This window comes from Perognathus longimembris, chromosome 17 (assembly GCF_023159225.1).
Source record: "Perognathus longimembris pacificus isolate PPM17 chromosome 17, ASM2315922v1, whole genome shotgun sequence".
Classification (NCBI taxonomy): Eukaryota; Metazoa; Chordata; class Mammalia; order Rodentia; family Heteromyidae; genus Perognathus; species Perognathus longimembris.
Window position 1 is genome coordinate 21551820 of NC_063177.1, and position 70162 is coordinate 21621981.

A 70162-nucleotide genomic window follows, 5' to 3' on the forward strand; every position below is an offset into this window, starting at 1 on the left:
TCCCCCGGGCAGCGCGGCTCCGGCCCGGGCGGAGGCGTCCGGGTGGGGTTGGGCGGGGACCCCGCGCCCCGCGCGCCGCCCCGCCCCCGCCCGCGCGCCGCCCCCGAGGAGTCCGCGGGGAGGAGGAGACTCGGGCGCAGAGCGGGGGCCGCGCGGAGCGGAGAGGGAGCCGCGGGGAGCGGCGGGGCCGGGCCGGCCCAAGGGCGCCCTCGCCTCGGAGCCGAGCGCGGGGCAGCGGCGGAGGCGGGAGGCCGGCGGCGCCGTACGGCGCGGCGAGCGCGGAGAAGTTTGGCCGCGTGGGGCCCGGCGTCCCGCGGTTGCCGTCTCCAGGGCCATGGGGGCGGGCGCGGGCGGCGGGGCGGGCGCGGGGGCGGCGAGGCGCGCACGGAGCTGCCGGAGCGGCGCGGTCGCCGCGGCGCAAAGTTAGCCCCGCGCCCCGGGACGCGCACCGCCGCCGCCGCCGCCGCCGCCGGAACCCTCGGTGGCCATGGGCGAGCACCCCAGCCCCGGCCCCGCCGTGGCCGCCGGCGCCGAGGCGGAGCGCATCGAGGAGCTGGAACCCGAGGCTGAGGAGCGGTTGCCCGCGGCGCCCGACGACGTGAGTGCCCCCTGCCGCGCCGCGCAAACTTTCTGGGGGGCGCCAGGTGGGAAGCCGCCCGGTCTCACCCCCGCGGGGGAACTTGGAGGTTTCAAGGTGATGCGGGAGCGCCGGGGATTGACCGGGTCCTCGCGGCGAGTCCGGGGAGGCCGGGCTGGGGAGAACCGGGCTCCCCCAAATGCACGCGCGCGCCTCCCCTCCCCCGCTCGGGCTTTCCTTGCGGGACGCGGCCCCGGCCGTGGAGCCCGGGACCTGTGGGCCCGCACTGCCGCCCCCTCCCCGCCGCGGCTGCCCCCCCCCCATGGCTCTGAACCCCTCTCCGCGCCGCTGCCGCCCCCCTTCCCCGCCGCAGCTACCCTCCTCCCTGCTGCCCCCTACGCTGCTGCCCCCTCCCCACGCTCCTACTCCGTCCTTACGCTGCTGCCCCCTCCCCACCCAGCTGCCCCTTCCCCACGCAGCTGCCCCCTCCCCACGCAGCTGCCCCCTCCCTACGCTGCTGCCCCTTCCCCGCGCTCCTACCCTCTCCCCACGCTGCTGCCCCCCTCCCTGCCTCTGCTGTCCCTTCTCCGCGCTCCTACCCCTTCCCCACGCTGCTGCCCCCTCCCCGCTCTGCTGCCCCCCCCCGCCGCTGCTGCCCCTCCTCGCTCTTATCCCCTCTCCACGGCGCTGCTACCCCTTCCCTGCGCCGCTACCCCATCCCCGCGCTCCTGCCCCCTTCCCCGTGTTCCTGTCCCCTTCCCCGCGCTCCTACCCCATCCCTGCGCTCCTGCCCCCTCCCCGCGCTGGTGCAGTGCCCGGGACGCGGCGCCTGCCTGCAGAGGCGGCCGCGTCACGGCAGTGGCTCCCCTTGCCCTCCCCCTCGCGACCTGCGGACTCTGCCAACCCAGCTGTGCCGCCGCAGAGCCCCCACCCCCTGTTACGCAGACCTATCTGGGGACCCTCTTCCCTGCTCCCAGATTAGCTCCCGCCCAGGCACCTGCCCTGACGCGACACTGGTTGGAATTCAAACGGGCTCCCTTAGCCCGGCCGGGGCTGGGAGAGGAGTGTGGGGAGTCGGTTTGCTCCCTGGAGAGGGCTCAGGAGATCGATCGAGTCCTCGGCGCTGCTGCCTTTGACTGGGCCCTGGGGGAGGAGAGGGAAGGGGAGGAGGGCGGAGGGGTTACCCCAGAGGGCTTCCCTGCCATCTGCCGCTGGGGTCTCCAGCACGCTCGTCCTGGAGTCCAAGGATCCAGCCCTGGGAAATGGTGGGAACTGTAGTTGCTTAAGCTCCCCCTCTCCCCCTGGTTAACCAGCAGATAGGGGTGGCAAAACTAGGCAGACCCCTTGCCCTGCCCCCTCCCGCAGTGTAGAGAGCTGGAAGTGGAACCGGGCTCCCCGACCTGCGACACCAAAGCCAGCAAATCTGCATGGGCCAGGGAGTTTCACATCTTTCTGGCTTCTGTGGTTAAACCTATCGCTTCCTTCCGGCCCTATAGACTCTCCCGTACTCACCACTTAGACCCAGCGTCGGAAGAGAATTGGGAAACTTCCTTCTCCCCTCCTACCAAACCTTCCAGCAAAAATGTTAGCGATTATGTAGGGGTGCGTTCCTGGCCCCACAGAGAGTCTGAGGGAGTTGCACCCCGGGATGCATTTCCTGCGCGAGAGTAGATGGGGTTTAAGCTTTAGATTGCAGAAGTTACCAGTTACAGGCCTTTTCTTGGCCTTAGTTGAGAAGCATCCCTGTCCCTCCACGAACTGCCTCCATCCTAGTCCCCCACTGTAAGTTCCCTGTCTTTGTTGATTTGGGGGGAGGGCTTTCCTCAGGTTTTCCCTCAGCTCTTGCTCCCCATCCATGAAGCTAGTTCTGATTCCTAGGCAGCAGCTGGGAGGCTGTCAGAAACCTCTGGGGGCTGCAGAGACCTTGGTGATAAGTGTGTCTTTCTCTTCTCTTTCTCTTCTGCATGGCCTTCTTCTCTACCAGCACTGGAAAGTCCTGTTTGATCAGGTATGTGAGCAGTTAACACCCCCCCCCCCTCCCTGAAATCAGTCTCAGTCTCCCAGCTTGCGTGGGCTTCCCTAGCTCTGTGCTTCTGGAAAGATGACGTCAGGTGGGGGCGTGGCTTGGTGCATCTCTGTGCAACACTGTGCTCCAGGTATCAGGGAGAGGCCTTGGGCTCCTCCGAGAGAATCCCTCCCTCCCTCCTCCTCAAAACTCCTGCTGTACAATAGCTGGGCTTACACAATGTAGAAATTGGACTGAATGCCTAGGAAGTTTTCTGTTGCAGCTGGGGGGAAGCTGGGGAGGTGGGGGATGGGTTTGGGTTAACCCTCCAGCTGCCTGTCTTTTACTTTCTACCTCCACCATGGAAGGTCCCTGCTCATCACTGAAGTGAAAAGTCTCTGCCATCTTTGGATGGGGAACTGGGGGGGGTGGGGAGTGCTGATACTGTGGGCTGCTTTGAAGACAGACTGATTCTATTTCTTTAATTCTGCACTACGGGAATGGGGAGGGCTGAGAGGTTACAAGTGAGAAATAGCATGTGATTATTTGCAGTGCCTGGAGTCTTCCTGTGGGGAATGGAACTGGAGTGCTTGTGAGTTGGCATTGAGCCAGAGGTGGACATTTGACCTTCACCAAGGAAATGGTTCTCTTTTGGTCTTTTCGTTCTCAGGTGCCACTCTGTATTTCCTTTTCACTCTTTTTTTTTTTGGCCAGTCCTGGGCCTTGGACTCAGGGCCTGAGCACTGTCCCTGGCTTTTTTTTTTTTTTTTCTCAAGGATAGCACTCTGCCACTTGAGCTACAGCGCCACTTCTGGCCGTTTTCTGTATATGTGGTGCTGGGGAATTGAACCCAGAGCCTCATGTATACGAGGCAGGCACTCTTGCCACTAGGCCATATCCCCAGCCCTCCTTTTCACTCTTTAACCCATGGTTCAGGAAGAAGGGAGGTAGGAAGTATCCCAATGTGAAGGAATAGTGAACACTGCAGTCCTGCCATGGGAATGATTGTGCCACGAACTTTGTGCTACTTTATCAGTATATTTGGACCGGCAAAAGGTGTTGGGTTACAGAGAGAGATAAATATGAAAACAAAGATGAAAACATGATCCAGACCTTTGCTATCGTCAAGGGAAGCCTTTGAAAGGTTTTTAGTGGAGTTGTTTGGGGATTGTAGGGATGTGAGAAGCTAGTCAGGGCTTGCTGCAGTGAATGGATACAAGTATCTTGTATTAGTCAGCTTTCTATGACTATAGTAAACACTTGTGACAGTCAGCTTATGAAGAGAAAAAGTTTGCTTTAGCTCACACTTTTGGGGTTGAAATCCATGAGTGGTTGGCCCTGTGACAAGGGAACACATCATGGCAGAGGCGTGTGGTAGAGCAAAATGCATTCACCGTAGGACCACAGCACAAAGAGAGGAAGAGACTAGGGTTCCACAGTCTCCTTTAGGCTAACCCACCCCGACCTCCACCCCCTGGGGCTTCCTTCTTAGCCCCACTTCTTAAAGGTTTGCCTGATTCCCAATAGCTCCCAGCTGAGGACCGACCCTTTAACATGCTGACCTTTGGGAGACACTTGTGGAAGCCATAATATACCTCTTATAGGGTGATAATGAAAAGGGAAAGATAGAACAGTGTGGGGAAAAAGGAGAATGGGAAGATAGTCAATGACCTGGCTTGCTGAGAGGAACCACATATCTAACAGATTCTGAAGTTAGCAGGAAAGGGAAAAGTAGAAGTGGGGGAAGGGTTGACCAACAGCTTATGGTTCCAGACAAGTTGAATTTGAGGAGGCAGCTAGATGTAAAGGCTCAAATGAGACTGAACACGTGGGACTGCAGGAGGAAAGACATGCCAGTTTTGAGGTGAGGGTTTGGGGCTATTCTGCATGAGAGCTGGCTATGGAACACTGACTAGCTACTGTCTAGAGCATGTCTCTTAGTTTCTAGTGCCACCCCCTCTCCCTCTGGCCCCCAAGAGTATAGCAGCTGCTGGCCTGATGCCTTGAGGCAGGAGGGAACCACACTGGCACCACTGCTGCCACTACCACCAAACAGCCAGCCCTTCACACCTTCTGCCAGATTTAGAATCAAAACTTAGAACAAAGTGTATCATGCTTTTTCTCTGTGTCTTTCACATTTGACTAATTTCCTTTGCCAGTTCGTGTGTGTGTTTACATTTTAAAAGAAACCATTTGGATGAATGGAGAACTTTTAGTGGGAAGAATTTGGAACTGGAGAGCAATTCCAAGCAGAGAGAATGTGAGGCACTCAATGTTTAGCTGTTGATCCATAAAATCTAGCTACAGGGAGGGACTAGGGTATAGCAGAGGCAGAGGAGCCCACTCAGAATTCATGCTGGTAGCCTTGAGCAAAAAGAAGCCAAGGACAGTGCTCAGGCCCTGAGTTCAAGCCCCAGGACTGGCAACAAAAACAAAAACCAAACAGAATTCATGCTGGTGCTTTGTGTTTGAGGCCAGCTGCTCCTAAGCATGGCTCCGGCCTCTGGCAGATGTGGCTCTTTAGATGGCTCACAGCACTCAAGGAAAGAGTAGGTGTGAAACCTCAAGTAGCATCTGCCCCAGGACATCATGTTCTGAAAACTGAAATGCTTTATCCTTCCTGCCTCTTCTTCTGGGCCTGACTAAATTGGCAAGGGGTAAGTTAAGTGCACAAAGGAAAGGAAGTGCAGGCAGCCCCCCCTCAGCATTTCTTGGTTAAGTACACCACCACTTGGTTAAGTACAGGTGGAAGAGTGGTAGAGAGACATGGTATTTGTCAGTCCTTGCAAAGAAGCCTGGTACCTGAGTTCACCTTCCAGTGGTCAGTGGCCTGGGATATTATACCATTTGGCATGCCCTCCCTCCCCATCCCCATCCTGGGTTCTGTTTCCTCAGTGTTAGGGAAGGGATTAGACCTGCTTTTTCCAGGCTGTATAGTTCTTCAGCATGTCGAGTAGCTAACTGGATCCCAAGGGCTAGAAGCCTGGGAGTCATTCTGGTTAGACAAAATTTACTCTTAAAGAAACTGGGGCTGGGAATGTGGCTTAGCAATAGAGTGCTCACCTTGCATGCATGAAGCCCTGGGTTCGATTCCTTAGCACCACATACACAGAAGAAGCTGGAAGTGGCGCTGTGGCTCAAGTGGTAGAGTGCTAGCTTTGAGCAAAAAGGAAGCCAGGGACAGTGCTCAGGCCTTGAGTCCAAGCCCCAGGACTGGCAAAAAAAAAAAAAAAAAAGAAAGAAAGAAACTATATCTATATTGGTCACCCTTCCAGTAAATTACTAGAGTGTCTTTTGTGGGGATTGGAAGTGAGAAAAGCAGGGTGGATCCAGCCCCTCAGAAGTGCCCCTGTCCCCACAGTCATTCTGGCATTTGGTCTACTCACACAGGATGTAACAGGGCCAATCCATGCTACCCCCTCTCTCTTACTTCCCTGTAGGCTGCAGAGTCAGCACAGGCAGGAAACCTGAAGGCCACCAGCATGTCTCCCAGTGTCTGATGTGTTCATTGCTCAGCTTCTCCCTAAAGGGTCTTATCTTTGGGACTTTCATGGTTTCCCTAAATATTTAGGTTTTAAAGTTGTCATAGGGTAGGCATGTAGAAGAACACTTGCTTAGTGTGCAGGAGACCTTATCATAACAGTAATGATAAACTTGCCATAGATATTAAATCTGTTGTTGTAGTACAATGGCTTAACAAAACAAGCAAGCAAGCTGATACCCTGAGTTCAAACCCTGATACTGAGGGAAAGGGAGTGGGGATGCTAAGATCTTTGAATGTTTAATGAAGAAAACAGGTTTAGAGCAGAGTTCTGTCTGTTACATCAATAAAGCACAATTGCTTTTGAACTCAAAAGAGTAAGAGAGAAAAGAAAAACCTTAGAAGTCACTTGGTAGTGTCCCCTTCCCACTAGGGAACTTGAGTTTCCCAGACTCGAGAAGGAGACTCTAACTTTGCTAATCCCCCCAGACAGGAAGTCTGCATTGACACTCCAATGAAAGTATTAAGTTGTGCTGCAGACAGAGCATGGAGAAGCTTTGATGGGCTATTGGGGGCAGCACTTTGGGGGTAGTGACAGATCTGGGTTCCAGATGATTGTGTAACCTCTCTGAGCCTGTTTGCTCCTCTGTAAAATAGGGTAATGATCTTTAACTCCAGGGTGACTGGAAATTAAGTGGATGTGGAAACGACCCCCCCCCTTTTTTTGTTCAGTCCTGGGCCTTGGACTCAGGCTGAGCACTGTCCCTGGCTTCTTTTTGCTCAAGGCTAGCATGCTGCCACTTGAGCCACAGCACCACTTCTGGCCATTTTCTATATATGTCGAACCCAGGGCTTCATGTATACAAGGCAAGCACTCTTGCCACTAGGCCATATTGCCCGCCCTCTTATTTTTTGTCAGGGCCTTTTGCTACATAGCCCACACTGCCTTCAAAGTTGTGACCCTCCTGTTTTAGCCTCTGTGAGGGCTGGGATTACAGCCACTGCACCATGCCTGGTCTCCCAGAGATTATTCTTTTAATTGTCAAGGTGATATAAAGAGGGGTTACAGTTACATACAATTTTTTTTTTGGTGGGGGGCAGTCCTGGGCTTAGACTCAGGGCCTGAGCACTGTCCCTGGCTTCTTTTTGTTCAAGACTAGCACTCTGCCACTTGAGCCACAGCGCCACTTCTGGCCATTTTCTATATATGTGGTGCTGGGGAATTGAACTCAGGGCTTCATGTATGTGAGGCAAGCACTCTTGCCACTAGGCCATATTCCCAGCCCACAACTTTTTTTTTTTTAAGCAAAGCAGAGGTCTGGATAGGTAAACATTTGTTTGAGGGGCCAGGAGCCAGTGGCTTACGCCTGCAATCCTAGCTACTTAGTAGGCTGAGATCTGAGGATCATGGTTCACAGCAAGCCTGGGCAGAAAAATTTGTGAGATTCTTACCTCCAATAAACTAACTATTCACAAAAAAAGCTGGAAGTGGAGCTCTGGCTCAAGTGATAGAGCACTAGCCTTGAGCAAAGGAAGGCCTTGAGCTCAAGCCTCAGGACCAACACACACAAATTTTTTTTTTTGTTACTCTTTTTTTTGTTGGCTACTCAGCCTCCTGAGTATCTAGGATTACAGGTGTGAGCCACCAGCACCAGACACAAAAAAATTCTCTGAGGGAGCAAACACTGAGTATGTACTGTGGGCACATCCATCCAACATCATATGCGGATTTCTCAGTGGCCCAGCAGGGTGAGGTGCTGTGCCTTCTTTTTGTAGAGGAGGGCCTGAGGAGATGCCTAATGACACAGAACAATAAGGAGCCTCTGCAGCAGGTGCACTTGTCCCCAGGACTTCTAGCAGGAGGCAGCAGGTCCACAGGAGACAGTCTAAGACCCCTGGGCTGGGGATATGGCCTAGTGGCAAGAGTGCTTGCCTCATATACATGAAGCCCTGGGTTCAATTCCCCAGCACCACATATACAGAAAATGGCCAGAAGTGGCACTGTGGCTCAAGTGGCAGAGTACTAGCCTTGAGCAAAAAAAAAAAAGGCCAGGGACAGTGCTCAGGCCCTGAGTTCAAGCCCAAGGACTGGCAAAACAAACAGTCTAAGACCCCTTATTCTGCCTGTCTACTCTTGGGCTCTCTCCCACTTCCTTTTCCCTTCCCTCCTCTTGGATCACTGAGCTCTCTCTGTGTTGAGGGACCAGAGGAACCTTTAGGGGGCTTCCAGAGAAGACAGCAAGGGGCAAGTGTTGAGGCTGATGGGGAGAGACCTGGCAGATATCAGATTTCCCTCCCTGCTCCAACCTACTCCGACTACTTCCCTTTCTGCTGCCTCCTCAAAACCTTTATGTCTTCAGTCTCTGGGGTCCCTGACAAGCTGGGCCTGATGAGTCAGATTGGGCACTACATCTGTTCCTGGTACCCATAGGGACTGCCTCTGAGTCACAACCCCCACCTCTTCTCAGGGTCTGCTGCTGTTCATGCCTGGGAGCACTTGGGGATGGCACTAGGATTACTAAAGAGAAATGGGGTCTTCTGGGGAGGTCATGGTAGGGAAGGAGGCTGATCCCCAGACTCAGTATCCACCTGTCTCCACTTCACACATTCCAGAAAGGTCTGAGTCTCCTCCTCCTCTTTTTCAAGTGTTGGGGGAGAGTAGGTGGTTTTCTGGAAGTGCTTTGTATAGCCACTCAGCCAGCCTGGGATGCACCCCTTCTTTGGTTCCCTAACTGGTTTGCTAGCCCTAACACTCCCCCACCCCGGGGTTCAGCTCTATGATCAGTGGGAGGAGGGATGCTTGAGAGCCTGGCTTGAGGCCTTGAGACATGTCTCCTGTGGGGCCGAATCTCTGTTACTGGCATCTGGGGGAGCAGAAGTAGTACAGCTGAGAATCATTGAATAAGCCTAGCCAAACCTCAGGGGAACCAGGAGTACCAGGAGCACCCTTGTGCCTCCATCTGGAGAAGCTGGATCAAAATGCAGTTTTAGGGGCTGGGAATACGGTCTAGTGGCAAGAGAGCTTGCCTCGTATACATGCAGCCCTGGGTTTGATTTCCCCAGTACCACATATATAGAAAACGGCCAGAAGTGGCGCTGTGGCTCAAGTGGTAGAGTGCTAGCCTTGAGCAAAAAGAAGCCAGGGACAGTGCTCAGGCCATGAGCCCAAGGCCCAGGACTGGCGAAAAAAAAAACCAACCCAAAATGTAGTTTTAGGACCACTGCTCATCCCCTCCCAGGGAGGCTTAAGGCCTTTGGGAATCCACTCCTTGCTCATGTTAGAGCAGGAGCAGGTTCCTCAGTGCCTCAGTTTCCTTATCTGTTACGTGGCCCTAGTCACACAAACTAGGGTTGGCGTGGGAATGAAAATAAGGTTTGTGAACGCTTTTGCAAAGTCAGGGAGGGGGAGAAGGTCAAGGGAAGGGCATGAACGGTATTCTGTCTGAGGAGGATTAGCATCCTCATTTGCAAGGGAAGAGAAGTGGAAGAGAAAGCTCTGCTCCCTTCCAAGCGCCTCCTGACCTCAGCAGCTGCAGCCTGGACCTAATTTATGGGGCTGTAAATATCCATGAATGGGCTGGGGCTCCCTGGTGGGCTCTGGCTGCTGGGTGGGGACAGCTCTACTGAGTCATAAACCCCTGGGCAGCCTCTTTAGTTCTGCTCTGCTCAGTAGCTGGGTAATGATGCAAGCAGCCCCCAGATGAGTCATGGCAACAAGGATCTACACCTTACCCTGCCCCAACACACAACCGGCTCCTTTCCCAGGGCTCATTCTGCCTTGGTGGACAAACAAGAGACAGTGAGGGTGGGAATGGGAGCCTGTCCCCGATTCCAGGTCTCCCTCCGCCCAGAACCCAGAGGTCTTCGCTGGATGACAGCTCCAGGTGCTGCCTCTGGCTCATTTTGAGTGTTTACAACCCTCTCTGAGGTCCTGGGCGTCTCTGATGAAGGAGAGGGAAAGGAGAATTTTTCTCAGGAGAGAGAATTCGAGCACTAGAAGCAGGAAGCAGACACATTGTTTTGTCCTGGAAATTCAGCTTGTGCAAGTCACAAATACATAATAGATATGAAATAAACGGGGTTTCCCCCTCTCTTAGGCTTTATTGCTGCTGGCCAGGTTTGCTGGCCTGCAGCTGGGAGGGGAGAAGCAGGGCTGCTGTCCTGGGTGCTGAGCAGGCAAATCCCAGCTCTAGTAGGGTTCCTTCCCCCAGAGCTCAGCTCAGTGGCCCCATTAGGCTGCTCACTGATTACTCAGCCTCTCCTGGGACCAAGTGTCCCCAGTCAACCTTGTGGATCCCACAGACTTCTAGCTCTGTTGGAAGACTGCAGCATACAGCCTTTGTCAGCTACCTTGAGAGCCTGTGCTATTGATGAGCTGGAAGCAAAAGGCTGGGTCTCAGCCTTTTGACAAAGGGGCTAGGTTTCACAAAAAGGGAAACAAGTCTCTACTTTGGGTTCATACATTTCTCCTGAAGAGTGTTCCTTGCAATGTGGCTATGAAAAGACACTTTGGTCAGATGTCAGAGTGAACCAAAGCAGACAAGTTTCTCCACTGTAATACCTTGTAGAGCCCTCATCGTGGTTTCTTGCACTGTACCCCTCCCAGAGGGGCCCACAGAACCCTTACCTCATGTACTTTCTTGGGTCTAAGGTTCCACAAAACACACTTACACAATGGAACGAGAGGGAGAAAGAGAAGAAAGGCTGGAGCCAGTGAGCCCAGTGGAGGGACCACTAACACACTTCCTGACCTTGAGCTATATTCTTTGACTCCTTTTATTCTCTGCATCTGTTTTCCCTTCCACAGAATAAGTGTGGTGGTGTTAGATGGATGGATGATAGGACTAGACTCGGTTCTCTTAAACTCCTTTTAAGTACAGGATCCTGGTCACGCAAAGAGGGGACTGGGCTCCAGGTTCTTCTGCCTGGGTATGAATTTTATCTGGAAACAGTTACCATCTGATCAACTTTGAGTAGTTCCACTTTTGTCTGTGGCTTCATCCTCAATTCACTGTCCCCCCCAAGGATTGTAGTCAATATCTCAGAGTCATTGTGAGGTTTAAAGTATGGGGGTACCCTATTACTTGCTAGCCAAGTTAGGACACAGAATCAAGGGAGGCTATTAATAATCATGTTTGGAGAATAGTTATAAACCAGGTGGGTCCCAAGAAAACCAGTATAGATGGTGACTTAAGAGAGCACCTGAACATAGCATATATCTCACAGATACTACATCGTTATTCACCTGGGCTCTAGGTGAGGGCTAGTACATGTTCAGAGTGGAGTTGCTGAACAGTCTTCTCATTGCTGCTGCTGGCCCCTGAGGCCCCACAGCCTCTAGAGCTCTGTAGCATAGTTTGAAAGTCACTGAGGTTTGCTAAATATTTGTCCTCTGATTTATGAGTCCTTAACCTGCTGTCCCTGTCTCTGGTACCACTGGGTCCCTCTGGCAGCACAAGTCTCATTCCCCATGTGGAGACATCTCATCCCGATCCCGAATTTCCCCTTTGCCCTTTTCCTGTACCAGGATGCGGGAGAGGTCAGCTGCCTTCCTGGGAAGAATGGGCTGGGGCTTTCTTTTCTTCACCCCCGTTTTAACATATAGTTTGTATCTATTCACATGGATAGATATGCCCACTTTTCATTTCCCCAAGGGAGCACTCCTACTGCTTCATTGATGAGAGAGGTGCTGTGGTTGAATGAATTGCCTCAAATGGCACACAGCAGCTGAGGATAGTGGATTTCTTCCCCACCTTGTCCCAAGGAGTGGGAAGAAGTTCCAGAAGGCAGCCACACTGAGAAAATGTGGTGAATAATTTCCCCAGGCTAGGTGGGCAGAGCAGAGGAGAAGGGAGACACTCTGTGTGTGTTGGGGGGAGGGCAGCCTTAGACTGGGGAGAGCTAGTGACCTAGAGGATTAGGAGTTGGGCACTGGTGGGATTAGAAGTCCCCTTGGAGCCTCTTGAAGCTCTTTTCAAGCCTGAGGCAGGTGGATGGGAGATGTTTGTGTTTTGTTTTTGTTTTTGCCAGTCCTGGGCCTTGGACTCAGGGCCTGAGCACTCCCTGGCTTCTTTTTGCTCAAGGCTAGCACTCTGCCACTTGAGCCACAGCACCACTTCTGGCCTTTTCTATATATGTGGTGCTGAGGAATTGAATCCAGGGCTTCATGTATACAAGGCAAGCACTCTTGCCACTAGGCCATATTCACAATCCCCAGGTGGGTGGGAGATGTGGGAGGGGGGGCCCACCCCACCCCTCACTCAGTGTCTGGGGGGCCTACCCCACTCCTCACTCAGTGTCTTTCTGCTCTGTCTACTGACATTATTAACAGGGAAATTGCATTTATAGGCCTCTTTCCTCTCACAACTCCAAACCACAGTGCAGGCCACAAGGAAGCTTTGAATAGGGTGGCCACAACTCCCAAGGAAAAGGTACCCCTCCATTCATTCAAATGATGCCAGTGAAAGCTTGGTGCTGGTGACTCATGCCTGGAATCCTAGCTACTCGGGAGGCTGAGATCTGAGGTTCAAAGCCAGCCCAGGCAAAAAAGCCCATGAGACTCTTATCTCCAATTAACCACCAGAAAACTGGAAGTGGCATTGTAGCTCAGTGGTAGAGCTCTAGCCTTCAGCAAATGAGTTCAGGGACAGTGCCCAGGTCCTGAGTTCAAGCCCCATGACACACCCCCTGCCCCCTACCTCCCCCCCCCCCCCCCCCCCCCGCAAATAGAGGCCAGTGAGACCAGGCCCTGGTGCTCTGCCCTGGGAGTGCTTCTGTCCACTTCACAGATGGAGCATTTGTGGCTAGAGCTGTTTGCCCTAAATGATACAAACCCTGGTTGGTGGGGGCTGGTTTTGCCTGGTTCCTTGCTACCCTGCTGGAGGGGTGTGGCCTTACTTAGAAGCCTCCAGCTTCATTCCGAAGCTGGGACCTTCTGCCTCTGTGCACATCTTCTCCCTCCCTCTGGCTCTCTGTCCCTTTCTTCTTCTCTCTGTCCCCACTCCCGCCCTCCTGTGCTGTACTCCCACACCAGCCTCTGCCCTGGTCTTCATCTTCCCAGGTGTTGGGTGGTGACTGCATGCATTCTGGAGCCCAGTCAGCCTGCTCCATCTCCAGTTATCCTCTAGTCCCTGAGGCCTCATTATTAGGGTAGCAGTGACCCCCCCCTCCCCCGCATTGTCTAGCCTGTCTGGCCCTGGCATGAAAGGTAGAATTTTGGCAGAGAATGGAGGCTCGGCCTGGTTCCAACTTGTTCTTTGCAGTGTGGAGTCTGTAATATGCTTGGGGCAGGGCAGGCAGGCCAGGGTGGGGGCTGGGGGCCAGGGAGCCATGGGGCAGCCCCTGTCACTAGGACAACAGCAGGGAGCCTGAAACAAGGGAGGGCCAGGAGGAGAGCAGGTGGCTCTTTGTCTGTCGCCTGATTCCAGCCCCCTAACCCATCGCCCTCCCCAATCTTCCAGAGGCCCCTGGGAAGGGATTGGCGTCCCTGCTCCCAGCATATGCAAAACCATTGGGCTTCTTCCTAATGCTGGGGCAAGAGAGACTCCATGCTGTGCTACAGACCATGGCCCCCCTGCAGGGCCCACTGGGGATCTTCCCAGGCCTGTGCCCCCAACTCCTGTCTCCCATCTGCCCACACAGCACCAAGGCCCACATGAGAGCAGGTGGAGGCAGGCTAGTGATTCCCCATGATGGAAATGTGGTTCACTCAAGTGGCCCTCAAGGATGAAAGAGGCTGCACCCTGCCAGCCACTGCCACGGTCTGTTCTTCTTTAGGCTCTGTGTTTCTACATCTGAGCAATAAGAAGGCCAAAACAGCAGCTCTTTCTGCTGGAAAAGAAAGAAAGAAATCTGTTTAGAATAGAACCTTGGAAGAAGAAACTCTGCCTCTTCTAGGTCTGGGGCTGTGCTCAACTTTGTAGTCTTTTGGTTTTGAATCTAAGCAGTAAAGCAGCCCTTGGGGCTGAAAGGCAGTGACTTCAAAGCCAGACTAAACTTCCCGGGTATGGAATCCTGGTCTGTGGACTGTTGGGCAAGTCACTTGTATGCTGATCCCGCCTTTCTCTTCATCGGTAATACAAGGACCATCGTATGATCTACTCTATCTGTGGCAGGAGGACAAAGATCATTCTGGGGCAGGGGATATCTGGATTTTAAAATAGGTTTCCTTAGAAATGTTCTCTTGGGAACAGGAATAGATGAAACATTCCTCAAAACAATAAAAGCCATATACAATAGACCAACTGCTAATATCATATTAAATGGAGAGAAACTTAAATCATTCCCCCTAAACTCAGGAACAAGACAAGGATGCCCACTCTCCCCACTTCTTTTCAACATAGTGCTGGAATCCCTAGCCATAGCAATAAGTCAAGAGGAGGACATCAAAGGGATCCACGTCGGCAAGGAAGAAATCAAGTTATCCCTATTCGCAGACGACATGATCTTATATCTGAAGGACCCAAAAAACTCAGTACCCAAATTCCTACACCTAATAAACCAATTTGGCAAAGTAGCAGGATACAAAATCAATCCACAAAAGTCAGCAGCTTTTCTGTACACCAGCAATAGACAAACAGAAAAGGAAATATGGAAACAATTCCATTTACAGTAGCCAAAAAAAGAATAAAGTATCTAGGGATCAACTTAACCAAGGACGTGACGGACCTATTTAATGAAAACTATAAAAATCTAATAAGGGAAATCAAAGAAGACACAAGGAGATGGAAAGACCTCCCATGCTCATGGGTAGGCAGAATCAATATAGTGAAAATGGCCATATTGCCCAAATTGTTATACAAATTCAATGCAATCCCTATCAAAATCCCAGCCACATTCTTCACTGAAATAGAGAAACCAACCCATAAATTCATATGGAACAGCAAAAAACCTAGAATAGCCAAAGCAATTCTAGGCAAAAAAAGCAGTGCAGGAGGTGTCACAATACCAGACTTCAAGCTCTACTACAGGGCCATCATAACAAAAACAGCCTGGTATTGGTATAAAAACAGATCGGAAGACCAATGGATATCACAAGAAATGTACACACTGCCCTACTATGTAACTGTACCCTTTTTGCACAACACCTTGTCAAAAAATTTGTGTTCAATTAATAAATAAATTTAATTTAAAAAAATAAAGTAAAATGAAAAAAAAAAAAAAAGAAATGTCCTCTTGGGGAGTTCTGGGGGAGAAGTGAAGTCAGTCATTTGTGACTGTGACTTCTGGCTATTATTCTTTTTTTTTTTTTTTTTTTTTTTTTTGGGCCAGTCCTGGGCCTTGGACTCAGGGCCTGAGCACTGTCCCTGGCTTCTTTTTGCTCAAGGCTAGTACTCTGCCACTTGAGCCACAGCGCCACTTCTGGCCATTTTTTGTATATGTGGTGCTGAGGAATCGAACCCAGGGCCTCATGTACACGAGGCAAGCACTCTTGCCACTAGGCCATATCCCCAGCCCCCTGGCTATTATTCTTATATTGTCTTAGAAACGCTGCACACAGAACCTGTGTTCCCAAAATAGTCTTCATTAACCTTACCCAGGAAAAGGGGAAACTTGCTGGCTGTGGTGGTGCACACCCACAGTCTCAGCCTTCTAAACTCCCTTGTCTCTACCCAATATATCCCCAGTATCTGTTGCCTTTTATTGTTTATTTTTGCTATGTGGGAGATTGAACCCCAGACCTCTTACATGATAGGCAAGTGCTTTCTCGCTGAGCCCCATCTGTTGCCTTCTTAAACCTAAGCAGCCCAAGTCTCTCCTGGGAAGAGAGCCCTTTGCTCTTATCACACATCTGGCAGGGTACATATGAGGGTTCTTGTGGGCTGTGGGTGAAAAAGGGACAGAAAAGTTAAGATCTTCTTTGGGAGAGATGAATAAGCTCCTACTTTTTCTAACTGAACCCATGAGGCCTTCAAGGAAAATGAGTGCCTGTCTACCCAAATATCCCATCTACTCATTCAACAAATCTTGACTGAGAGGCCATAATGCAGACGACATTGAACACTGGGGTTGAGGTGCAATGTCAGCCTTTGCTGAACCAAAGTTCAGTGAGGAGTCAAAAAGCAGCTGGAGACAGTGTGGGTGAGAGGCCCCAAGTCTATCCAGGGCACAGGTGAGCAGTCATACTGAGCTGTTTGTGAGAAGGGAGAAAAGAGGATGGCAGAGGACTGGGGAATAGTGAATCCCAGGGTGAAGAGAGAGGAAAAGCAATCTTAGTTGGAGGGACCTACATGTGCAAAGCTTCAGAAGGTAAGGAAATGGTTAAACCTGTAAACCTAGCTACTCAGTTGGCCAAGACCTGAAGGATCTTGGTTTAAGGCCATCCCAGGCAGAAAGGCTACAAGAGTCCATCTCCAATTAACCAGCAAGATGCCAGACTTGAGATGCAGCTCAAATGATAGATTATGAGCTATGAGCAAGAAAGCAAAGTGAGAGATTGAAGCCCTGAGTTCAAGCCCCAATACTGGCATTGTGTGCATGTGTGCACATGTGTACTCATGTGTGCTCACACACACATATAGAAAATAATGTGAAACATACACCACTCCCAACATAAACAGGCCTGTATGGGTCTTAGTTGGTCCCTGGAGGGCAAGCAGGTGAACTATGTCCAGGTGTACAAGCCATGCCAGGCCTTCTGCTCAGGGAGACCTCTGTGTCCCTACTTCAGTCCTTTAGCTCAGCCCCTCCCTCACCTGTCATCAGATCTCCTGAAAGGAACTCCTTCCTGCTGCCTTGACCCTTATCCTGTCTTACTGTCCACTGTCAGAAGTAAAGGCAGAGGAAAGATGCTTTCACACCTCTGGGCCTGCCTCCTTCTCTGTACTAGACAGTCAGTCCCAGATACCACCTATAGGTAGACGGTGGGGCCCAGACTCAGTGAGTGATGGTGGAAATCCAGGTCCTGCGTCAGTGCTGGGGGTTGGTGGGGGTGTGCCCTGCTGACTCCATTGCTCTCTGTGCTTCTTCCTCAGTTTGATCCTGGGAACACAGGCTTCATCAGCACAGGCAAGTTTCGAAGCCTCCTGGAGAGCCACAGCTCCAAGCTGGACCCACACAAAAAAGAGGTGCTCCTGGCTCTCGCTGACAGCCATGCAGATGGGCAGATCTGTTACCAGGATTTTGTCAACCTGGTGAGTACTCGGGGGCCCTTGCCCCAGACAGGCTTGGAGTGGGGGTTGTGGCTTAGATGTGTATGGAAGAGATTTAGATAAAGGGGTCTTTTGGTTCACAGCATTAAGAGGTCCAGGCTTCAGCCAGTGAAAGGATACCACTGAGACCCTGATTTGTCTAGATCTCTCAGCTCTGCCTTCTGCAGAGAAGCTCCAGACCCTCCCATTGTGGTAGCAAGATGGCTGCACTGTTACAACCCTCACATCCCCAGGCCATACCATGCTGAGATTCAGTTTTTGTGGCAGTTCCTGCACAAAGCCTGGTATTTCCTCCCTTCCACTTGCCTAGGTTGAGTCCTCTCGATGTATTGATGAACTCAAATGTCAACCAGTGCCCATCCCTAAAACTTGGAATGGGGTCAGTTACACAACAATGACTAAGAGTAAGTTGTTGCTGGTAGGAAAAGTTGCTAAGACAGGTCAGACATTCCTGGGAGCTGTGCAGCCCATGAGCGGAGGCCAGCGCTTGACAAATGTTGTTAGAAGGGCTGCTGAGTCTGGTGTCTTAGAGTGGAGACTTCTTCCTTCTGAGGCTTAATGCTGTGCCATTGCAGGGGCTACTGTGGCAACATTTACTGTGAGTGGACAGGACCTCCTCAGATAGATGCTGCAAGAGTTAGCAAGATAAATGCAAGACTGGCAGTCTCCCCTTGCTTTCTCTGTTGGTGTGACAGAGGTGATCCACTTCTCTTCATGTCACACATGGATGGAGGGAGTGTGAAATTACCTGTATGAATTACCCAGTCTTCTACAGGCATCCATTGAGGAGCCCTTGCCACTCATAGCCATCATCACAGCAAACTAGCTGTCGTGATAGGGGTGCCCAGGCAGTAGGTGGCTATAAGAGTCCCTCAGCTGAGGGCTTCATGGTTGGGCTTTTAAGGATGGAGTAATCTTCTGCTGTTTAGAGCAGACCCAGGGAGCACAGCTCCTGGAAACCTGAGGGAGCAGAGCTGAGAGGGGGACTTGAGAGTTGTTGAGATTCACAGTACAGATGGTGGAAATGAGTTTAGTGACTTGGAGCCCAGCAGGCCATGTGTCTGAGCCTGCATAGTTCTAGCATGTATACACAGCAAGATTCCTTCCCAGTCTCAAGGCACAGTGAAAGTGTACCAGGCTAGAGAGTACCAGTGAAGGTCTTCAAAAACAAGTGATATGCTACTGTTGGTACTCCTCTGGCTGGAACTGGGCTGCTCTGGAAACCTAACAAATAAAAGACTTACCAGGGAGGAAGCTCTGGATAGGCAGGGCCTAAAGTTAGGCAGACCTGGGCCTTGAGCCTCAATATGCCTTTGCCACCTACTGGGAAAGATCCTTTGGGCCTCTGTTGTCCTTTCTCTACAGTGGACCCAAAGACTGATTCAGGGATGCATCAAGGATTGAATCTGATAAAGGAGTGTATTTGAAAGTTTTGTTGTGGGCTGGGGATATGGCCTAGTGGCTAGAGTGCCTGCCTCGTATTCATGAGGCCCTGGGTTCAATTCCCCAGCACCACATATACAGAAAATGGCCAGAAGTGGCGCTGTGGCTCAAGTGACAGAGTGCTAGCCTTGAGCAAAAAGAAGCCAGGGACAGTGCTCAGGCCCTGAGTCCAAGCCCCAGGACTGGCCAAAAAAAAAAAAAAAAAGAAAGTTTTGTTGTCTCTTAATGTTCCTGCAGGTAAGCCCCTGCATCTTTTGTGAGATCTTTCTTGCCCCAACCCAAGTGGAACAAGTCACCCTTGCCTAGAGTCCCTCCTGTGCTTTTCCCAGGCCTCAGTAGCACACTCCATATTGCATACAGTTGAGCAGTGTTGTCATGCACAGGGGTACAGATTGTATACTGTAGAGGGATCCTGACTGAGGGATGAATAAGAACTCAAACCTGGTCTGGACTTTGCTCACCAAAGCCTTAGAAAAAGAAGCTCCTGTATCTCATTCATTGTAAAAATTCCATATGGGCTAGTGTAGACTTTAGTCAAGTAGATCTGGATTTGAGTTCTGCCCATTTAATTTACTTATGGTCCATGGGGAAGTGATTCATCCTCCCAAAGCCTAGGTTTCTATCTTCCTGAGGTAGGCCTAGTTACCATGAACTCGCCATGAAGAGATGGGCTACAAAATAACAATGGAGTCCCATTTGGGGCTAACAGTGCCCATGTGAGTCCCAGTTCCTGCATGCATTTACGCAACTCTGGAGCTGCTGGAATGAGGATAGAATGGTGGAAGGGTTCCTTTGAGATGGTCTGTTGGAGGGTGTAGGCTTGATGCCAGATTTTGGAGGTGAGGGGCAGCAGGGCTCAGGACTGAGGAGGGGTTCTGAGGAGAGGTTCCCACTACCTGGTCCTGTCTGAACCCAGATCCTCCCAGCTGTCTTCCTCTAATGGGGCTCAAACCCCAGCCTTGCCAGCCCTGCCTGGCATCTGCTATCAGATCTTGTCTGACATCCCACTGCCAGCTCATGGGTCCCAAGTCCACCGACCAATCCTACTTCAGTAGCCATGGGACAGCTGGGCTCCAGGGCAGGGAGAATTATGTTTCTAGGGCTTCTCCTCACCACCACCCCCATACCCCTGTCGCAGATCTTCTGGGGTGTAGCCCTGGTAGGCAAGTGGGATCTACAGGCTCCTGGAAGCTGGGAGTCAGTAAAGCTGCCTCTGGTCTGGGAGTTCGGCTGACTGCTGGTTGAGGCAGCCAGGGCTCCAGTGAGGACATGCCACGGCTGCCCAAGAGGAACACCACCACTTAGCCTTGTCAAGTGTCACAAGTCCCAAAGGCACCCAGGAGTGGCTTCTGCAGCACAGTCCTGGCTAGGTTCTGGTTGCCAGGGCCTCCATACAGAGCTGTCCAGCTCTGTCTGAGAATGTATATCTGAGGATGCTGCCCTACTCAGCCTTCAGCACCCACCCAACCTGCACCTCTTCCAGCAAGGCCTGGCTGCTGCTGTCCCCACTTGGGGACAGATGGGCCTACCTCTTGTGTCCTTTTTTTTTGCTTGTGGTCATGGGGCTTGAACTCAGGGTCTGGGAGCTGTGCCTGAGATCTTTTGTTCAAGGCTAGCACTCTACCACTTCGAGCCACAGGTCCACTTCTGATTTCCTGGTGGTTAATTGGAGATAAGAGTCTCACAGACTTTCCTGCCTGGGCTGGCTTTGTGATCCTCAGATCTGGGCCTCCTAGGATTATAGGCGTGAGCCATCTGCACCCAGCGCCTCCTGTGTGTCCTTGTAGCAGCTGTCAGTCACTTTGAACTGCAACTGCTGGTCACTTCTCTATCCTGACACTTAGTTGCTGAGTAAACCGTGATGGGTAGGTAGTAGATGAGTAGATGGAAGAAGGTTAGAGTGAATACAAATGAAGATCTGGATTTGAATGTGGTAGCTTCCTGACGCTGTGCCTCAGTGTCCTGTTTGTGGCCCTTATTTAACAGATGACTTGTGAGCATCAAGTGTGCTAACATATGTGAGGTACTCAGAATAACTCTGCCATAACATAAGAGCTCAGGGACTGTTGTTTCTTATTAACTGTTAGAGAAGAAAGGGACATATGGGTTTCAGCCTGCTCTAAGGAATACACTGGCTGGGAAGTAGGTGTGGGGCTCCCCGAGGCCACAGCTCTGAATCTCTCCTCATCCCTTTTCCTGCACAGATGAGCAACAAGCGTTCCAACAGCTTCCGTCAGGCCATCCTGCAGGGCAACCGCAGGCTGAGCAGCAAGGCCCTGCTGGAGGAGAAGGGGCTCAGTCTGTCTCAGCGCCTGATTCGCCACGTGGCCTACGAAACGCTGCCCCGAGAGATTGATCGCAAGTGGTACTATGACAGCTATACCTGCTGTCCCCCGCCCTGGTTCATGATCATGATCACGCTGCTGGAGGCAAGGACCAGGGGTGGGGCAGGGACTGCTCAGTCTTGGGGGAGGGTTGAATGGGGAGAGGATTTTATGCCAAGAGGATCTCAGAGATCATGACAGGAGGAGGACCGGCTCCTCCTCCAAAGGTTAATGGTTTAGGATCAAATAGCAGTTGTCATTGCAAGTCAAACAGGATTGTAGTGAATTACAAGTATTGTTCTATCTCTGAATGCAAGGAGCCATCCAAAGATGATTACTTGAAGCAATTTTTGCTACAGCCAATTCTTCATAGGGCCACACCTACCAAAACAGCAACAGAAACAGCAAGTAGATTCACTGATTTGGGGATTTAGCCAGGAAAACTCAGTACCCTAGGTGAGTAAGGGGAGCCAGTTAGTGGCTTCCCAGGATCCATTTCCCACCTGTAATGTAGAAGCAACCAGATCTGGAAGGTCGCCTCTATTTGGAGTGCTTTCTGAACACAAAAGCATCACACAAATGCCTCTGGGAGAGTGTATATGAGCAAGTAAATGCAAGCTTAACATTTTTTAATTTTAAATTTATTTACTTACTGTCAAAGTAATGTATAGAGGGGTTACGTAAGGCAGTGAGTACATTTCTTACCAAACTTGTTACCTCTTCCTTTTTCTCCCACCTTCCCCCTCTCCCTGGTTCCTTCCCTCCCCTCCCCCGGTTTGTACAGATAGTTTATAGGATATTATTTTGTAAGTATCGCTATTGCTCTGGTTCGCCTTTTACCCTTGATCTCTCCATTTTGGTATTCCCTTTTCCTAGTCCAATAAATGTACATACAATACCCAGTGTGCCAAAGTCAGTTACAGTGGGGGGAGGGAGGAATGAGGAAGGAGGTAACACAGTACAAGAAATGTATCCAGTGCCTAACATATGAAACTGTAACCTCTCTGTACATCAGTTTGACAATAAATTTTTTTTTAAAAAGTCAGTTACAGTGACAGGAGTGAAAACATGCTTAACATTTTTAAAGAACATCCTCCCCTTAGGGAGTCAGACATACATCTTGTCCAGAATCGGAAGATTCTCCTTGATAGAAGGTGATTCCCTTTGCTGTTTGACCCAGGAACCTCTGTAGCCCACCCCACCAGCTCCTGAGTGAATGCTTGACTTCCCTTTGGCATAGTATCATCTTCTACTGTTTTTTTCTTCCAAAGCCACAGGCCTAATTACCGCCTCTGCATATGTTCTTACAAAGTTCTTGCCTAATCAAACGGCGGGATCCATCAGCTTTGAGGCACCTTCTCCTTCTCTTTTGCTAAGCCAGAAATAATCTGCTCTGCCGACCAGAGCTCTCCTCTGTTTGTTGTTATGGCTTCGTCCAAGCACAGATTGTGAAAGTTGTGATTTTTTTTCCTGAGATATTCTTGGACTCATTCTTCAAGCACTCGCTGTGTTGGTCTATTTATTAACTTCTGTTGGAGGACCAACAACAATGCCATCGCCTTGGCAGCTGCATGTGCTGCCAGGACACCCACATGGTGTTAAGTGGACAGAACAGCTTCTCAGAGAGCCCAGGGATACAGCACCAGGGGCCTAAACCATGTCCAGACTTAGCCCAGAAAGTCTTAACCTCACACTAATTATAGCTTTCTTCTCTGCATGTAATGGGCATAAGGATGACTCTGTACTTTCTTACTTTCATTTGATTATTTTGAGACAGAGTTTCACTATTATTTCCCAGGCTAGTCTTGAACTCATTTCTTATTTTTCCAAATGCTAGGATTACAGATATATGCCATCACTTTTTTTTTCTTTTGCTGATCTTGGGCTTGAACTCAGGGCCTGGGCACTCTCTCTGATCCTCTTTGTACTCAAGGCTAGTGCTATACCACTTGAGCCACAGCATCACTTCTGGAGTTTTCTGAATAGTTTACTGGAGATAAGAGAGAGTCTCATGGACTTTTCTGCCCAAGCTGGCTTCAAACTGCAACCCTCAGATCTCAGCCTCCTGAATAGCTAGCTAGGCATGAGCCACTGGCACCTGCCACTTTTTTTTTAACAGTGCCAGGGGGGCTGGGAATGTGGCCTAGTGGCAAGAGTGCTTGCCTCGTATACATAAAGCCCTGGGTTCGATTCCCCAGCACCACATATATAGAAAATGACCAGAAGTGGCGCTGTGGCTCAAGTGGCAGAGTGCTAGCCTTGAGCAAAAAGAAGCCAGGGACAGTGCTCAGGCCCTGAGTCCAAGGCCCAGGACTGGCAAAAAAAAAAAAAAAGAAAGAAAGAAAGAAAGAAAAACAGTGCCAGGGTTTGGACTCAGGACCTTACACTCTTACTTGTCTTTCTTTCAGGACTGGTGGTACACTACCACTTGAGCCATGCCTCTGGTCCATATTACTTTTTCCCTTTTAAACCTCCTGGCCACTCTGAAAACAAACACTGATAAAGTGGCAGGTGTCCGTGTATCATTCATAGTCAGTGATGGATTGAGTGATGTGGAAGTGAGAGGCAAGCCTGTAAGGAACAGTTAAAAATTCTGACCTAAACCATACTTACAGAATCCTTCCCTAAACCACTCAGACTAGCACACTATTTCAGAGCACTCAGGAAATTCAGCAAATGCTGTACAGGCTGGGTGCCAGTGGCTCACATCTATAATCCTGGCCACTCAGAAATCTGAGATCTGAGATTTTTCCGTTCAAAGCCAGCCCAGGTAGACAAAACTGAGAGATTCTTATCTTCAGTTAACCAGCAACAGTTAACCACTGTCAAGTGGTAGAGCACCGGCCATGCAAGAATGTGAGGAACTGAGTTCAAGCCCTGGCACGCCATTCATTCATACACACATGCGCACGCGCACACACACACACAAATACAAATATTTTGTATTTTAAAAGAAAAAATCCAAATACTATTTTAAGCTTTTGCCATCTGCAAAATTGACTTGTATGGAGTGTTGGTGAAGATGTGGGAGACCCAGAACCTTCATGGACTGTTGGTAGGAAGGTAAAATGGTTCAGCCACTGTGAAAAAAAGTCTAGCATTTGTTCAAAACAAACAGAACTTCATATGATCCAGCAATTTCACTTCTGAGCATATATTAGATGAAAGCAGAGCCTAGAAGAGATATTTGCACTCCATGTTTATAGCAACATTACACAATACCCCCAAGTGTCCAAAGACATATAAATTAAAAATAAAACAAAAACACTGGAATATCATTCAGGCTTTAAAAGGAAGGATATTCTGACACATGCTACAACACAAAAATACTGCAAGCTTGAAAATATGCTAAGTAAAATGTGCCAGTTACGGAAGGAGACTGACTGTGATTCCAGTTATATGCAGGGGCAACAGGGAGTTAGTGTTTGATAGGAACACAATTTCAGGTTTGCAAGATGAAATAACCGTGGCGACAGTGACCTGATGTGAATGTATTTAATGCCACTGAACTCTAAACTCAACACTGGAAAGTGATTACGATGGCGGATTCTATGTGTATTCTATCACAATGCTTTTTGTTTGTTAAAGAAATCAACCTGCCTAATCCTAGCTACTCAGGAGACTTGAGATCTGAGGATCACAGTTGAAAACCAGCCCAGCTCCAGCAGTAAAGTCTGTGAGACTCCATCTCCAATTAACCACTAAAAAATCAGAAGTAGAGCTGTGGCTCAAAGTAGTAGAGCATCAGCCTTGAGCAAAAGAGCTCAGGGACAGTGCCCAGGCCCTGAGTTCAAGCCCCATGACTGACCAAAAATAAAAGAAATCAACTTGCCGGATGCTAGTGGCATGAACCACTAATCCTACATGAGCCTGTAATCCTAGCTATTCAGGGAGCTAAGATCTGAGGATTGCAGTTTGAAGACAACCCAGGCAGGAAAGTTTGTGAGACTCTCTCATCTCCAATTAACTATCTCTCCCTGCAAAAAAAAAAACAAAAATGGAGCTGTAGCTTAAGTGGTAGAGCACTACCCTTGAGCAGAAAAGCTCAGGGACATCATCCGGGCCCTGAATTCAAGCCCAGGACCACCACACACACATGCACACGCGCGCACACACACACACACAAAAACAGGATGAGAGATTGGTGGACACTGGCTGTGGGATGTGTTTGGTCATCTCTGAGAAGGAAGGATGACAGCCTCCTGTAGGGACTCCACTGCTGGTCAACATGAAAGACATCTCTGGGCAGTCATGCCTAGCAGTAAACAGTCTTCCCGCTCCGTTCTGTGCAGGTTGCCTTTTTCCTCTACAATGGGGTGTCGCTGAATCAATTTGTGCTGCAGGTCACCCATCCACACTTCCTAAAGAATTCGCTGGTTTACCATCCCCAGCTCCGGGCTCAGGCTTGGCGCTACCTGACGTACATCTTTATGCACGCGGGGTGAGTACCTCTCTTCTTTCCACTAAGAATCCCTGCTGATAAGTAAGTGATCAGGATCACCTGAGTTGAGATTATATGCACATATACATAGAGGTTTTTTTTTAAATTTTCAGTGTTTGAGATTAAATCGAGGCCTTTGCACTTCCTAAGAAAGTGCTCTGCCATGGTGCTATGACCCCTAAGGCCCAGGGCGAGCCTGGGAAGGCTCTCTAGGTCTGAGGTTTGGAGGAAAGGGCTCTTGACTTGTGTAGGGACAGGGACAGTTGGCCAACATCTAGGGAGGGCCCAGCAAGGTGAGCTGTTAATGCTGTGTGCCTGAGAATCCAGAAGTTGCTGTGGTAGAGAAGCAAAAACTCAGATTGTGAGGCAGGTGCTCTGGGTTTTTCCTTCCCTGGTCTCTCAGTCATTTTTGGCTGGTCCTAGGGCTCAAACTCTGGGCTTGGGCACTGCCAATGAGCTCCTTTTAACTTGAGGCTAGGGTTCTACCACCTGAACCACAGCACCACTTCTGGCTTTTTCTGTGATTAATTGGAGATAAAAGTCTCACAGACTTTCCTGCCTGGGCTGGCTTCAAACCACAATCTTCAGATCTTATCCTCCTGAGTTGCTAGGATTTGTTTGTTTGTTTGTTTTTGGCCAATCCTGGGGCTTGGACTCAGGGCCTGAGCACTGTCCCTGGCTTCTTTTTGCTCAAGGCTAGCACTCTGCCACTTGAGCCACAGCGCCACTTCTGGCCATTTTCTGTATATGTGGTACTGGGGAATCGAACCCAGGGCCTCATGTATATGAGGCAGGCACTCTAGCCACTAGGCCATATCCCCAGCCCCGAGTTGCTAGGATTACAGGCATGAGCCACCATCACCCAGCTACTCTCTGAGTCTTTACAAGGGCGTAGACCCAGAAAGCCTCGAAGGTCTCTATGATTTCCCATGGCATTGTCGTTCAACCTTTCCTTCCAGTGAATGAATATTCCTGACATTTTTCATCATAGAATCCTTCTACTAGTATGGACATTAGAGAAAGCAGAAGATTCCCAGCATAGTGGGGATTCAGGACATAGCCCAATCTGTCTGAGTGACCTTGAAGGTGCCCATGTGTCAGCTCCATAGCCCAAGTAAGCCTCTAGGCAATGCCTTGCTGACCAGGCTAGGACTGTGCCCCAGAGTAGAACCTAGACTCCTTGTTTTAAACCCCTGCCAACCCGAGGGAGCTGTTCAGTTTTTCTGTAAGCTCCATTTAAATGAGATAATGGACTTTAAAGTGGTTTATAAACTTGAAAGCCTCACATTGACTAAATACAGTAGTAGTAACCTTACGATCTTTTATGGTAGTACTTAGACTTGGCTTAGACCCACCACTCATCGAGGGACAAGATCTGGCACCAGATGACTTGTAGTGTACCAAGGTAGAGCTTTGCAGGGTAAGAAAGTCTAGGATCTCTTCTCTCTTCCCTGAGAGTTTTGGAAACAGGGACATTTTCATACCAGGAAGGAGAAGCTTTCCCTATGAAATCTAAAGGAAGACTTGAAATTATTAAGTTACAGGCAGTCTCTTTAATGCTTGGCTTGTTTTGAGAACATCTTTTGTTTTCTGGCAAGTGTTTTTTGCCAGTACCATGCAAGGTTTGAACTCAGGGCCTCATACTTGTTTGGTTTGCTTGCTCAGCTGGCACTCATCATTTGAGCCATACCTCCAGCCCCACTTTTTTGCTGGTTATCTTGTTTTGTTTGTTTGTTTTTTTTTTGCCAGTCCTGGAGCTTGGGACTCAGGGCCTGAGCATTGTCCCTGGCTTCTTTTTGCTCAAGGCTAGCACTCTACCACTTGAGCCACAACGCCATTTCCAGCTTTTTCTATATATGTGGTGCTGAGGAATTGAACCCAGGCCTTCATGTATATGAGGCAAGCACTTTACCACTAGGCCAAATTCCCAGTCCCTTGCTGGTTATCTTGGAGTAGAGAGTTTTGTGTACTTTCTTCCCAGGCTGGCTTTAAACCTAGATCCTCCAGGTCTTAGTCTCCTGAGTAGCTAGGATTACAGTTGTAAGCTATCAGACCTGGCAAAAACATTTTTCTTTTTCAGCATCAGCAGTTTTTACAAATACGTAGAGTGCCCTGGTAACTTCAAGGCCAGAGGATAGAGTGAGTCAGGCAGATCCCAGCTAGGCCCCTAATTAGTTATGTGACTTTACATCAGTCAGTGCCCCTCTCTGAGCCTTGGCTTCTTGCATGTGAACCCCATAATAATGCTACATTTTCTTGACTGTGTTTAGTCTTGCTCACCGCGGCAGACACATACTTCTAGTTTCCACCCGGGCCCTGTTTGTGTGTCCTAGCTGGAACACTTGGGAAGCTGTTTCCAAAGTAGTCTGGCTGCATTGTCTTTCTCCCCTACAGACTATGAGCTCCTCAGAGGTAGAGACAAGAGTCTTGTTCACTCCTGAATCCTCGGCCTCTCTTCACATGGTGTCTGTTGAGTGAAGTAATAAGTATGATCTTTTACAGGGTAGAACACTTGGGACTCAATGTTGTGCTGCAGCTGCTAGTGGGAGTGCCCCTGGAGATGGTACATGGAGCCACCCGCATCGGGCTTGTCTATGTGGCCGGCGTTGTGGCAGGTAGGCAGGTGGGCACTGTGTCCAAGGGATAAACTTTCTCAGGATGGGTTGAGGGAGAGCCTGTAGGTGGGACAAACCCTAGGCTTCCAGGTCACACATGGAATTCTCATTGCCAAAGTTCTAGGCAAATCTCCCACCTCCCAGGAGCCCAGACAGAAAGATGGGTGAGACTAAGCGGGGCAGAGTACAGGATTTGGAACAGGCAGACTGACAGTGTCCATTAACCTCTCTCTTGGTCCTATCATGGTTGAAGAAGGGTCTCTGTAGGGATGTAGAAGTCTGGAGAGAGCCTTGTGGGTGGGAAAATGGTGCTGTTTAAATTGTGCAGGGTGGTGACAGGTGCTGGTGGCTCACGCCTGTAATCCTAGCTGCCCAGGAGGCTGAGATCTGAGTATCACAGTCCAAAGCCAGCCTGGCAGGAAAAATCCATGGAACTCTTTTTTTTTTTTTTTTTTTTTTTTTGGCCAGTCCTGGGCCTTGGACTCAGGGCCTGAGCCCCGTCCCTGGCTTCTTCCCGCTCAAGGCTAGCACTCTGCCACCTGAGCCACAGCGTCCCTTCTCGCCGTTTTCCATATATGTGGTGCTGGGGAATCGAACCGAGAGCCTCATGTGTAGGAGGCAAGCACTCTTGCCACTAGGCCATATTCCCAGCCCTCCATGGAACTCTTATCTCCAATTAACTATCAGAAAAACTGGATGTGGCATCTGGAGAAGTTGGGGGTGGAGGGTGTCAGCCTGACACCTGGCACAGATGTGGTTGTGGCAGGTGATCTTCACCTTTAAGCAGTTTCTTCCCAGAGTAAGGAATGGAGAAATGAGTTGGGGGGGTGGGGGGCAGAGCTGATTTCTGCAGAAAAAAGTCTTATCGGCCCAGCTTCTGAGCCCCAGGGATCCTCCCTTGTTAGGTTTCCAACTTTACTGCTTTTTTTTCTTTCTTAAAAAAATTTTTATAAGGTTTGCCACCTCAGCTCTTTAGCTTGACAGCTGTACCCAAGAGAGTTTTGTGGTATGTTTAAGTGAGATCTTAATCCTTTCTAAGTGGCATTAAAGTTATCATCAGAGATCTGGGCAGTTTTGGCCTTAAAAATCCCAGCCAGGCAGGGCCCCTTGGTAATCACTGAAGTGGTCTCAGAAATGTGAAAGGGAAGTTCCCACCCTGCCCCTGTGACACTGGTCTGCTAGTTGGAGAACCATTGACCTAGAAGATGCTCTTATCTGTTACTTCTATCTGTGACACCAGTTTAGACCTTAGACAGTGCCCTCATAACCCTTTCCCAGAATCTCAAGTCTGTTGTGTCCTTAAGAAAGGTCTAAGGAGCCTGGAACTGATAGTTCACGATTATAATGCTAGCTACTCAGGAGGCTGAGATTTAAGGATTAAGGTTCAAAGACAGCTCAGGAAAGTCGTGAAACTCTCTTATCTCCAACTAACTACAAAAAAACCCAAAAACCCAAAGTGGAGCTATGGCTCAAGTGGTAACCACTCCTGAGTGGTAACAGGCCCTGAGTTCAAGCCCCAGGACAGGCACAAAAAACTAAAGAAGGGGGCTGGGAATGTGGCTTAGTGGTAGAGTGCTTGTCTGGCATGCATGAAGCCCTGAGTTCGATTCCTCAGCACCACATACACAGAAAAATCCAGAAGTGGTGCTGTGGCTCAAGTAGTAGAGGGTTAGCCTTGAGCAAAAAGAAGCCAGGGACAGTGCCCAGGCCCTGAGTCCAAGCCCCGGGACTGGCAAAAAAACAAAGAAGGTCTGGGATGATGATGATGAAAGGGTGACATGATCAAGATGCACTGTGCTCATAAACAGACATGTTGAGTTGAAATCCTTTTGTACAACTACTTAATGATAATATAATAATAATAATATAATAATAATAATAAGGCTAGGGATGTGCTTAAGTGGTAGAATGCTTATTTAGCAAGTACCAAGCTCCTAGTTCAGTCCAGGAACTGAGGGGGGGGGGGAGGGAGGGAGAAGGAGTGACGGAGAAAGATGAGGGAAGGAGGGGAGGGAACAGTACCTTTTTGTACCCCGTTTTCTCAGCCTCCCACACACCCCTGGGTCCTGACATCTAGGGATTTATAGCTTCATTTTCTATACCTCGACACTCAAGAGTCCCAGATGTTAAATGGTGGGGAACAGGGAAGATGCTCGTAACACTTGCAGTTAGTAGTCAATTAGATGGGGGTGCCAATAACCTAGAAGACAGAAATAAGATTCAGAATGACTCAGACTTCACTCTGAACAGATGACACAGTAGAGAGACGGCAGGTAGCACTCCAGTGATGTCAGTAGAGAGTGGGAAGTACAGACACAAGCAGGACTCATCACCTAAATGGGAGGATGTGGGGCTGCAGCATTGAACCAAGGGCAAGCCTTTGCTGCCTCAGTCATTGATTCAGGCCAGAGGGCATTCTGGTCACCACATATCATGCTGTTGACCTCCAGGATTGAGTCAGTTGATCTGGATATATGCGAGAGAGACCTTGTACAGCTGTAACTAACCTCCACAGCCATCCCATGTGGCAAGTAGTGCTATTTTCTACTTGGTACAAATAACAGAACCCAAGACTTAAGGAGTTGGGAATGTAGTTTAGTGGTAGAGCGTATGTTTAATACTGCCCTTAAGTTTAATATGTGGAAGGCTCTGGGTTCAATCCCCAACACCCACACATGTGCACACATAAGCAGAGCCTGAAGCCAAGGCTTAGAGGAACAACTCACTTGAGAAAAAGACACAGCTCAGATGTGATGGGTTTGGGCTTACACTCACACTGTCCCCAAAAGCTGTTGTATACACATTACCATAGAGTGAAGAGGGCCAAGAGGTAGGCTTTTATCTTTGTGCTTTTATTTATTATCATAAACAAAGGGTGATATGGTAGGTGTTGAGCCTACTTCTAATTCCTGCTTAATGAAAGTATTACCAATCCAAAGCCATCACATTTTATAACAAAAATGGCTCACTCTTACTGTGTATATACAGTTTCCACAAGTGTGATACAGGGCTCCTGGATGTTGTACATCACAACAGTTCTATGATGTGGGTGCTATCACCCCCATTTTACAGGCAATTCAGAGATGTGATATGCTTAGCCAGTAACCAGTTGAATTGGGGTGAGCTTTGTGTTTTTAATCCATGCTTAGGCCAGTAGGCAACTCAATCATGACAGCTAACAATGTAACTACTTTAAAAGCCAGTATCTTTTCTTTGTGTTTTATCTTCAAAGTGTTGGATAAGGAGGTTTCAATTTAACATTTCAGTGTATAATGCATCCTGATCATTCACTCCTTCCATCCTCCTTTCCTATCTCCATCCTTTTTTTTTTTTTTTTGCTAGTCCTGGGGCTTGGGACTCAGGGCCTGAGCCATATCCCTGAGCTTCCCTCAAGGCTAGCACTCTACCACCTGAGCCACAGCACCACTTCTGGCCTTTTCTGTTTATGTAATGCTGAGGAATCAAACCCAGGGCTTCATGCATTGTACTCTACTGCTAAGCACTCTACTGCTAAGTTACGTTTCCAGTCCTCCTATCCCCATTCTTCTCAAGTTTCCATTTTCATCTAAGTACATTCGGTATTATGACTATATAAGCCCATCATTCCTCTCTTCACTAGCTTGGCCCCATCTCCTTAGTTCCTGTACCTCCAGTGAAAATGTGTTTTAGCTTTCTGGTACTTATTTTGTTAAACTGTCTGTTGATTGCTCAAAGGGGTTACAGCATGGAATCTCTTGTGTATATTGTACTCTGGTCAATAAAACTATTGTCTTAAGTACATCACCAATCTTTTATTTTTTTCTTTTTTGTCTGACCAGGACTCAAACTCAGTATCAGATGCTTTTGCTCATTGGCTGGTGCTCTATCACCTAAGCCATGCCTCCAACCCGTTTTTCCTTATAGATTATATAGATTAAAGCCATATGTGCATTCCCAAAGCCTGGAATCTCTTAGGTAATAAGTATTGGTAGAGTATATGAAAAACACATGAATAAAGGTTACATTGCTTCAATAGAGTTGCTCTGCCAATTTCTAATTGGATTTTTGCTACTAGCTAAGGAAGATGTTGGGAGAATCACCTGTCTTATGCCTTAAAACTTTGCAAGTTAAAACTACCAAAAGCTGTGCTTCATGGCAAGGTCCCCAATTCATGAGTGCTGGCATGGCCCCAGAGCATGCTTTGAAAACTTTGTAGCCCTGATTAGAACCAGCCCCTTGGTCCATCACTGTGCAGTAGTAAGGTTTGCTCTCCCCACAACCTCTGTGGAATATGGAACTGTCATTCCCGAGGTTCCTCACTTGTGAGGTGATCTTGCTTGGCCCGCACATGCACATCAGGTCAAGCCTTGGGATAACCTTTGGTACTCTATTTATATGCACATATCCCCTTGTTTGTGCTTGGCCCATCCAGTCCTTTCATCCCCCAGCTCATTTGCAGGAAACATAGGGAAGCCTGGTTGCTGCCTTCAGGAATCTAGAACCAGGATCTGAGCCTCAGCCCTTGAGTCATAGGCCAAGCCTGGGATCATTGAATTCCGCTGGAAGAGCGGAAGAGATCCTCTCTACTGGATGGCAAGATTTACTCCCCCTTCTCCCCTCCTACTTTCAAGTAGAACCATACTCTGCTCTGCTCTGTTCTGTAGGTAGAGGGCTTCAGTAAAGTTCCCTTTGGAAAGGAGGTTTTACTGTTCAAAATTTGGAAAACTTTAGACTTAATTTTGTAGATGTGAAAACTTGAACCCTGAAGAATCCAGGGGCAATGCCCAAGGTCATACAACTGTCCAGCCACATATACACCCCACTCTATATGCCTACTGGACCAGAGCTGGCCCCTGCCCTAGGAATCAAGACTCTAAATCATGAATAGGGTGAAGGAAAGGTCAGTGTTGTGCAAGTTGACCCTGCCAGGGACCCTGCCCTGCCTGCAGCCTGCCTGTAGCCTGTCCTGGTAGATGATGCTCGAGCTGGAAGAGGGAGCTGCTTTGCCAGGGAGGCTGGGCCTTCTTCTGTCCAAATGGTAATTAATGAGGAGCGGCTTGGGCAACCAGCCCTGCACAGCCCTGCAATGCAGCCTTCTCAGACAGCCTGCCAGGAAAGCGTGGGAATCCTTTGTCATGCAGATTCCTGCCTATGGATGTGCCACCCTGGGAGTTTTTTCTTTCTCTTATATATGGCTGACCCTGTGGCTGGGTCATTAAAAAAAAAAAAAAAAGAGAGAGAAAGAAAAAGGAAGGAAGGAAGAAAAGAAAGTTATCTGACAATAGATCAATACCTAATTAAAGCCAAGATAAAGGCGTGAAAGGGATAAAGAAAGAGTTATAGTTGCCCTGGGAGGGGAGAAGAACTTTGGGAGTCCTCAGTTCATGACAGTTTGGGGTTTTCTTCTGAGAAATTGACACTAAGAATTTGTAGTGGGGAATCTCTTCCATAAAAGTGCTCACAAGGGGTTAGGGTGAGGCAGATGGGCAGTGACATGCTGATATTCTGTAGGGGGACCTCTCCATGTCCAGATCTAGATGGTCCTAGGGTGTGAATCCCTCACCCCTGAGCCTGCAGAAATCAAATCTCTGTCTGTTTCCAATAGCTAATTGGCTCCGGAGCCTGCAGGCATTTTCCAGTGGTGGTTTCTGCTCACTCACCCAGGCCAGCCACTGCTTACCCTCTTTTGCCCTGGGCTCTACCTCCCAGTTATTTTTAGTCTTCTGTGTCTTGCCCTGGAAGCCAAAGCATTGATCACACTTAAATGAGACCAGAACAATAAATTTCCCATCTCCTCTCTGCCCAGCTTTCCTTCCAGAGCAAGTTTGTCATCCCCTAGGCCAAAAGCCATAGACCTCCCTTTCCCCCACAGTATGACATCATCTCTATCTTCCTAAGGACTTTTCAAGGACATTTTTGCATCAGAAAAGTCCCCACTTGGGATCTTATTGGTCTTTTGGGCTTTCTCAACTAGAGGGAGATTGGGAGTGATGCTGCTTTCTAGATACAGCTAAGTAAAGGGGACAGTGCCTTGAAGGTTTTGATCAGTAACACACATTTTGGATTGAGATGTAGCTCAGTAATTGAGCACTGGCCTAGCACTGGCCTAGCATTTTTGAGGCCCTGGGTTCTATCCTCAGCACTGAAAACAACAACAAAAGAAGAGGATAGGTTTTGTATCAGGCAGAGTAGACTCAAGTCTTGCTTCCAGCACTTCCAGGAGACTTGGCTCAGAGCCTTCTCTTTTCTCTGCCTTGAGGGTGGAAGGGAGGAATGGACGTAAAATGCTTCTATGCACTGCCTGTGTGCAGCTAGTTCTTTCCTCTTTCTGCCACTTTTTGTTGTTGTTGTTGTTGTTGTTGTTTTTGTTTCTACTTCAGAACCGTACACCAGCACAATGTCAGGTAGAAGTTTGGAATGAGAGGCAGGTTATCTAGGTTATAATTCAGGACCCACTCTGAGCAAATCACATATCTTCTTTTTCTTCCTCCTTCCTTCTTCTTTTTGAGACAGGGCTTGAACCCAGGCTGGCCTTGAACTCATGATCCTCTTGGCTTACTTTTTCCTTCTTTGAATCTTGTGTTCCCATGAGTAAAGTGTGAAGGTTGAATGAGGTGCAATTTTCTACCATAAACTGATTCTTCAAGAAATCTGTAGGAGGCTCCAAGGCAGCTTTGATATCAAAGGAGGAAGACATGGAGGCTTTTGCTGTGTAGGGTTCCCAGGTACAGCCGAGCCTCACATTCTTGACAATTCTCCATCTTTCTATACTAGGGTCTCTGGCCGTGTCTGTGGCTGACATGACTGCCCCTGTTGTGGGCTCCTCTGGAGGGGTGTATGCTCTCGTCTCTGCCCATCTGGCCAACATTGTCATGGTGAGTTATTCCTGTTCCCTTCAGCTCTTCCTTGCTTCTCCTCTGCCTTTGCTGGACCTGACTATTACAATACTAGAGATCACCCAGCCTAGGCAAGTGCTTGGTTACAAGGTTTACATGTATTCCTTCCCCTCTGCAGGTCTATTTTAACTGGGGCCCTCTTGTACCTGTTCATATATTCTCTAATCACGACATAGCCTATGAATGTATGTCTCTTGCTTCTACTTATTTCCTACTTGGTGATTTTAGAATGTGTTAACATTTAGTCATCAAGGGCTGGGAATATGGCCTAGTGGTAAAGTGCCCGCCTCATATACATGAAGCCCTGGGTTTGATTCCTCAGCACCACATATATAGAAAAAAAGAAAAAAGAAAAAAAGCCAGAAGTGGCACTGTGGCTCAAGAGGTAGAGTGCTAGCCTTGAGCAAAAAGAAGCCAGGGACAGTGCTTAGGCCTAGTCCATGCCCCAGGAGTGGCAACAAAAACAAAAAAAAAAACAAACCCAAAATAAACATTTAGTCACTAGAAGCAGGCCACAAGAAAACTGGGTAAGCATGTGGCCCTGGGTTCAAATACTAGTACTGATAAAAAAAAAAAAAATTGGCCTCTGGTATGCATGACCATTGAAATTTCTTGTTTTCCATAGACTGTTAAGTAAGAAGATCTTAGAGATGATCTCTCTCAAATTCTCAAGTAGAAAAAAGAGGCTTTGAGGAGTTAGGTGATTCCCCAAAGTCACATGGAAGTTATATAATCAGGACTTCAGTCCACATGTGCTGACAGCTATCCAAGTACAGTTCCTATGTGCTAGCCCCTCACAATGGCAGGGTACAGTGATGAGCAGTGGCAGGGGCATGGTCTATAGAGCCTACTTCCTAAAGGGTGACCTTATGCAAGTTACTGTTTTGTGCGTCTGTTTCTAAATGTATAAAAAGGAATGATATGTAGTAAGTGAGAGAAAATGAACATAACTGCTTAACCATGGAGGGAAGGAAAGAAAAAAAGGAAAGAAGGGAGGGAGGGAGGGAGGGAGGGAGGGAGGAAGGAAGGAAGGAAGGAAGGAAGGAAGGAAGGAAGGAAGGAAGGAAAGAATGCTTCTGCCATCCCTCTCCTCCATCATGTCTATCCCCACAGGCCTTGTAGCACTGGTTATAGCAGTGTTTAGAGACAGGGTCTCCTGTATAGTCCTCTTGCTGCATCCTCCTGAGTACTGGTATTTTCGTGAGCAGTTCAGTTCTCACTGGCAACTTCCAATGAGCGCTTAGACAGCAACTGTGGGTACAGTTTGCAAGTGTGAATGTGAGGGGGGAGTGTTGTTCGTCCATGTGTATTTACACACATACAAGTTCAGTTTGCTGAAAGCCCGCGAGCCCAGCCTGCCTCGCATGGCCCTTTTAAATGGGTCATTCTGTATCAGTGCCACATCTTTCCCCAGACACAGCTTTTCCTCTGAATTCCTCCTCCTCCATTCCCCCTCCCCCTGCCCCAATTCCTCTCTGTAGGAAAGGAAGTACTGACCTCCTCCCTCCCGTTCCTCCAAGATGTGGATGCCGATGGGTGTGGGGGAACACATGCCAAGGATCAAGAACATGGAAAGGAAGAAACAGAAGTTCAGAAAGATGCCCTATTCCCACCCTCCCTGTCTCAAGGGAAATAGCCTCAGTGCCCCAAAGGTTCTTCTTGGGCAGATAGTCTAAGGCTGAGGAGCAGGACACAGGGCTGTGGGGAGGTATGGAAGCAGTTTTGTTCCAGTTCATACTTTGGTCTGGCAAGTAGCCCATGACCTGTGGCTGTGGTGATGAGTGGTCCTTACAAGTCCTTCCCGGTCTCAGTGCCTTCCCAGAAGCAAGCTGCATTCCCTGCCAGCTGGGAGCTAGGCAGTCCTGAGTGTGTAACCTATGAGGCAGCCTTCTCTAAAACTATGTGTGGTGCTTTCTGATGGTAAAAAAAAAAAAGCCTCATTTTCTCATTAGCAAAGTCAGTGTCCCTTTGTCAAGGGGCCAGCTTCACCCAAATGACCTCATTGAATTGCTGGGCAATTCAGAGATGTATTGGATTGACCATATGAAACCGACATTTCTATAGCCTAGTAATATTTTGTGTGTATGCAGGTATGGAGGCTTAAACTCAGGGCCTGGGCACTGTCCTTTAGCTTTTTCATCCAAGACTGGTACTCTACCACTTGAGCCACATCTCCATTTCCAGCTTTTGGGTGGTTAATTGGAGATAAGAATTTCACATAGTTTGGGCTGGGAATATGGCCTAGTGGTAGAGTGCTTGCTTTGTATACATGAAGCCCTAGGTTTGATTCCTCAGCACCACACATATAGAAAAAGCTGGAAGTGGCACTGTAGCTCAAGTGGTAGAGTGCTAGCCTTGAGCAAAAAGAAGCCAGGGATAGTGCTCAGGCCCTGAGTTCAAGCCTCAAGACTGTCCAAAAAAAAAAAAAAGAATTTCACATAGTTTTTCTATTCTGGCAGCTTTTAACCTCAGTCCTCAGATCTCAGCCTCCTGAGTAGCTAGGATTATAGGCATGAGCCATTGACACCCAGTTCCCAGAAACATATGGATCACTCTAAAATACTAATGTCTTTAATTCCAGAATTAAGATTTAGAATGTGTTATGTTTGTACATAATACAGCACCTTATCAGAGCAGGATATGAATTAGATATTCAGAGGAACTAGATTTGTAAACTCAGTCACCATCTTAATAATTGGGTGGGTTACATACAATTATGGGGCCCAGTTGCTCTTGTCTATAATCCATCTTCACAAGGTAGTTGTTAAGATGTGGTATAGTGGACTTGAAATGCTACCCCTATGGCAAATCATCATACAAATATGTACCCCTTGGTACACATATATATGTGTTTATGTGTTTTTATGTAGAATTGTTTTAGCTATAAATTCTGCCTGATATCTATACTGAAAAAAAATGTGTTCTTTAGATTTCAAAAACAAAAGTGGTTAGTATTTCTGTTCTCAGAACTGTTTAAATGAGAGATTATGCTATTCTAGATGAACAGATGTCTTGCTGGATATGGTAGTGTATACCTGTAATTCTACTACTCAGGAGACTGAGCAGGGGAATTGTAAGTTTAATGCCAAGCTTGACCTTGTCTCAAAAAGCAGCCAGCCCCTGGTGGATCATGCCTATAATCCTAACTACTCAGGAGGCTGAGATCTGAGGATTTACATTTGAAGCCAGAAGGGGCAGACAAAAACCAAGAGACGTTTATCTCCAATAAACCACTGAAAACCGGAAGTGGAGCTGTGGCTCAAGATGTGGAGCACTAGCCTTGATTGAAAAAGGTCAGATATGGCACCCAGGCCCAGGATTAGCACATACACAAAAGAAAATACGAACAAACAAGCAAATAGAAAACCAGGTAGAGTGGCTCTCACTTTATAGTCTTGGCTATTTTGGAAGGCAGAGATTGGGGAGGATCAAACTTCCAGGCCTGGGCAAAAAGTTTCCAAGCCCCCTTGTCAACCAATAAAAGTTGGATGTGGTGGACAACACCTGTCATCCAGCCAGACAGGAAGTGTAAGTAGTATTGTGGGCTAGTCCTGTCTGTGCATAAACATGACACCATACTTGAAAAATAACTAAAGTAAACCGGCTTGGGAGCATAACCCAAGTACAGCCAAAAAAGATTGTTAGACATGGTGGGTGGTACATATCGTAATCCTCAGATACTCTAGAGGCAGAGGTAGGAAGATCATGGTTCAAGGCCAGCCCTGACAAAAATAACTTGATATACTATCTGAACATTAAACTGAAGAGCAAAAGGACAGAGAGCATGACTCAGGTTGTTGAGAACATGCCTAACAAGTATGAAGTCCTGAGTTCAAAGTCCTCAGTTCAAAGGCTCAATATGGGGGTAGAGGGGGACTTTTATGTCTTTTTCCTGTCTGGGCTGGCTTTGAACTCTTATCAGATCTCAGCTTCTTGAGTAGCTAGGATTACAGCTTGAGACACCAGCACCCAGCAAAAACATGTCTTATTTTGTTCTTTAAAAAAAAAAAAGTTTCAAAAGCTTACAGTTTACATCAAAGCATTAAGGCTAGCCAAATATCTGGGTTGCGAAAAAGACCTGCAATCAAGATTTCTTATTTTAAACACTGAAAATATAATGATCCACTTAATTGAATAATTTATTAATTGCCTTCTACTGGCATCCATACACCAGAGTTCCATTTTAAAATATGCAGAATATTTACTTATGCTTTGCTTTGTGTATTAGTTTCTTAAAATATTTGAGATCTGAATTTTTGCAAATTGCTGCATATTGTCAAAGCATAAGGAAAGACAGTTATTTTAAAAGATACTGAAGATCTCTTACAAGGTTTATGTAATTAGATGAAACCAGAGACCTCTCATAAGGTTTATATAATTAGATGAAAATCTTTTTGTAGGATAATCACTCCTGATTTACCTAGGTCATGATTTCATATTTCCTGTGTTGGATTTTTTTGAGTTTCTTAGCAAGAAATGGTTTCTACCAGGGGTATATCATGATGTATTAGAATGAAAAAACACCTTGCCTCCTGCCTCTTATCTCTCTGCGTCTGTCTCTTATTTTCTTCCTTTTCCTCTATTACTTTCTCTCTCTCTCTCTCTCTCATTTTCTCTGTCTGCCTCTCTCTGTTTCTCTCTGCAACTCCCACCTTCCCTCTTTCTAGTAGCCTCACATATATGCTAGGCAAACACTGTACTATTGAGCTCCTAACTGATCTGCTTAGCAGGATTCCAGGTAACTGGTTACCAACTTGTTTGCTGTGGCTGAGTTATTGTCTCACCCTTCAAGGCTCTGGGAAAGAGTAAAATTAAAGGACTTGAAAAAGGTCTGCATTTCCTTGGGGCCCGTAGGTTTCCACATTTATAGCAGCAGCAGTGCTGGCTGTGTGAGATTTTTTTCTTCTTCTCTCTTGATGCTTCCCTGCTTTGATTTTATTGGAGGAAATGATGGTCCAGGGGAAATAAGGCAGCTAGTGGGAAGGGATGACTTTCTAGTTTAACCCTTCATCGGCTGGGAGGCTGTCAGTATATTCAGTCAGCTCTGGGGGAAGCTCTGAAGGGTGATGGAGAAAGTCAGGCTCACTATGACCTTGAACCCACTTTCCTGGAGCCTCTGCTGCTTCTTCCCTGAGGTGTGGGGTAGAGGGTGTGGAACTAGATCTGCCTGGTATGTTTTGGTGCTTCTGGCAGAGGACCAGCTAGCTCATTTGTAAACTCATGAAGCTGTCCAGGGAGCTTTGATAAAATGGGAGCTCCTTGACTTTGTCATTTCGATTCCAAAAAAGGATTTTTTTTGAGACGGGGTCTCATGGGTAGGCTGACTGGAAGTGGCCCAGGCTAGCCTCAGACTCATGATCTTCCTGCCCCTGCCTCCTGAGTGTTGCTGTTACTAGCATGCACCACCACTCACTCCTGGCTGTAGATTCCAATTTTTTTTTTTAAAAAAAGGCATTCTATAGAGTGAACCCAGCATCTTTGCTCCTGGTATAGATAGTACTATTAAACACTTATAGGACTGATATTCCAGGATCTGGTGCTTTATACATATTAATATTCATTTCATCTTCAGAAGCACCTGATAAGGTATAGGTGACTGACCTAAGTACTATTATCTCAAATACTCGGATGAGGACACTAGAGGAAATATAACTCTGAGCCATCCCACTGACGGCTGTGCCAAGCCAAAACTATGAATGGGGCTTCTTAAGATTGTTCCCAGATCCATCTTAAAATCTCTGCACAGAGGCAAGAGGACCCCAACTAAGGAGTAGCAGCTGAGTCATTCTTACGTACCTTGCTTAACTGTGACTCAGGATACAGTGCTCAGGACATAGTAGGTGATTCTGCTTTCACCTGACGTATTTGCAGAGTTTGTAAGAAATATATGAAGTGGTATAAAAAGTGGTATCGAAGAAGTGATATTTCAGGAGGAGGGGGGAAGAGGGGAATGAGGGAAGAGGTAACAAACAGTACAAGAAATGTACCCAAGGCCTAACGTATGAAACTGTAACCTCTCTGTGCATCAATTTGACAATAAAATAATTTTTTTCTAAAAAAAGAAGTGATATTATGCTGGGTGCAATAGCTCATGCCTGTAACCCTAGCTACTTAGTAGGCTAAGATCTAAGAATCACAGTTCAAAGACAACCCCGGGCAGAAAAGTCCTGTAAGATTCTTTTTTTTTTTTTTTTGGCTAGTCCTGGGCCTTGGACTCAGGGCCTAAGCACTGTCCCTGGCTTCTTCCCGCTCAAGGCTAGCACTCTGCCACTTGAGCCACAGCGCCGCTTCTGGCCGTTTTCTGTATATGTGGTGCTGGGGAATCGAACCTAGGGCCTCGGGTATACCGAGGCAGGCACTCTTGCCACTAGGCTATATCCCCAGCCCCTGTGAGATTCTTATCTTCAATTAACCACTGAAAAATTGCAAGTGGAGCTGTGGCTCAAATGGTAGAGCACTAGCCTTGAGCACAAAAAGGCTTAGGGACAGTATCTGGGCCCTGAGTTCAAGCCCCAAAGCCAATGGAGGGAAAAAAAAAAAAAAAGAAGTGGTATTGGAGTTGGGTGCTGATGACTCACACCTATAATCCCAGCTGCTCAGTAGGCTGAGATCTAAGGATCACAATTCAAAGCCAGCCTGGACAGGGAAGTCCATGAGATTGTTATCTCCAGCTAACCACCAGAAAACTGGAAATGGTGCTGTGACTCAAAGTGGTAGAGTGCTAGCCTTGAGCCCAAAAGCTCAGTGACAAGGCCAAGGCCCAGAGTTAAGCCTCACGACTGATGGAAAAAAAGTTAGTATCGCTTATGGTTGTAATTAAGTGTACATAACATAAAATTTACCATCTTAAGCTGGGTAAAGTAGCTTACTCTTGTAATCCAGCTACTCTGCAGGTGGAGATTGGCAGTACTGTGGCAAGACTCCTCTCCCGGTGAACAAGTCTGAAGTGGTAGTGTACATCTGTCATCTCAGCTACTTGGGAGGCTATATAGGTAGAAGGATTAAAGTCTGAGGCCAGCGCAGGCAAAAACATAGACCCTCCCTACCTGAGAAATAGTTAAAGCTAAAAAGGGTTGGGGGAGTGGTTTAAGAGGTAGGTAGTATGCCTATTTAGCAAGCATCAGGCCCTTAGCTCAAACTTGAATACCGCTCCCCTAAAGAAAAGTGCCTTACCTGGGCATCAGTGGCTAATACTTGTAATCCTAGGTACGAATGAGGCTGAGATCTGATGACTGCAGGTCAAAGCCAGGCCAGGCATGAAAATCCTTGAAACTCTTACCTCCAATTAAACACTCAAAAAGCCAGAAGTGGGTCAGTGGCTCAAATGGTAGAGAGCCAGCCTTGAGCCTGAATTCATGTCCCAAGGACACACACACATACACACACACACACACACACACACACACACACACTACCCTACCTATGTTTCACACCTGTAATCCTAGCTAATCAAGAAGCTGAGAACTCAGGATTCTAATTCAAAGTCAACCCAAGCAGGACAGTCCAGGAAACTCTTAACTCTAATTACTGAAAAGTAGAAAATGGAGCTCAAGTGATATAGACTGTCAGCCTTGATAAAATAAAAAAAAAAAAAGCTCAGGGACTGTTTTGTTTCTGCAATGCTGGGATCAAACCAGGGCATGCATCCTAGGCAAGTGACTCTCCAAAGCTCTTCATCCTCCCAGACTGAAATTCTGTACCTATTAATGCTAATTCCCCATATCCTCCTCCTCTAACCCCTAACAACTACCATTCTACTCTCTTTTTTTCTTCTTTTTTTGTGTCAGTCCTGGGGCTTCAACTGAAGGCCACTGTCCTTGGGCTTTTTTGCTCAAGGCTGGCGCACCCTACCACTTGAGCCACAGCTCCACTTTGCTGGCTTTTTGAGTGTTTAATTAGAGATAAGTCATGGATTTTACTGCCCAGGCTGGATTTGAACCTCCATCTTCTTTTATCTCAGCTTCCTGTGTAGCTCCAATAACAGGCTTAAGCCACTGAAGTCCAGCCACCATTCTACTGTCTTTCTCCCCTCCGCTTCTCTCCCTTCTCTTCCCTTCCCTCCTTTCCTTGTTCCAGCTACACAGAGGCTGAGGCAAGAAGTTTAAACTTAAGCTTTAACAACACAAGGGAGATACCGTCTCAAATAAAGAAAGAAAAAAGACCCTGGGAGCACAAGTAGGCTCAGCTGGAAGAAAATATCAGGAAGAACTTTCCAGTCAAGAGAATCCTTCCTTCACAGGGGCTGGAAGGGGCATCTTGCAGGCCACTTGGAGAGAAGTATGTATCCCTTTTGGGAAGAAGTGGATCTTCAGGGATCCCCCAAGTTAGGTTCTTCTAGCACCCTTCTGTCTGGTTGCTGGATCCAGGGGAGGCATCGGATCGGCTCCATTTCCCTCCCAGTCTCTTGGCAAGGTTCCCCTGTGGACAGACACCAGCCAGGACAGCATTATCCTGCCATCTGCTTCCTAACTCCCAACATGTCCGCAAGCAAAGACTAAACTGCATGTTATCCACCTTACCTTTTGTGAAGAGGGGCTTGTTGGTCATTGTAGAATGAGGGAAGAAGAGGAAGTGGGCAGGAGGGATTCCTCCTTGTTTGTAACTTCCCAGGCCCTGCTTGCTCCGTTGATACCTCTGTAACCGGCAGGATTGAAGTCACCTTGGCCTCTGTGAAGTTTTATGTGTATTGCTGCAACCTCAAAAGAGAGTGAACTGTATCCTGGAGCAGGGCCAGGGGCAGCCAGCGAGGGCAGATTGGGTGGGTGGGAAGAAACAGTTGTCCTTGGGCTATGCCTAGTCATTTACTGATGTGTACCAGGAAGGTCCAAGGCTCTTATCTGAGTGTGTTCCTGCATCTGTATAAGTGGAATAGTGGTTTGGGGCTTGAACTCAGGGCCTGGGTGCTGTCCCTAAGCCTTTGTGCTCAAGTCTAACTCTCTCCTACTTGAGTCAAAGTTCTACTTCTCATGGATTTTTCTGCCCAGGCTGGCTTTGAACCATGGTCCTTAGATCTCAGCTTCCTGAATAGTTAGGATTACAGGTACCCAGAATGGAATATTATTTTGAATATACCACAAGGGTGCTCCTCAAAGGAGTCCTGGGGTGGAATCTTTTGTGAAGTAAAGAATCCTTTTGTAAGGTGAATAATTGTACTCTTGTTTATCTGCTTTCAGAGTTCAGAGTTTGCTATCAGATCTCAGCCTCCTGAGTAGCTAGGATTACAGGTCAGGTGTGAGGCACTGTTGAGCAGCTGGATTTTGAGAGGGGGGAGGGGTGTGTGTGTGTGTGTGTGTGTGTGTGTGTGTGTGTGTGTGTGTGTGTGTTTTAAATCATTCTAATGGTTCTCATTTGACTTTGCTTAATGTGCTATTCTGTTTTCACCTGGAGAACACAGCAGTTAATGAAACCTTCAGGTATTATCTGTTCAGAGAAGAAGACAGACATTCTCTCATCTCCTTAGATCTAGACTGTCTGACACCGTTAGTGCAGCTCAAGGGCTTTCATGACTGGGCTAAACTTAACATGGCCTCAGATCTCAGTCATGCTTTGAGTCATGTCCACTTCCTAAGCCCTGGCTCCCTCATTCAGGACCTCATGGATGCGATTTCTTTCAATGTCAGGTGTTGGTAAGCAGGACACAGCTGCGGAGGAGTAGCCTGATGTAACTAACAGTCTTCTCTTCTGTTTCTCTAGAACTGGTCGGGCATGAAGTGCCAATTCAAGCTGCTTCGGATGGCCGTGGCCTTGATCTGTAGTAAGTACTAAGGCAGCAGGCTGGGAGAAAGCCTGGCTCTGGATCCTAGGGGTACAGAGATGCCACTGCACTTGCCTTTCAGGGGCTTGTGGCCAAGAAAAGGCAATGAGGCATGTTAGTGATGGGCAGTAAGGAGGGGCGCTGTGGGAAAAGCCATCCCTCCACACTGCTGCCTTCCTAATCTTGTTATGGGCACTAACTGTGCATTTACCAGCACCCACATCAAGAAAAACAACTTTATGACTTTTGAGGTCATAGAGGTGTTCCTTTGAGATTCTCTGTTGGAGGCCAGTAGTCTCTTTGGAATATATGCATATTTGTGGACGTGTGTGTATATATATATATGTATATATATACATATATATATATATACCTGCATGCACACATTAAAACTTGCAGTTTTGCCATGTGCTTATGGCCCACACCTGTAATCCTAGCTACTCAGGAGGCTGAGATCTGGATAATCACAGTTCAGAGCTAGCTGACCAGCAAACCCCTGGATATTCCATCTCCAATTCACCAGCAAAATGCCAGCTTGGAGATGTAGCTCAAGGGTTAGGGTGCCAGTTGAGCAAGAGTGAGTCCCTCAGGCTAAATCCTGGTAAGGAGGAAAAAAATAGAGTTTTAGCAGGTTTACAAATTCTAATCCATGAATCCTACAAACAGGCTATGAAGGACAGATTGGATGGAGAAGTTTGTCTACAGAGATTGAATGTTAAAGACAACCAGATGTTTAGTAGGCAGATGAGTTGTAAAAGGCATGTTGGGTAAAGGTGCAGCAGGAGTAAAGGTATATGTGTGTGAGGGGGGATGGCCAGCAAGAGGACTAATAAAACTGACACGTGGACTATGTATAGCTGTAATGGGAGATAAGCAGCATAGTATATACCTGCAATCTCAGCTACTTGGGAGACAAGGCAGGAGGGTTGAGTTTGAGTTTGAGCTTGAGTTCAGCCTGGGCTAAATTAGTTAGCAAGATCCTATCTAAAAAATAAATGATATCCAGGTGGCGTGCCAATGGCTTATGCCTATGATGGTAGCTAGTTAAGAAACTGAGATCTAGAGGATTATAGTCCAATAAAAAGCAGGACTGGAGGTGTGAGGGGCAGAGATGCGACTAGAGGCCACAGGGCTCATTCTTTTTTTTTTTTTTTTTTTTGGCCAGTCCTGGGCCTTGGACTCAGGGCCTGAGCACTGTCCCTGGCTTCTTCCCGCTCAAGGCTAGCACTCCGCCACTTGAGCCACAGCGCCGCTTCTGGCCGTTTTCTGTATATGTGGTGCTGGGGAATCGAACCTAGGGCCTCGTGTATCCGAGGCAGGCACTCGTGCCACTAGGCTATATCCCCAGCCCCACAGGGCTCATTCTTGAAAGAGAGAAATCTGACAGAGCAGCAGAGGTAGGAAAAGAAGAGAGAACACATCCTCTCCTTTATGAATTAGGGTATCATTAGCTTAATTCACAAGAAGGGAAGTAAGGGTCAAAGAGTTAAATTCCTTGTTGAAGGCTATCCAGTTAAAACGGGGGAAAAAAAGTTAGAATTTAGAACCAGCCTGGGTAAGCTACTTCCAGTGTGAATAAGAGGAAGACTGGCAGTTGGAGGTCCAGTTCTGAGAGGGATCTACTTTTACCTCAACATTCCTTGCCTCTCAGCCCATTGCTTTCAGAAAAACTAATGAGCTCTGTGGGATCCACTGTGGAGCCCTCTGGATATTTCTCTTTTTGCAGAGAGGCATTCCCAGCCTTAAAACCCAGGGGCTCTTGAGCCAGGGCACCAGGGGCAGGGAGGGGCAGAGGAGGAGACAGGAGTGAGCAGAGCTTCCCTGTCTGTCTGTGCAGACTCTGCTTTTATTTTTTATTTTATTTTGTTTGGTTGTGGGGAATAAACTCTGGGCCTGGGCACTGTCCCTGAGTTCTTCAGCTCAAGGCTAGCATTCTACCACTTGAGCCACAATTCCCCTTCTGGTTTTCTGGTGGTTAATTGGAGACAAGAGTCTCACAGACTTTCTGCCTGAGCTGGCTTTGAACCTTAAACCTCAGATCCCAGCCTCCTGAGTAGCTAGGATTATAGATGTGAGTCACCAACACCCAGCTCAGACTCTGCTTTTTATCTGCTTTCCAGGAAGGAAGAAGTATTTATTTTAAAAAATCATGACTTATTAAGAAAATCTAACTCTTAAGTATCATAAAGACTAAAATACTGGTTTGGTGTTGGGAGCCATTATCTTTTACACTTCCTTTATTGACCCTGGACCTGCTGAGCAGTGGTTGGAAGGCTACACACGAAATCTAGACTGGGGTTGGAGAACTGCTTTTTCACTGTTTGTCGGCCATCCTGCAGTTGAAGGGGAGAAGTGGAAGCTACCTTGCTGCCCCAAGGAAAATAAGGTCCCTGGGAATTTTGGCCTCCTGGTGAGGTTAGTGTGGAGAAGCCCTGGTGAATTAAGCCCTCAAAGGGCTTTATTGCAATCTAGCAAATATTTTTTGGTTTCCTCCTCTGTGAGAGAGAGGTAAGAATATCCACTGTCAGTGCTCCCTAAAGAATGGGGAGTGAGGGCTGGGAAAATGGCCTAGTGGCAAGAGTGCTTGCCTTGTATACATGAAGCCCTAGGTTCGATTCCTCAGCACCACATATATAGAAAAGGCCAGAAGTGGTGCTGTGGCTCAAGTGGCAGAGTGCTAACCTTGAGCAAAAAGAAGCCAGGGACATTGCCCAGGCCCTGAGTTCAAGGCCCAGGACTGGCAAAAAAACAAAATAGGAAAAAAAAAAAGAATGGGAAGTGAACACTCATTCTCTCAAGGAACCCCACTCATCCTTATTTTGTTGGCAGACCCTAAGACTTCACAGAAGGCCTTGAGGTGTGGCTCAGTAGATTCTGAGTTCAAACCCTAGTTCCAAGAAAAGAAAAAAAGAAGAAAATAATTTCTGGGTGCTGGTGACTCATGCCTGTAATCCTAGCTACTCAGGAAAGTGAGATCTGAAGATCATGGTTCAGTGCCAGCCTGGGCAGAAAAGCTTATGAGACTATATCTATACTTAACTAGTAAAAATGCATGCTAGAGGCATGGCTCAAGTAGTAGAGCTCCAGCCAATCAGGTTAGCTGAGTGAGATTGAAAGCATGAGGCCCTGAGTTCAAGCCCCCTTGTTTTGACACACCAACAGACCAAAAGAGTTGATGGCATCTTAAAAGTTGAATAAAGGAGGGCTGGGGATATAGCCTAGTGGCAAGAGTGCTTGCCTCACTGACATGAAGCCCTGGGTTCGATTCCCCAGCACCACATATACAGAAAATGGCCAGAAGTGGCGCTGTGACACAAGTGGCAGAGTGCTATCCTTGAGCAAAAAGAAGCCAGGGGGGCTGGGGATATGGCCTAGTGGCAAGAGAGCTTGCCTCATATACATGGAGCCCTGGGTTCAATTCCCCAGCACCACATATATAGAAAACAACCAGAAGTGGTGCTGTGACTCAAGTGGCAGAGTGCTAGCCTTGAGAAAAAAGAAGCCAGGGACAGTGCTCAGGCCCTGAGTTCAAGGCCCAGGACTGGCCAAAAAAAAAAAGAAGAAGAAGCCAGGGACAGTGCTCAGGCCCTGAGTCCAAGGCCCAGGACTGGCAAAAAAAAAAAAAAAGTTGAATAAGGGAGAAAGTCCCTAAATTTGTTGGGCTGAGGGTAGAGTTAGGATCCTTGGTTTTTATTGACCCTTGGCCCCCTCCACCCCTTCCTCCCAACCACAGAAGCACTGCTTCTCAGGGGTTCTGAGGGGTTGAGATAATGTATGGGAACAATTCATGGACTACGTGTGTTGAGCAGTTGTGAATAAATTTTGTCTAATGCAGCCTGTCATACTGCGGCTGAGACTTTATATCAATGGACAGGTAAGGAAACTGAGTTCCCAGGATTCATCTTGACTATAGAGATACAGATGGCTTTGGGCAGAGCTGTGCCCTCTGTTGAGAATGCTCTTCTCCCCAAGCTCTGGTGGCTCACGCCTGCAATCCTAGCTACTCAGGAGGCTGAGATCTGAGGATTATAGTTTGAAGCCAGCCCATGAGACTCTTATCTCCAGTTAACCACCACAAAACTGGAAGTGGTGCTGTGGCTCAAGGTGAACAAAAAAACCTCAGGGACAGCACCCAGGCCCTGAATTCAAGCCCTGTGACCAACAAATGTGTGTGGGGGGGTGCCTTTCTCAAGGTTTTCTCCTGATAAACTCAAATGTTACCTCTTGAGTGAGGGGGATGGAGTTGTTCTACGTTGCCCTAGGAAGAATCCCCCTCTTCATACCAGCATTGATTTTACAGTACCTGTCTCCTGTGTATCTGTATCTCCTAATGAAATTGTCTCACTAGGTCACCATTTGCTGGTTTAATACCTGCTCTAGAATGTCTGTGTCTTTGAGTGCAATGCCTCTAGTACATACATGGCTCTTAGCCTTATGACAATGAATGAATTTGGGGGTGATGGGGTGGCCAGAGTTTGGGCCTCTCCCAGCCCCTGCCTCAAGCCTTCCTGTGATGTCTCTACACTTCCTCTCCTTGCAGTGAGTATGGAGTTCGGGCGGGCTGTGTGGCTCCGCTTCCACCCATCGGCTTATCCCCCATGCCCTCACCCTAGCTTTGTAGCACACTTGGGTGGCGTGGCTGTGGGCATCACCCTGGGCGTGGTGGTCCTGAGGAACTATGAGCAGAGGCTGCAGGACCAGTCGCTGTGGTGGATTTTTGTGGCCATGTACGCCATCTTTGTGCTGTTCGCTGTCTTCTGGAACATCTTTGCCTACACCCTGCTGGATTTGAAGCTGCCACCGCCCCCCTAAGGGGCCAGAGGACTGGGGTGAGTGGGGGAGGCAGCCTCTGGAAGGGAACTCATGCATCTGTGTCTCATCACCAGCTCAGCGAGGCCAGGGAGAAAGAAAGCACGAAGACTCTGAGCTGCTGTGATATGTGTGTCCATACTGGACAGACACTGGAGTCTTTCACCTGAAAGGCATTGGTAGAGGAGCCTAGGTATGGGTGTTGTCAATATTTTCTTAGGCGCTTCTGACATCAGGCCAGTGTGAAGGCTTGGGGGTAAGGTGGAGTAGCCAAACCCCAGGCTGGGTTCCATGTTTGCTTCCATGGGCTCCTTTTCCCTCCTCTTCCACATTCAGAGACCCTCAAAGACATGGGGAAGCCCTGAGAGTCACCACAGCTCTTCCTCAGCCCAGGGATAACAGCAGGCCAGGCGGTGTTCCCTCCGCAGCCTGGGGTTTGGAGGAGTCTAGGATATGAAGGAGGCCTGCCTGGTAGAGGATATTCTGGCTTTGACCTTGAAACCAGGGTTCCCTCCTGGGCCTGCCAGTGAGTGCTGGAACATGATCTCCAGGACCTGTGCTGGACGCAACAGAGGGACACTGAAGGCCAGTATGGCCCATGAAAGGGCCCAGTCTGGTGGGAGTAACCTTCAAGTTCCCTCTGGGGAAAGCTCAGAGCCAGCTTTTCAACTTCTCCCTCCTTGCCATCCGAAGTGCTGGCCTCTCACACCAGTGCCCAACATCTGTGCCCTGCGTAGACTTCAGGGTCTTTCTTTCCCTTCCACTGCCTGACTACTTGGTGCCTCTCCTTTGGGTATGGAGTTTGTGTGTGAGTGTGCCTTTGTGTGTGTGCGCGCGCCCGTCTGTGGAGTGGCAAATACAATGTGAGGCAAGTTGGAGCCTACACTAGAAGTGCATGGGGAGACAGTGGGAGCACCCGGAGCATCGTATAAGAGGAGAGAAGGCACTGGGAAGGTTGAGCCATGGTGTGGGGGGAATGCTAAATGCCTTGGATTTTAGCACAGCTTGCCCTCTTGTTTCCCCTCTCCTGTCCCTTCTAGACACTTCCCTGAGCATGATGAGTGCAAGAAAACTGTCCTTGATAAAGGGAGATATTGGACTCTACCAGGGGCTCTTAGACTGCCAGGAGGAAACTCTCAGCTGTTTCGATCTGAGATGGTCTCCATGCCCAAAAATGTCCTGTTCTGCCTCTCACAGAAGGGACTTTTTGGGGTGGTGCCAGAGGGGCTGGGACAGGACTACCAAGGCCATGTGTCTGTATAATGATGCTGTAAAAGAAATTAACTGATGTAAGAAACTGCTCTGGAGAATCGTTGGGCTTTGGATGATTATCCAAGGTGAGAGCAGCTCATAAGAGTTAGGTGCGTAGAGGTAAGTCTACCCTTGCCCTCATGTCACAGGCAGGAAAGTTAGGGAATGACTTGGTCCATATTCCAGCAATCCCAGCACCAGGGTAGGAGTTTGGAGGGGAAGCCCTGCCTCCCAGCAGGGTCCCCAGCTGCCTCTGCCTACATAAGAAGAGAAGGGATGCTCTGACTAGCACTAGGAGAAGCTACTGCAAAGCCCAGAGTGACTGCCAGTGACAAACTATATCATTCCCTTAAAAACTTCCTTGGTGACTCTCAGCCTCGACAAAGAACTGCTGGGCTAGGAGGTGAGGAACAGAGTTCATGCCGGAGCCAGTGCAGGGATGTGGGAGCTGCCTTCTACCAGCACTACTCCCAGCAGAGCCCTTCCTGTGGTAAGATCTGGAGTCAGCCAGGCCAGGCATTGGAGAACTGGGGCCACAGTAGCCTTCTGGCCTGGAGATTGCGTGGGTATGGAAAGGATCTTTCTACCCAGGGGCATGCCCACTCACCACAGTGTCTTCCAACCCCTCCCTGACCTTTGCCCAGAACTAGGTTGTCCTGCTCCCCGCATAAGGGTCCTGCTACACTGGAACCAATACCACGCTGAGGCCTATCCATGTTTGGCTGAGCTGCGTCAGGCTGGAGACCTCTGTGCCTTGCTTGCAACTATCAGCCTGGAAGAGTCAGGTTCTTGGAAGAAGAGACTGAGTCCCTATAGCTGGGGCCAAGATTTCCAGAAGTTTGAGAGGGGCCAGGACTTTCTACGTTAGGCTGCAGCCTTGGCTAAGCCAGATAATACTATTAATTCCTAGCATGAAGGGAGGCAGCTAGTGCCCCATAGGAGAGAATTTTCCACTAGACTCCTGTTCTGGCAGCAGGGACTGCTGGGATGTGGGTGGTGTCAGCAGACTACCACCCATGTTTTTATCTTGTGTGGTCTGGAACAGGCTGAGAAGGCTTTGAACTAGGAGACTCCAGAATCTCTCAGGAAAGGGCCAGGTTCTTTTTTCTACTGCAAGCTTGGTACTCAGAAGGACAACCTTAAGGTAGGATTTCACCTAGTGCCCTGTTACGTCTCTCCTCCCAGTCTGGGATGCTGGAAGCAAGTCTCATGTACATCTAAGAGCACCAGCCCCATCTCCACCACCCTCTCCAGGCCATAACTCCCAAGCAGCGCCATAGGAGTGGCGATTAAGTCACTTCACAGGACCCAGAAAGGTCTGCTTTGGGGTGTCTGGCTTTTTCCTCAGTAGGTTTCCTTGCTTCTGCACCCCCATATTTCCAGCAGCCCTTGACCACCAGCTTTTTCACATGCCCCACTCCTTTCTCAAATGGGGCTCCCAGCCAGGATGCTGGGATGTGGAGGCAGTGCGGCTGTTCAGACCAGTGGAAGTAGGTTGGCCTTTTATCTGCAGGACACCAGGGATTGAAAGCCGGGGAGTCACCAAACAGCAGCCTTAAGAGTCTTTAAATAGGATAGAAACCACAGAAAGTGGGGAAGGGAAAAACAGGCATTCAAAGGAGAAATTTCACTTTAATGGCACCATGCATCATTGCCTTTGTAATTAGGAAAAACTCCCTAATGGGGCTCTTTTGCCAGCTAAGGAGACTCAATTTCCATGTAAACCATTCTTGCCCAAAGGATTAGGGGAGCCATTGCTCCTAAACCCAGATCTTCCTCAGGCATCCAATTCAGTTTGTAGGTAATGCAGATTGGTGGGTACAGTGGGATCCCTTTCCGCATCATTCATGTGGCTCCCAGGCCTGGCTGTTGAGCACTCCACATCCATTCTCCTCTGCCTTAAAAACAGTGCCCCATTATGAACTGCCCCTCTGAGGACCGCGTATGTGGGAAGAACAAAACACAAGCCGCAATGTTGGTTTCTAAATATTTTTGTATTGTGTACATTCTGTATATTTTTGTTGTAATATATTATTTGAGCACAAATTCCATTGAAGTTTTTGTTTTTTGTTTTTAAGTCACTAGTTCTTTAGGAAGGGCTGGTGTGTGAGCTATTTCCTTTGGGCCTGGGTCAGGGTGGGTGGGAGGGGTTTATCTGTGAGATGGAGGGGACAGTAGTGTTTGGCATCAGTCTTCCTAGTCTGGTGGTTCTTCCTTAACCTGTCCTGACTCACTGAACTTTGAGTGATGGGTGAAGAGTATGATTGCTCATCCCATTAAAAAAAGCACACAGATGGGGCTGGGAATAGTGGCAAGAGTGCTTGCCTTGTGTACATGAAGTCTTGGGTTCGATTCCTCAACACCACATATATAGAAAATGGCCAGAAGTGGCGCTGTGGCTTAAGTGGCAGAGTGCTAGCCTTGAGCAAAAAGAAGCCAGGGACAGTGCTCAGGCCCTGAGTTCAAGCCCCAGGACTGACACACACACAAAGCACACAGATGCCTACATAAAAATATCTTGGCCTACAGATATTTGCACAGAACTTCAAGGATACTGAACATGTAGACATTATCAGAGTATTGGTATTTGTTAAAAGAGCCCGTTATAGGGCTGGGAATGTGGGTTAGCGATAGAGTGCCTAGCATGCACAAAACCCTGGGTTTGATTCCTCAGCACCACATATACAGAAAAAGCTCAAAGTGGCATTGTGGCTCAAGTGGTAGAGTGCTAACCTTGAGCAAAAAGAAACCAGCAATAGTGCTCAGGCCCTGAGTCCAAGCCCCAGAACTGGCAACAGAAAACAAAGAGCCAGTCTCATTGCATCGGACCTAGGGTCATTCCATAATAATCATCTTTGGAATACTTGCTCAGCGTTCACTTAGGTTTTCCCTCAGTTTACAAAAAACGCAACATGTCAACCCATTCCTACTTCCAATTCATCCTGGTTTCCAGAATCTAGGTATTTGTTCCAGGTCAGCAATCTGTGAGGCAGTTGAAGATCTGAGTGGGAAGACTATTGAAGACAATGGGGTTTCCTTCAATTGAGAAGACATATAGCAAGAAAATGTTCTAGTAGCTGAATCTCCTGAGAAGCCCTCAGGCTTTCCTAGCATCTGGCAAAGTGATCCTGTGGTAGAGGAGGAACATTTGGTAAGGTTAATGAGAGTGAAAGGACAGACTACTGCATTCCACAGGTGTACCTTTACTGAACAATGAAAATATCCTGATGCCTCCTGCAAGGGGTTGAAAGGGCATCTCAGCAGATGATCTGATTCTTTAACACATGCCTAGTATAAGAAATAGAATCCCCAATGGTTGAGAATAAAAATGCCAGGCTTAAGAATTGAGTGAAATTAGGTAAAAATTACTTGCTTTGATTAGAAGCTATGCTTTATTATTACAAATATACAGATGAACAGACAATCATGACAAACATTATTTTCCTATTGCACGCACATAAAACAGATTTATTGACCACCTGAACAAAGACTTAAAAGTCTGAATATAGTGTATGCTTCTAGCCATGAGTTCTTGTTCATCTCATGACCCACAAGATACTCAGTTTCATCACATTTTTCTTCTCTAGAACAATAATCATGTGAGACATTAATTTGTACATATATATACATAGAGTGGATATATGATTATACCTTACCTATATCTACAAATGACTTAACAGATAATATATTTATTATTATTTCTGTTAATCATGGAGCTTGAGCTCAGGACCTGGCTCTTTAGCTCAAGACAAGTGCTCTACCACAGCTCCACTTCTGGTTTTCTTTGTGGTTAACTGGAGATAGGAGTCTTACAGAGGAGTCTCACTGCCAAGGCTAGCTCTGAACCGAGATCCTCAGATCTCAGCCTCTTGAATAGCTAGGATTACAGGTGTGAGCTACCAATGCCCAGCTACATTTGCTTTTCAAATACCATGTACAACATAGACCATTGGTGGCATATAAATCTGAAAATGAAAACTTTTCCAGACTAAAAAATGTTGATGTCCTAATGTTGCTTATCTAAAAACAAAAAGATTCCCAGGTAGGCAACCAAATGCATTAGAAAAAAAGGCTAGATTCATGAAGTGTCATAAAATTGCTCTTTCTCATAGTCATCCTGAATGCTATAAAAGATGCTTAGATTTTTTTTCCTACACTGCCTATAATCCAAGTTATTAAACTTTAAAACCATATGAAAGCATTCATGAAGATCCTGAATTGTATTTCTCATTAAAGGAAAAGAAAAGGCTGGTGAGTCATGTCCCTAGACTGACTTATGTAAAGGAGAAAGCAGAAGCCCATTGTCAGTCATTTGGGAAGTTAAAACTCAGCACTTAATGGGAACTTACAGCAGTTACAGGATTCCTGTTTTATAGGCTGTGTTCCTTGGAGAGTTCTAAAGGCAATGAGAACACAAGACTTCTCATCTTCTAAGCAAAAATCATTATCAAATGAATTTATTAAAGAGTATGTAGAAGAAATATGTGGGTGGCTACAGTTTGGAATTATAAATGATGAGGGCACTTTCAGTTGACTCAATAAAGAGGCTGATAACAAAAGTACAAAAAAACGAAAATCCCTAACTGATAAGACTCTTGAATTCCTTGTTATAGTCTGCTTGTGAAATGTGTTTGTATTGTTTCTTTTCTAAACACTGCTTTAAAATCCAAGCATTTTCATTTCTCCCAGAGAGTGCTAGGCACCGATGGCTCATGCCAGTTTTCCTAAACTATTCAGGAAGTTGAGATCTGAAGATTGCTGTTCAAAGCCAGCTTGAGCAGGAAAGTCTGAGACTTTTTTTTTTTTTTTGCCAGTCCTGGGCCTTGGACTCAGGGCCTGAGCACTGCCCCTGGCTTCTTTTTGCTCAAGGCTAGCACTCCGCCACTTGAGCCACAGCGCCACTTCTGGCCATTTTCTATATATGTGGTGCTGGGGAATCGAACCCAGGGCTTCATGTATATGAGGCAAGCACTCTTGCCGCTAGGCTTTATCCCCAGCCCTCTGTGAGACTCTTATCTCCAGTAAACTACCTTGGAAAAAACCAGAACTCTTGGCTCAAATGGTAGAGTGCTAGCCTTGAGCAAAAGAAGCTCAGCAAAAGTACCAGGCCCTGAGTTCAAAAGTCCCAGGACCAACACAAAAATAACAATAAGTGAGTGAGAACATGAGTTTAAGATCCAGTTCTGGGGCTGGGAACATGGCCTAGTGGCAAGAGTACTTGACTCCTATACATTATACATGAAGCCCTGGGTTTGATTCCCCAGCACCACATATATAGAAAGCAGCCAGAAGTGGCACTGTGGCTCAAGTGGCAAAGTGCTATCCTTGAGCAAAGAGAAGCCAGGGACAGTGCTCAGGCCCTGAGTCCAAGGCCCAGGACTGACAAAAAAAAAAAAAAGAAAAGATCCAGTTCTCTCTCTCTCTCTCTCTCACACACACACACACACACACACACACACACAGTTAAGTGGAATTGCTCACACCTATATTCCCAGCTCTGCAAAAGGCATAAGTAGGAGTCACCATCCCAGCCTGCTTGAGTAAAGTGTGAGACCCTATCTGAAAAATCCCAAGGGCTAGAGGTATAGATAGTACTTTCCTGCCAAGCTCAAGGCTCCAAGTTCAAACGCCCATACCACCATAAAAAAAAAAAAAAAGGTTGTGGGGCTGGGGATATGGCCTAGTGGCGAGAGAGCTTGCCTTGTATACTTGAGGCCCTGGGTTCGATTCCCCAGCACCACATATACAGAAAATGGCCAGAAGTGGCGCTGTGGCTCAAGTGGCAGAGTAAAAAGGAAGCCAGGGACAGTGCTCAGGCCCTGAGTCCAAGGCCCAGGACTGGCAAAAAAAAAAAAAAACAAAACAAAAAAAAGGTTGTCAACAAATAACCTGTAAACAAACGAATGAAGTGATGGGGGCCAATTCTGCAGTAGCTTTTCATTACACATAATGTTTTACCTTGAAGTTAGTGCATCTATTTTTAAAGCTCATTTAATTTCTTACATAGTCATGATTTATTTGCATATCGACTTAAAAGCTAGCTTCATCATCCATGCCAAGTATCAATCAGACAAAAAAAAATATTTAGCACACTCAGGATGCATAAATCATTCTGAAAGAATGTCATGGTGATCATCTATCCTGACTAGGATTACTTTTTTTGGAGACAAAATTTCACTATGGATCCCGGGCTGGCCTGACAGCCTGGAACTGGAGACTGACTTGCTTCCAGTTCCAGAGTGTTGGGATTACATTTTTTTAAAAGATGAATCAATCTGCTGAAAGAGAAGTAGCGGTTTTTCTGAAATGGATGATTTGCTGTATATGTTCAGGCAATAAAATCCTAAAGTTTAGATTGGGACCAGCAATATATTTAAAATTCCACAACTCTAACACAGACCAATCTACAACTCAGTGAAGACATTCCTCAGATTGTTATGTTTAATTAAGTTAAATGGTAAAAGTGTAAAAAGAAATAAAGAATCTGGTATGTTGCAGATAATCTTAAACAGTAACCCTATGAACAATGACAACTGATAATTCAAACTTGAATATGCAACTTCATGAAGAGTTATCTCAAAACATGATCAAAAACTTTGGGGAAGAGATTCTTTCATGAATTCTTCAAGGACAGCTACCACATTTTTGGCTTCAGGCATTTCTTCATGTTCCACTTTAACAATCTTCAAAAGGATATCTCCACTCCCACAGTTCTTTAGGAACATATAACATTTAAACAAAGCATAATGGTTCATTTCTGCCTGTCGTATAAATCTCTTCAGATTGTTTGTGTCTTGTATGGCCTAGAAAAAATTACCCAGTTAAACAAGTGTTTAGCGAAATAATGAAAAAAAAAACCCAACCTCCTGTCCAGCTGAGAACTCAACATGCTATGAGATGTTACCTTTTTAAATATTTCTATCCCCATACTGAATTGAGACCCCTACTTGAAGATACATTTAAAAAACAATAAATACTTGCATCTTTTTTATTGCTAATATGCTTTGCCCTTGGTGGAACAAAAGTCTCATTAAAAAGAAAAAATGCCCATGACACAGGTGGCTCATGCCTGTAATTGCTACTCAGGCGGCTGAGATCAGAGTCAAGATTCAAAACCAGCCTGGGCAGGGAAGTCTTGAGACTGGTTGGTTGGTTGTTTTTTTTGTTTTTTGTTTTGCCAGTCCTGGCACTTGAACTCAGGGCCTGAGCACTGTCCCTGTCTTCTTTTTGCTCAAGGATAGCACTCTGTCACTTGAGCCACAGCGCCACTTCCGGCTTTTTTCTATATACGAAGTGCTGAGGAATTGAATTCAGGGCTTCATGTATATGAGATGAGCACTTTACCACTAAGCCATATTCCCAGCCCCTGTGAGACTCTTTATCTCCAGTTAACCACCAAGCAACTTGAAGTGGAGCTGTGGCTCAAGTAGTAGAGTGCTGCGGTTGGTCAAAAAACAACTCTGTAACAATGTCTAGTCTTAGTTCAAGCCCTAGGACCAGCACCAAAGAAAATAAAAATAAAAATCTGCTACCTCAGGTGAGGAAACATCCCTATTAGAATTTTGTATTATTATTATTTTTTAAAAGGATTTGAGTATGCCATAGAGACCAGATAGCAGCTCCCTAAGCATGATGAGGAAAGGAGCCTGCTAGCCAAAACTCTTAAGATAAACAGGCACGTTTTTGATCGAGGTACTAATGGGGGCACATTCTACACCCCACCTCCCCACTCCCGTGAGTGAAGACCTGCAGATTCTCTCCAAGAACTCATACATACTAGGCAGGACAAGGGCTGTGTCCAGGAGGCAACTGTAGTCTCGGCCTGAATTACTTGCTTGTACTTTGTAACTAAGGTACCACACAAATTTAAAGCTTGAGGTCCCTTACGCATAAACAAGCATTCAGCCCAATTTATTAGAAATGAAACTATCTGCATGCAGAAGTGACTGAAAAATCCAAATAAACACCTTCTTATGATTCAGATTTAAGAGATGGCCCATTTAATAATGAACAACACAGCTGGGAAAGCAGATTTGTTATCTTACCATTGGAACAGATTAAAATTCAGGAAAAAAAAAAAAGTATGTGGTACTTGGTACACAGCCAGTTAGCCAATGAATGAGTTACCTTTAGCTTAAAGTTCTCCAGTACTTGTCTGAAGAGAAAAGGGTTGCCCCCTTCGGTGCCATTTAAAAAAGCCTGCATCCAGTCCTCACAAAACCGGTTGCTTCCTACAAAATATTTTGGAGAAATCAAAAATAAAGCCCTACAAAGCACGAGGTATTTTTAAAAAAAAACAATGAGCTGCTTAAGACTTGTGTAGTGGTCTAAAAAAAGAGTGTACTTGTACCCTACCACATGGCTAAGAAATACCAGAGTAAGCCTGGTGCCCGTGGCTCATTCCTATAATCCTAGCTACTCAGGAGATCTAAGGATCACAGTTCCAGCCTGGGCTGGAAAGACTATGAGATTCTTATCTCTACAATCAATTACCAAAAAGCCAGAAATGGAGCTGTGGCTCAAGTGGTAGATCCCTAGCCATGAGCACAAAAGATAAGGGACAGTGCCCAGGACAGTCACAAAAAAAAACAAAGTGGTCAACACTCCCCATGTATCTGTCCTTATTCACATCTTCCTATCAGGATTATTATTCAAGCTGGGAATATGGCCTAGTGGCAAGAGTGCTTGACTTGTACACATGAAGCCCAGGGTTCAATTCCTCAGCACCACATATAGAGAAAATGGCCAGAAGTGGTGCTGTGGCTCAAGTGGCAGAGTGCTAGCCTTGAGCAAAGAGAAGCCAGGGACAGTGCTCAGGCCCTAAGTCCAAGGCCCAGAACTGGCAAAAAATAAATACATAAAATTTAATTAGAAAAAAGGATTATTATTCCCACATATCTTGTTAAACTGCTGCTGCCTAACATTGTAGAGCTTTAACAGCATTTTTTTGCATATAGTAAAGCCTTTATGTAGTTTTCTTTAACAACTGGCCTACTCAATAGTATGTTTGAGAGCTATACTAACAGAGTTGTAACTGCTCCCTTGCACAAATTAGCAATTTGTCAGTTTCCTGTTGATAAACATTTAAGTTACTTCTAATTCTTTACTATTTCAGCTAATGCCTTTATGAACATTTTCTTTTTCTTTTTTTTTTTTTTTTTTGACTCCTTGTATGCAGCCATTAGAGTTTTTCTGGTTTTTTTCTTTCTTTTTTGGTGATAGTACTGGGGCTTGAACTCAGGGCCTTGTGTTCTTTCTTAGCTCATTGTTTTTGCTCAAGGCTAGCATTCTACCACTTGAGTCACAATTCTACTTCTGGTTTTTTCATGGACTTTCCTGCCCAGGCTGGCTTTGAATGTTGAACCTTGATCTTCAAAACTTAGCCTCCTGAGTAGCTAGGAATTACGAGGAACCCTAGGCCTCACTTGGTTTCCACACACAAAGCAAGAAGGATATGTAGACTTATCTATTTAAAGTGCAGAGGCTGGAAATATGGACTAGTGGCAGAATGCTTGCCTAGCATGCATGGAGCCCTGGGTTCAATTCTTCAGCACCACATATATAGAAAAAACTGGAGGTAGTGCTGTGGCTCAAGTGGTAGAGTGCTAGCCTTGAGCAAAAAGAAGCCAGAACAGTGCTCAGGCCCTGAGTTCAGGCCCCAGGACTGGCAAAAACAAGAAAATGCAAGATGAGAGTGACAAGAGGCCCAGGAGGACCACTCACCTGTATTGTGGAACTGAGGCTGGGAGCCGCTGCAGTCTATGAGCACAGACTTGTGCTGCTCCTCCGTCATGGCCATACACAGCGATGTCATGGTGCCTTCCTGAATGAGTCCTTCAAGACTGGCCACACTCAGAAACCTGGCACAAAGAGCAAGTCCTTTTCCACAAACATGTTGCAAGATGGGAGGGAGAAAATATATTCATCCTGCGCTGCAGGTTCAGGGTGAAAAACTTAGGCTAGCTGTGGAAAAGCTTGTCTCTGCACAAACTTCATTACCTGTTAATGTCTCTCTTTGTTTTTTCATCTGATCCTATAACCTCAACAGGAGAATAACTCAAAGCCTGTAAGGGAAAAATAAAGCATGATTCATACATATTTTTCACTTTTCCTTCCTGAGCAGCTACTTAGTTAATTAAACTCTGCCTTTTTGCCTATGAGTTCTCCAGAGCTATGTTCAGGAATAATTGTTGCCATTTTAAAAAATAGATAAGATCATTTTGGAATTTTGTGGGGGTTTTTTCTCAAAACGTTTTGGAAATTAAACATCTCTGAGATTAGTTCAAATAGTAATTATTTTAAAACATTTTATCTGATTAGGAAACCTCCACTAGCATTTGCAATTCAATTCCACTTAATAAGATCTGAGTAAATAAAGTGTGGTCTACCTTTATAGCAAGCATAATTTAAATGAATATTCAGAGGGGAAAAGATAATGTTTGAAGAAAACTGAATACAAACTCTGCCAAAGTAATTCACCAGTAAGGGATTGCTCTTTGTTTGGGAAACACTTACAGCATGCAGCAGGAAGGTAAGTTTCTCCTGAAAAAGAAGAACCACCCTTTGAATTGGGCATACAACATCTTCAAACCAGCTGTTCAGATAGGACTTTACTTGGTTCTCCAGGCCACTTTCCTACATCAAGAGAGAATGTCATTTGCTTTAAGGTCATATAAGCCTTCCCTGTAGTGGACACCATATTTGTTACTATAGCCTGGATGTTAAAATCAATCGGAACAGACATTTTCCTCTTTCACTCATTTCTTCAGTACTTGGCAGTGTCTGAAATACACAGAACACAAGCTTACTGACTACAGAACAACTATAGAAATGCAGAGAATTTAGTGGTATTGGTATGTGATCTCAAGGCCTCCTGCTTTTTAGGGAGGACCTCTATCATTTGAGCTACTCCCCAAGGAAAATAAGGAGGGATACAAGTGACTCATCCAAGTACTGATGTCACATTCCCCCAAGGGCATGTCTGGCCTTGAGGCAGTGTGGCTCTAGAGACCTTTGTCACACAGGAAGACCTCCAGTCTGGAGGGGCAGTACCTCTACATTGAAATCTTTACCTCACTCTTTTTTTTTTTCTTGAGACTAAGGGCCTGAGCACTGTCCCTGGCTTCTTTTGCCCAAGGCTAAGCACTCTACCTCTTGAGTCACAGGACCACTTCTGGCTTTTTCTGCATATGTGGTGCTGAGGAATTGAACCCAGGGCTTCATGCATGCTAGGCAATCACTCTACTGCTAAGCCACATTCCCAGCCCCATCTTTTTTTTTTTTTTTAACCTCCACTGTACTGTGGTTGGAGCTTAGTACCTTGGGCTTACTTGACTGCTAGTCACACCTCTTGGCACCAGCTTTTTGCTGGGTATCTTAGAAATGGAGTTTTGTGCACTTTTATGGCCAGGCTGGCTTTGAATGGAGAGTCTCTTGAGTTTCTAGGATTACAAGCCTGAGCCACCAGCACCCAGCCCCTGGCTCACTCTTAACTGTATCTTTCCTTTCCTGCGTTATCTTGTTTGTGACAAGGCAAAAGAACCATTACTACATCTAATTTATGAGTCATAACTTGTAACAACTGCAAGCTGAAAGCAATTTTTAAAAGGTTGGATAATTTAGTCAATATGGTTATATCTAATTCATAAAAGATTGATGAATAAAACTGGAACATTTCTTCAATCTTTGATAAGTTCAAGGGCAGTTATACTGTTGCACAGCATGTTTCTGGTGCTGGAGATGGCACAGACCATTAATTCTGACCACAGTATAAATCTAATGTTCCCATAAGAAAAGGGCATCCTCTTCTTTACCAGACATGTTAAAACATGCCACTGAACTCACTACATAGAATTTTTCATAGGTGCAATACATCAAAAGCAATCTTGTGAAACTTGCAGCACTTAAGAGAACTATGTTTTCTGCTTTCTTTAACCACCAGTCTGAGCTGGGCGCCGATGGCTCATACCTATGAAATCCTAGTTACTTAGGAGACTGAGATCTGAGGATCACAGTTTGAAGCTAGCCCTGACAGGAAAGTCTGTGAGAGTGTTACCTCCAATTAAGCACCAAAAGGCCAGAAGTGGAACTGTGGCTCAAGTGTTAGAGCACCAGCTTTGAGTGGATAAAGCTAAGGAACTGTGCCCAGACCCTGAGGTTCAAGCCTCAGTATAGACACACACACACACACACACACACACACACACACACACACTCTCTCTCTCTCTCTCCCACCAGTCTATTTGGATGTTATTGCCTCACACCTACCCAGTTATTCAAGAAGCTGAGACCTCAGGACCACAGTTCAAAGCAAGCCTGGGCAGAAAACTCCAAGAGTCCATCTCAAAAAAAAACAACAAAAGGCTGAGCTACACCAACCCTGGCCATAAAGGAAATGCAAATAAAAACAACCCTGAGATAGCACTTTACCCCTAGTCAGAATAGCCTATATTCTGAATTCAGACAACAACAAATGCTGGCGACAATGCAGAGAAAGAGGAACCCTACTGCACTGCTGGTGGGAATGTAAACTAGTACAACCACTCTGGAGACCAGTCTGGAGGTTCCTTAAAAACTAAACAGACATACCCTATAGCCCAGCCATACCACTCCTAGGCATCTACCCTGAGCAACAGGAAATCAGGATACAAGAAGAATTCCTGCACCTCCATGTTCACTGCTGCACTGTTCACAATAGCCAAGATATGGAAACAATCCAGATGCCCCTCTACAGATGAATGCACCCAAAAAAAAATGTGGTACCTATGTACAATGGAATTTTACATTGCCATTAGAAAGGATAAAATAATGGCATTCACTGGGAAATGGATGGAACTACAACAAATCATGTTCAGAGAGATAAGCCAAAAACAGAGAAACAAATGGTGTATGGTCTCCCTGATATGCAGGTGTTAGATTTAAAAGGCAATGAGACAACAAAGTAAACAGGACTCAAGACACCAATACACAGTAAGACCAAAAGAGGACAGCCTTGGGAGAAAAGCACCAAACAGCAAGACCCAAGCACCTCTTAGAACCCCAAAGATAAGGAAACAAAGGACCTCTTCGGAAATTGTTGTATTATTTTTAGATGACTCTATATTACTTACCTCATATATGGGGTATAAATGAGCACATCTGAGAAGCTGGGAGGAGGGCACAGAATGAGTGGAAAGTGGGTGGAAAAAAAAAAGCAGAGGAGCCCACCAGCTATATTGGGCATTGATGAAAGCAAACTAAGAGGGAACAGATGATACCAAGTGAAAGGCACTGGGAATGTGGCTTAGTGGCAGAGTGCTTGGCTTGCATGCATGAAACCCTGGGTTCCATTCCTCAGCACCACATAAACAGAAAAAGACAGAAGTGGTGCTATGGCTCAAGTAGTACAGTGCTTGCCTTGAGCAAGAAAAAGCCAGGGCCAGTGCTCAGGCCCTGAGTTCAAGACCCATGACTGCCCCCCACACACAAAAAAAAGTTGAGCTAGAGGCATGAATCAAGTGGTAGAATTCAAACTCCAGTACCAACAAAATTTAAAAAGAAAGAAACAAAAAAGAAAAAAAAAAAAACACCAACAGTCTGCTAGCCCACAAGGTAAAATTTTTAGAATTTAGCCAAACTTTGTGGCTACCAATATGACTTAATAATTATTGCAAGGTATGTTCATCAGTTCAGTCATAAAACTTAAGTCAGTCTTCTTACCTCACAATTTTTGTTAATTTTCAGCCCTTGAATGTACTTGTCCAATTCAAGCCTGAAAGTGTGTTCTTAAGGAAGCAATAAAGGATGAATAATCAAGTCAATGTTTTATTTCTTAACAGGAAATATAGGGTCTTTCCAAATAATGCAAACTGTAAATAAAAGTAGCAAAGGCAAATGCCATATGAAGATACAAAATTCAAACATCCCTTTAGTGCTGGGAATATGGCCTAGTGGTGGAGTGCTTGCTTCGCATTCATGAAGCCCTGGGTTTGATTCCTCAGCACCACATATATAGAAAAGGCCAGAAATGGCGCTGTGGTTAACGTTGGCAGAGTGCTAGCCTTGAGCAAAAAGAAGCCAAGGACAGTGCTCAGGCCCTGAGTTCAAGCCCCAGGATTGGCAAAAACAAAACAAAATAAAAACCCCACAAATCTTTACAGGTAGAGACACTTGGGGTGAGAGTGATAGAGATGCTCCCCCCAATGCCCTCAAAGACCAATGAAAGGATATAGTTCAAGGCCCTTTTCAGACCCTCCTAAAAAACAGACCACATATTCTGAAGGGTTATGTCCAGAGCCCATTGTTGCTGTTTCAAGAAGCAGTTTTTCTTGTTGGAAAAGGCAGTAGTAACAACCAACTCGGTAACCTGGAATTCTAGAAAAAAAAAAGAAAAAGAAAAAAGGAAAGGGAAGGTAAATCAAAGTACTCTGAGCATTAAGCATCGCACTGTGTGCTCTGCTCTGGACCATAGTCTGGATCTGGCAAAACTTTGGAATGAACTATTTACGATCTTCCCAGATTTCCCATCAGCTTACTCCCAGAGCAAAGGGACAAGGAGACACACAAGGAGACACAGGAGGCAGGGGAGGGGAGGAGTGTTAATTAAATTGGTCTCTTAACAAAGGTGAACTTTCTTAGAATTGTCCTGTCTTATGTGAAAAGATTCATCCAAGTTTCCCTCTTGACCATAGTGAGTACATGAAGATACACAAATTTCCCCTTCTTCCCAAACCTTCACAAAGCATGGATGCTGCAGAGAGATATGCCAGGCTTGTTCTGTGACCTTACCCTTGGGCCACAGCCCAATACTCCTGACAGACCTAATGCCAACTTCATGGTTTGAAGTGAACTACAATCAAAGAGTGTAATAGGAAGATGGCTGGAATTTAACTGAGGATGCCCATGTTTGAGCCTGAACATCAGTAAGGTAATAAGCTCTTTAACCTTGGGCATCCCATTTGACTTCTTTGAGTTAACTTCCTCCTTTTAAAAAAGAAATTTAAAGAACTAGTCTATCTTACCTTTGTAAGAAGAAAGTGCTTATGAAAGCACTTTTCAGACTATATAAGCTATATGATTTATGTAATTAACTTTTTCATTTTTTTCAGGGGGGGATGACACATAGCATGTAGTACCAGAGATTAAACCCAGGCCCTGGCACATGTTAGGCAAATGCCATGCCAATGAACCCTTAACTCTTTTCTCCTAAGTACAAAACCTACGCACCAATGTCTCTACCATTCAGTCTTGTTCCACAAATGTTTGCCTGTGAAGCCTGGTGCTTCGGCCACCAAAAAACAAAGATGAACTCTGCAGGCCTAGATCTTTGCGAGTTTCTTGTCACTTCTCATGTTTAGCTCAGAAATAAAAATGCAAGACACAGGGCTGGGAATGTGGCCTAGTGGCAAGAGTGCTTGCCTTGTATACATGAAGCCCCAGGTTCGATTCCCCAGCACCACATATATAGAAAACAGCCAGAAGTGGCGCTGTGGCTCAAGTGGCAGAGTGCTAGCCTTGAGCAAAAAGCCAGGGACAGTGCTCAGGCTCTGAGGCAAGCTCCAGGGATGGCAAAAAAAAAAAAAAAAAAAGCAAGACATAGCAAATTTAACACACTTACCTCAGCTCCATGGATGCAACATTACCCAGCCCTTCAAAGACTGCTCCCTTTGAAAGACGCTTAGCAATGAAACTGTGCAGCTCTGGCTCCACTTCAGATGGTAGATTAGAATCCACCAAGGAGAGGCTTGACAAACAAAAGACACATGTTCTTTACCAGTGAATAAGTGCATTCACATCCATAAGTTAGATTGAATGGTATCATCAAAGCCAGCATTTCTCTTAAAGACTTAAGAAAGCTCTGCTTGTTGGTGAGTGTTATAATTTGGATGTACAATTCCCTAAAGTCCCACGTATTGAAAGTTTGTGGGTTGTTTTTGTTTTTGTTTTTTGTCAGTCTTGGCACTTAAACTCAGGGCCTGCACACTGTCCCTGAGGTCTTTTGCTCAAGGCTAGCACTCTACCACTTTCAGCCACAGTTCCACTATCAGTTTTCTGGTGGTTAACTGGAGATGAGTATCACAAACTTTTCTGCCCTGGGTGCCTTTGAAACCTGATCTCAGCCTCCTGAGTAGCTAGGATTGCAGGTGTGAGCCACTGGCGTCTGACTGAAAACTTTGGCTTTTGACCTAAACACAACACCTAGCATTTCTTTATGTGTTATTAGAAGTTAGTGAGTTCTATAGGAGGTGGGGACTTTTGGGAGGAAGTTAAGTCATTGGAGGTACTGAATGTGATATTGGGACCATGTTTTCCTCCTGCTCTTCTTTCTCTTCTTAGCTGCCATAAGGTAAATAGGCTCCCCTGCTACATGAGCTATGTGGCCTCGGGCCTAAAGGCAACAGGAACTGTGGATTGAAACCTCCTAAACTGTAAGTCAAAATAAACCCTCCTTTGAAGATCACTAGCTCAGCTGGGCACACAGCTCAGTGGTGAAGGACTTGCCTAGCATTCTCACAACCCTGGGTTCCATACTGAGAATGGGAAAAATTAAGGGCTACCTCAGATATTTTGTCACAACAATGGAAAGCTAACACAGTAAGACCTCTAGGAATGTATTTTTTTACCAAGTATGACCTACCTTACCAAAAAATATTCCTCTTTACACCTTATTCTCTCTCAGTACTAGATTTGTACTCTCCATTTTTCACCATCCCTGAAAGTTTCTCACCTCTTCAATTCCCTTCTTACCTGTGTTAAAATCCATGGTCAGTCTGTATAATCACACCCTTGCACTCATTCTTGTTTTCCTTTCTTTTGGCTTCCCTGAGGAATAATTGCTATATAGAAACTGCATATTGCACACAATCTCCTTCAACTGCTTTGCTGTTTTTACTCATTGCATTTGCTCAGCAAAACCAGTCTAGCTCTCCACTTCCTCTATGTACCAGTACCTAAACACTTGAATGTAGGTGGATGAAACCCCACACCCTTGGTGCTGAACCTCATGTTTAGTTAATGATCCTGGTGATCTAGCCTCAGGTGGGTCCAAACTACTCCCTAGTCATCACTGCATTTTCTCAGTGATTCTCATACATCATTATTTCCTGTCTCCTTTCTCAACCCTCCACCCATTTTCTATCTGTGGAATAAAAACAACACCTAGCGTTTCTTTGTGAGTTAAAGGTGCCAGTGTCTCGTGCCTGTAATCCTAGCTATTCAGGGGGCTGAGGTCTGAGGATTGCAGTATGCAGCTAGCCCAGGCAAGAAAGTCCATGACATTCTTATCTCCAATTAAAAATCTGGAAGAGCGGGCTGGGGATATGGCCTAGTGGCAAGAGTGCTTGCCTCATATACATGAGGCCCTGGGCTCAATTCCCCAGCACCACATATACAGAAAATGGCCAGAAGTGGCGCTGTGGCTCAAGTGGCAGAGTGCTAGCCTTGAGCAAAAAGAAGCCAGGGACAGTGCTCAGGCCCTGAGTCCAAGGCCCAGGACTGGCCAAAAGAAAAAAAAAAAAAAAAAAAAAGCTGGAAGAGGAGATATGACTCAAGTGGTAGTGCTAGTTTTGAGTACAAAAGCTCAGCAAACAGTGCCCAGGCCCTGAGTTCAAGCCCCAGAACTGAAACCAAAAAATAAAAATAATTTTAGATCTATGCATGGTGACACATACATGTGATTCCAGTACTTGGAAAGCTAGAACAGGATTAAGAGTTGAGACCTCCGTTAGCCTTGAGCAAAGAGCTCATGGACAGTGCCCAGGCTCTGAGTTCAAGCCCCATGACAGAGAGAGAGAGAGAGAGAGAGAGAGAGAGAGAGAGAGACCCACTTGGGCTCCATAGTTAGTTCCAGGCCAGCCTGTACTATATAGCAAAATCCTGTCTCAGAATCAATCAGCATGGTAATGGTGGTTCATGCCTACAGTCATAGCTACTCAGTAGGCTGACACCTAGGGGACTGTGGTTTAAAGAACATTCAAAGGAGAAAATGTACCTTGGCACAACTAATGTATGCTAACTTATAAAAAAAAAATTAAGGGCTGGGAATATGGCCTAGTGGCAAGAGTGTTTGCCTCCCATACATGAAGCCCTAGGTTCGATTCCTCAGCACCACTTAGAAAATGGCCAGAAGTGGCACTGAGGCTCAAGTGGCAGAGTGCTAGCCTTGAGCAAAAAGAATCCAGAGACAGTGCTCAGGCCCGGAGTCAAGCCCCAGTTCTGGCAAAATAAATAAATAAATAAAATTAAAAAAAAAATATTCAAAGGGGGAAAAAAGGGAATTAAATTTATATCTTTTAGCCTGGTGCTGGTGGCTCACACCTGTAATCCTAGCTACTCAGGAGGCTAAGATCTGAGGACTGTGGTTTGAAGCCAGCCCAGGCAGGAGAGACTCTTATCTCCAATTAACCACCAAAAAACTGGAAGTGGTGTTGTGGCTCAAGTGATAGAGCACTAGCGTTGACCACAAAGAGGCTCAGGGTCAGCACCCAGGCCCTGAGTGTATACACACATTATATACACAGATCTATTTATATATACTTTTTTTAAGTGTTGGTACTGGGGCTTGAATTAAGAGTCTCATGCAGTCTTGGCTGGCATTCCACCATTTGAGCCATACCACTACTTCTGGCTTTTTGGTGGTTAATTGGAGATAAGAATCTCTCTGTCTGCCCAGGCTAGCTTCAAACTGACATAGATCCTCAGATCTCATTCTCATGAGTAACTGGGATTGATAGCAGCACGATACTGAATATTTTACTGGAGTTCCAACCAAGAAGCTCAATTCACACAGGACTATCTTTATTTGGATCTGTCTTGCCTTGAAAGAATACAGTCAATGAGGAAATTAGGAGAGCTTCTTAGGGGATAGACTGTCATGGATAGCTTAGGGAAAACAGGGTACTCACTGACACCTACAGGCCAGAAAAGCACAGAAAGAAGATAAAAACATGGGTCTGGGTTATATGGCTAAGCTGTTTTTACCTGAAATCATCACCAGAGGGAGTTTCTGAATTTGTGCCACTTGGGCTTCCATCATCACTGTCTCCTCGTTGCTGTGCCAATCTGCAAGCCACAAAAACAACAGTGCTATCAATTATGGGTTCTCAATCATGCAGAGCACGGGGCCTTAGCAAGCAGGGGAGACCACGGAGTCATCTCAACTGCAAGGTGAGAGGATGTGGGTTAAACAAAACATGGGGTGGACACCCCTTACCCACATGATAGGAAGACACATAAAGCAGTGCTGACAAGAGGTCTCCTCTCTCCAAATTACCTAAAGGGTGGATGGGGAAAGGCTTAATACCAAGAAGATTCATGGAGGCTATTTTAAGAATGAAACACAAAAACCAGATCTCACGGGGTCTAAGGGGGGGCCTCCTTATAACCCTTGCTTCTTCCAGCCAAGAGGGGGGAAAAAAGGCAGCAAGCACAGAGAGGGTGAGTAGGTGTCAGTGAGTGGCG

General features: G+C 46.7%; 2 protein-coding genes across 5 annotated transcripts in view; one reads left to right on the forward strand and one right to left on the reverse strand.

Moving 5' to 3' along the window:
- Positions 1–487: 487 nt before the first annotated feature.
- Rhbdl3 (rhomboid like 3) lies at positions 488–51503 on the forward strand. 3 transcript variants are annotated; one of them, XM_048366500.1, is made up of 9 exons: positions 488–598; positions 2562–2585; positions 17037–17195; positions 20861–21085; positions 25273–25421; positions 27924–28036; positions 34790–34890; positions 44605–44665; positions 49206–51503. In XM_048366500.1, exons 1-9 carry the CDS (start codon positions 488–490, stop codon positions 49475–49477), a joined length of 1215 nt encoding a protein of 404 aa, XP_048222457.1. In that variant the 3' UTR covers positions 49478–51503. The 3 variants fall into 3 exon arrangements, with proteins under 3 accessions (XP_048222457.1, XP_048222458.1, XP_048222459.1); XM_048366501.1 differs by lacking the exon at positions 2562–2585; XM_048366502.1 differs by lacking the exons at positions 488–598; positions 2562–2585 and adding an exon at positions 11754–11871.
- A 5637-nt stretch (positions 51504–57140) lies between these two features.
- Positions 57141–70162, reverse strand: part of C17H17orf75 (chromosome 17 C17orf75 homolog) — a 13470-nt gene continuing 448 nt past the window's right edge. For both annotated transcript variants that reach the window (XM_048366506.1, XM_048366505.1), the window contains exons 2-10: positions 69683–69763; positions 66321–66446; positions 64934–65077; positions 64424–64481; positions 61241–61360; positions 60725–60789; positions 60449–60585; positions 58853–58956; positions 57141–57528 (exon numbers count right to left, since the gene is read on the reverse strand). In XM_048366506.1, coding sequence (XP_048222463.1) covers positions 57313–57528; positions 58853–58956; positions 60449–60585; positions 60725–60789; positions 61241–61360; positions 64424–64481; positions 64934–65077; positions 66321–66446; positions 69683–69763 — 1051 coding nt within the window. In that variant the 3' untranslated portion in view covers positions 57141–57312. The remainder of the gene's footprint in view (positions 57529–58852; positions 58957–60448; positions 60586–60724; positions 60790–61240; positions 61361–64423; positions 64482–64933; positions 65078–66320; positions 66447–69682; positions 69764–70162) is intronic.

Coding starts and splice junctions, on each gene's coding strand:
- Rhbdl3 (XM_048366500.1), top strand. CDS start 488: ATGGGCGAGCACCCCAGCCCCGGCCCCGCCGTGGCCGCCGGCGCCGAG. Junction 21,086..25,272: donor TCATGATCACGCTGCTGGAG/GCAAGGACCAGG, acceptor CGTTCTGTGCAG/GTTGCCTTTTTCCTCTACAA. Junction 34,891..44,604: donor ATCTGGCCAACATTGTCATG/GTGAGTTATTCC, acceptor CTGTTTCTCTAG/AACTGGTCGGGCATGAAGTG.